Source organism: Lepidochelys kempii, chromosome 9 (assembly GCF_965140285.1).
Source record: "Lepidochelys kempii isolate rLepKem1 chromosome 9, rLepKem1.hap1, whole genome shotgun sequence".
NCBI classification, from domain to species: domain Eukaryota; kingdom Metazoa; phylum Chordata; order Testudines; family Cheloniidae; genus Lepidochelys; species Lepidochelys kempii.
In genome coordinates this window covers 42,731,952-42,804,040 of record NC_136388.1, presented here as the reverse complement: position 1 = coordinate 42,804,040, position 72,089 = coordinate 42,731,952, and the positions used below count along the sequence as shown (strand labels likewise).

The 72,089-nt window shown below is 43.8% G+C and overlaps 2 protein-coding genes across 2 annotated transcripts in view; both read left to right on the top strand.

Moving 5' to 3' along the window:
- The first annotated feature begins 44,585 nt into the window (after positions 1-44,585).
- On the top strand, positions 44,586-45,494 carry LOC140916902 (G-protein coupled receptor 55). The gene has a single exon (XM_073358797.1). It carries the CDS (start codon positions 44,586-44,588, stop codon positions 45,492-45,494), a length of 909 nt encoding a protein of 302 aa, XP_073214898.1.
- Positions 45,495-71,480: 25,986 nt separating this feature from the next.
- Positions 71,481-72,089, top strand: part of LOC140916901 (G-protein coupled receptor 55) — a 958-nt gene continuing 349 nt past the window's right edge. The window contains exon 1 of the mRNA XM_073358796.2: positions 71,481-72,089. This exon is cut by the window's right edge and continues 349 nt beyond it. Within this exon, the coding sequence (XP_073214897.1) occupies positions 71,481-72,089 (609 nt within the window).

Here is a 72,089-nt window from a genome sequence, read left to right as displayed (position 1 = left end):
TCTGCCCAGGAATCCGAAAATATGGCCACATCGTCAAGGTAGGTGACTGCATATTCTCCTAATCCCGCTAGGAGACCATCTACAAGTCTTTGGAAAGTGGCGGGTGCATTTCGCAGCCCGAAAGGGAGTACATTAAATTCATACAGCCCGAGATGTGTGATGAAGGCTGACCTTTCCTTGGCAGATTCATCTAGCGGTACCTGCCAGTACCCCTTGGTTAAGTCCAAGGTAGAGATGAACTGGGCCCTTCCCAGTTTCTCTAATAGTTCATCTGTGCGTGGCATGGGATAGTTGTCTGGGCGAGTTACAGCATTTAGCTTACGGTAGTCCACGCAAAAACGTATTTCCCCATCTGGTTTGGGAACTAGAACCACTGGAGATGCCCATGCACTTTCAGAGGGGCGGATTACACCCATCTGTAACATATCCTGGATCTCCCGTTCTATAGCAGTTTTAGCTTGAGGAGACACCCGGTAAGGGTGGACCCTAATTGGGTGAGCATTACCTGTGTCAATGGAGTGGTATGCCCGTTCAGTCAGTCCTGGGGTGGCTGAGAACGTTGGCGCGTAGCTAGTGCACAGCTCCTGGATCTGCTGTCGCTGCATACGCCCAAGGGTCATGGAGAGGTTCACCTCTTCCACACCACCAGCACATTTCCCTTCGTAGTAAACACCTTCAGGCCACTCAGCGTCGTCTCCTCCCTGGGCTGTAAACTGACAAACCTTTAATTCTCTGGAATAAAAGGGCTTTAGAGAATTAATATGGTACACCTTAGGCTTTCGGTTGGAGGTGGGGAATGCTATGAGATAATTAACAGCTCCCAGGCGCTCCTGGACCACGAATGGCCCTTCCCACGATGCTTCCATTTTATGGGCCTGGAGCGCCTTTAAGACCATGACCTGGTCTCCTACTTTGAAGGAACGCTCTCTGGCATTTTTATCATACCAGGCTTTTTGCTCTTTTTGAGCATCCTGTAAGTTTTCTCTAGCAAGGGCTAAAGAGGTTCGGAGGGTGTTTTGTAGGTTGGTTACAAAGTCCAGAATGTTAGTTCCTGGAGAAGGTGTAAATCCCTCCCATTGCTGCTTCACCAACTGCAATGGCCCCTTAACCTCACGGCCATATACAAGTTCAAATGGGGAAAACCCTAAACTGGGATGTGGTACAGCTCTGTAGGCAAAGAGCAACTGCTGCAATACTAGGTCCCAATCATTGGAGTGCTCATTTACGAATTTACGTATCATGGCCCCCAAAGTTCCATTAAACTTCTCCACCATGCCATTTGTTTGATGATGGTAAGGAGTGGCAACCAAGTGATTTACCCCATGAGCTTCCCAAAGGTTTTTCATAGTTCCTGCCAGGAAATTAGTCCCTGCATCTGTGAGGATGTCGGAGGGCCAACCTACCCTGGCAAAAATGTCTGCTAGTGCCTGGCACACACTTTTAGCCCTGGTGTTGCTTAGAGCTACTGCTTCCGGCCATCGGGTGGCAAAATCCATGAAAGTCAGTATGTACTGCTTTCCTCTGGGTGTCTTTTTCGGAAAAGGACCCAGAATATCCACAGCTACTCGCTGAAATGGAACTTCAATGATGGGGAGTGGCTGGAGAGGAGCTTTGACCTGGTCTTGGGGTTTTCCCACTCTTTGGCACACCTCACAAGACTGGACATAGGTAGAAACATCCTTGCCCATTCCCTCCCAGTGGAATGACCCCCCCAAACGGTCTTTGGTCCTGTTCACCCCAGCATGGCCACTAGGGTGATCATGGGCTAAGCTCAAGAGCTTGGCCCGGTATTTAGTTGGAACTACCAACTGTCTCTGAGGATGCCAGTCTTCCTGGTGTCCCCCAGAAAGAGTTTCCTTGTATAAAAGTCCTCTTTCTACAACAAACCTGGATCGATTAGAAGAGCTGAGAGGCGGTGGGTTGCTCCGTGCCGCCGTCCAAGCTCTCTGGAGGCTTTCATCTGCTTCCTGTTCGGTCTGGAACTGTTCCCTTGATGCTGGAGACATCAGTTCCTCATGGGATTGTGGACCTAGGCTTGGTCCCTCTGGAAGCGATATAGGGGATGGAGCTGTTTCTGTTGACTGTGAACCGCTCTCCGCTGGTGCACTATGTTGGGATTCAGGCTCCGGCTGAGCCTCTTGTGTAGGGTTATCGGCTGCTGCCAGTTCAGGTTCGGTGGGGCCCTCTGGTGTTGAGGTTGCGAGTACTGGATTCAGTGCTGACACGGGGTCTGGTGTTGGTTGTTCGGCTGGTTCCGGTTCTGGGACTGGTTCCGTCTGGGTCTCTGGGACTGGATCCACTACTGCTGTTGCAGACATTGGCCTGGGGTCCAGGTCCATCACCTCTGACTGGGTCCTGATAGAAGTTTCCGGAACAGAGCTAGGCCTCACGGCTTGTTTAGCCTGGTTGCGGGTGACCATTCCCACCCTCTTGGCCTGCTTCACATGATTGGCCAAGTCTTCCCCCAACAGCATGGGGATGGGATAATCATCATAGACTGCAAAAGTCCACATTCCTGACCAGCCCTTGTACTGGACAGGCAACTTGGCTGTAGGCAAATTGAAAGAGTTGGACTTGAAGGGTTGAATCGTCACTTGGATCTCTGGGTTGATTAAATTGGGGTCCACTAAGGAAGCATGGATAGCTGACACTTGTGCTCCGGTGTCCCTCCACGCGGTGACCTTCTTCCCGCCCACACTCACAGTTTCCCTCCGCTCCAAGGGTATCTGGGAGGTATCTGGGCCTGTGGACCTCTGGTGTGATTCCGGTGCAATGAACTGTAATCTGTTGGGGTTCTTGGGGCAGTTGGCCTTTACATGCCCCAGCTCGTTACACTTAAAACATCGTCCAGCTGACGGGTCACTGGGACGAGGAGGGTTGCTGGAGAACGGGGTGGTGGGACGATAAGGGGTCTGGAGGGTTCTTTGGGAGGTAGGTGGGGCTTTGGGCGGCCCCCGGTAATAGGGTGTGGTCTGGGGTGGTCCCTTCTGGTCTCCGCTCCAACTGCGACCAGTTTTCTTCTTCTCTGCCACCTCCACCCATCTGGCTCCAATCTCTCCTGCCTCGATTACAGTTTTGGGTTTCCCATCTAGGATGTATCTTTCTATTTCCTCAGGAACACCCTCTAAGAATTGTTCCATTTGCATTAGGAAGGGCAAATTTACTGGAGATTCAACACTTGCTCCTGATATCCAGGCATCCCAATGTTTCACAATGTGGTAGGCATGTCGGGTAAATGACATGTCTGGTTTCCACCTTAGGGCTCTGAACCTCCGACGAGACTGCTCGGGTGTTATCCCCATTCTGACTCTCGCCTTGGATTTAAACAGTTCATACTTGTTCATGTGTTCTTTAGGCATTTCAGCTGCCACCTCAGCTAAGGGTCCACTGAGCTGCGGCCTCAGCTCTACCATGTATTGGTCAGTAGAGATGTTGTACCCAAGGCAGGCCCTTTCGAAGTTTTCTAAGAAGGCCTCAGTATCATCACCTGCCTTGTAGGTGGGGAACTTTCTGGGATGGGAAGTGGTACCTGGAGAAGGATTGCTAGGGTTTGTTGGTATATTCTGCTGGGCCTTTATCCTCTCCATCTCCTCCACATGCTTCCTTGCCTCCATTTCCCTCTTGTGGGCAGCCTCCTGTACCTCCTTCTCCAGCCGCATGAGTTCTATCTGTCTTTCATGTTCCCTTTGTTTTTCCTCAGCCTGAAATTTGGCTAATTCCAGCTGTAGTCGAGCTGAGGATTTGGTCATTCTAACCTCTCTGTTTTTAACTAACTTTACACCTGAGGTTTAGAAATAAACAAACAAAACTTGGCTGTAAAATTTTGCTGTGCTGGAATAGAATACCTATTCTCTGATAGTGATTGTCAGCCTACAGAAAAAGACAATTCCCTTGTCTCTGCTCTGGGCCCAAATTAAAGCAAAAAACCTCCAACTACTTGGAAACCTGCTTACCCAGCCCAACGAAGAAAAAAAAAAAATTTCTTTTCAAACCTGTGCTCCTTGTAAAACAAAAAAAAAAACCAAAATCCTAAAAAAAACCCTGCCACTTTTGTCTCCAGGCAAATGGGTAGAGCACACACCCCCTATTTACTTTTAGGAAGAAAAGAAAAAAAAAACACAAACCTCTGGGTTGGAAGACTGTGAATTTCCCTGCAGGAGTTAAGTACCCTGCCTCCAGGCAAATGAAACCTGCAATTCACAAGATAATCCCCTTTTGTCTCTGCTTGGCCACAAAGCAGAGAGAAACCAAGCTGCTTTCAGTTTCAAAGCTGCCTTCTGGACTTCCTAAAAATTCCTTTTTAAAATCTGTATTTCTAGTTCAAAAAATCTCAACTGGATCTCAAAATGATTTCAGGTTAATCCCACCACTGTGCCACCATGTCCAGGTTCCTCCCCCACTCTGAACTCTAGGGTACAGATGTGGGGACCTGCATGAAAAACCTCCTAAGCTTATCTTTACCAGCTTAGGTCAAAACTTCCCCAAGGTACAAAATATTACCCCCGTTATCCTTGGAATGGCCGCTACCACCACCAAACTAATACTGGTTACTGGGGAAGAGCTGTTTGGACGCGTCCTTCCCCCCAAAATACTTCCCAAAACCTTGCACCCTACTTCCTGGACAAGGTTTGGTAAAAAGCCTCACCAATTCGCCTAGGTGACTACAGACCCAGACCCTTGGATCTTAAGAACAATGAACAATCCTCCCAACACTTGCACTCCCCCTTTCCTGGGAAATGTTGGATAAAAAGCCTCACCAATTTGCATAGGTGACCACAAACCCAAACCCTTGGATCTGAGAACAATGAAAAAAGCATTCAGTGTTTTACAAGAAGACTTTTAATAAAAAATAGAAGTAAATAGAAATAAAGAAATCCCCCCTGTAAAATCAGGATGGTATATATCTTACAGGGTAATTAGATTAAAAAAACATAGAGAACCCCTCTAGGCAAAACCTTAAGTTACAAAAAAGATACACAGACAGAAATAGTTATTCTATTCAGCACAATTCTTTTCTCAGCCATTTAAAGAAATCATAATCTAACACATACCTAGCTAGATTACTTACTAAAAGTTCTAAGGCTCCATTCCTGTTCTGTCCCTGGCCAAGACGACTACAGACAGACACACAAACCCTTTGTTTCTCTCCCTCCTCCCAGCTTTTGAAAGTATCTTGTCTCCTCATTGGTCATTTTGGTCAGGTGCCAGCGAGGTTACCTTTAGCTTCTTAACCCTTTACAGGTGAGAGGAGCTTTCCCCTGGCCAGGAGGGATTTCAAAGGGGTTTACCCTTCCCTTTATATTTATGACAACTCCCTTCCACCTAAATTATTAAAACCTCTCCTTGATTTCTGTAACATCTTTGTATAGTGTTACAGGAACTTTGCTGTTAGTCCTCCTCCTCGAGCTGCCCCAACTATCCAAAAGTCATTCCATGCAAGTGTGCTCAAGTGACATAGCAAAAATCAGCCCATGGACATTGTTTAAATATTTTTCAATTGTATTTTGTGATCTCCTTCCTTTGCAGCAACTATAATCTGCTTTCACACACCAGCCAACCACAAGATGCCGTCATTAAGAAAACTAAAACACAGGATGGTTTGTTTCCCCAGAAAGAGGAACTGTTACATGTGGGAGAATACTGTCTGCACACCCCTTCCTTCTCCTACAAAGATGAGTGAGTTCATGGAGAATCTCTTCCCTTGGAAAATCATTCATCTGGTTTAGCTGGATTGTTGATTTCTAGGTGTGACACTAAGCACCCCAGTATTCACAACCTGTACACTATTGTAATAATCTTTATACAAAATATGCCTTGTGAGATATCATTTGAAAATGAATAACTCACTGATGATTAATAATCTTGCACCATGTATGTATGAGGTGGGTATTAAGAATTATGGACATGTACTGGAATTATACCTGGTTTGATCATATTTTAGTGATGTCAGGGAGTTGTTAAACAGATCTATCCCAAAAAAATGAATGTGTGTTTACCTCAGGTTACATATAAGCAGTAAACAGACCCATCAAGCTCCCAACTTGTTGAGACAAACCTCACACTAGCATGTGTGGGAGAACACAGCATGGCATCTACACCCAGCAGGAGAAAGCAGCTTGCTCTGGGTTTTATTTTTCAGAAGAATAACTTAAAAGGTTTACTGGGCTAAAAAGACAGGAGGGCTGAACTTCAAGTGATATTCAGCTGATTGAAAACAATATTACTGTATTATAAGAGCATAAGCATATTTTATTTTGTTTGGCTTGTAACTTTCTATCTTTTATTCCTTATACTTGAATTTATTTCATTCTATATATAGTTTGTTAATAAATTTATTTCATTTTTACCATAAACCAACTAAGTCCTGTGTTTAAAGGGAAGGATGTAGTTACCCCAGTTACATTTAATTATCTGTGTTGTGTTTTGTTTTGTTTCTTTAGAGGAACAAACAAACCATATTATTTCTCTGAACTGCCCAGGAGAGGACTGGATATTGCAAAGCACATGGTTTGGGGAAAATTCAGAACTGGGAATGTGTTGGGGTCATCCAGCAAGTAGTAACCAAGGCTCATGGAAGTCAGAATAGGGCTGTAGATGGGCTGCTGTGGCCTGTTTACCACAGATTTGCATATGGGCCCTGAGATGATTTAGGAATCTGATTCTGGAACCACAGATCTGCCCACAGTAGGTACAGACATTTCCTGGAGAGTCAGCCACCTGCTGAGAGAAAGTTCTTTCTTTTTACTTCATTCTCTCTCTCTCTCTTTTCAGCTTTGAGGGCAAGGTGCTTCTCCTTGAAGCAGGCCACTGCCTGATGGAGGATATGGTGCCATTTGGGTTGGTTGGTGGTTTGCTCCTCCCAGCTTGTGGTATCCACATCAGTTTTCTTGAGATAAGCTTTCAGTGTATCTTTATAGTGTTCCCTCTGACCACCACAGGATCTCTGACCATGGCTGGGCTGAGAGTAGAGGGCTTGTTTTGGGAAGTATGAGTCTGGCATCCACACACAATGTCCAGCCCAGTGGAGTTGCTGCATGAGGATCATTGCTTCAGTGCTGGTGACATTGGCTTCAGTGAGGATGCTGGCATTAGTGCAGCGATCTTACCACTTGATGCGAAGGATCTTCCAGAGGCATCATTGGTGGTATCTCTTCAGACTCTTGAGCTATACATAGGTCATCCGGGTTTCGCAAACGTAAAGGAATAACAGTTGTGTTACAGATCTGGATCTTGGTGTCCTTCTGTAGGTCACAGTCCCGTGAAAATGTGTTGGAGAAGTTTCCCAAAGGAAGCACTTATGCACTGGATCCTGTGCTGGATCTCATTGTCGATTTTTGCATTTTGAGAAAGTTGGCTACAGAGATAGCAGAAGTGCTCAACTGTCTCCAAAGTCTGTTCCTTGATGGTGACTTGTGATGGGTCATGTGCAAGGGGCCTGAAACACTAAAGCATAACTCCTCCTTTACTTCAGTGGGATCAGGATTGGTACCTAGGATATTATCTGTATTCCCATAGCACCTCTCATTGCCTAAGTAATAGACCAGGACCCATTCCCTAGGCATGGTGCAAAAAAACTGTCCCTGCCCCAAAGAGCTTTCCATTTCAGTATACTCTAATCATATGGGAAACAGGTTCCAGATATTGATTTGTATGGGGCCTGATGATTGTTAGGATATAGATATTCAGGCCTGTCTGTAAAGGCCTATACTCTAAGAATTTAGGTGTATTCCTATCACTTGGCTAGTTAGAGGTATAAAAGAAAGAATCAAAATCACTGTCTGCCAGTGTAAGGGCCTTCTCTTACTGTGACAGTCTGAGGCCCTGTTCTTAGGCTAAGGCCTTTGGCTAAGCGACAGAGGGAGCCATAAGCTGGGAAGTGAATGGTCACATCCTCACATTCCAAACTAGTCACATTGAAATAAGGTGCTATTGGGCTGTTAGGAATTTAATCCTGTCCTTATAGTGCCTATCACCTCCAGAGAAAGGGAAGTGCCTAGAAGCTGTAAAAGGAAATTGAGGTTGATAGTTTTCTGTCTGGTAAGAACTCACTTATCAATAGACATAGCTGGGAAACTCTTGTCTTTACAGATGTAGTTGTGAAATCCTCACTTCTGTATTGTTTTGTCATTATAGTTCCCACTTTGCTATTGTTTATTGGCATGGTCTCTGTCTGGTTCTGTGATTGCTTCTGTCTGCTGTATAATTAATTTTGCTGGGTGTAAACTAATTAAGGTGGTGGGATATAATTGGTTAGCTAATCCATGTTAGGATTGGTTAGTTAAATTTTAGTAGAATGATTGGTTAAGGTATAGCTAAGAATATTACTATATAAATTAGGGGCAAACAGGAAGTAAGTTGGGATTCGAAAATAAGGAAAAAAGGAACTTGTATTTAAGCTTGCTGGAAGTTCACCCCAATAAACATCGAATTGTTTGCACCTTCGGACTTCGGGTATTGTTGCTCTCTGTTCATGCGAGAAGGACCAGGGAAGTGAGTGGGTGAAGGAATAAGCCCCCTAACAATGATGTAACTCCCTCACCACTAACTCACATGAGTCCTCTCTCAGAAGTCAATAGTCATGTTCATGTAGCTACTGCACACTGAGGTTTGTAATAGAGCAGTCTATTACCGTCTTTGAATGTTCTTTAACACCCTAACTTCCTAAGTTCTGCTCCATCTGCTGTTATCATTTCTCTTTTAGTTTAAACACAAAGAGAGAGAGGATTGTTTAAAAATACTATCAAAAGACTTAACATACAAAGAAAGGGCTTGATTGTGTCATTTTGCCACAGCCCAGAGCGAAGGACGTTCTGGAGTTGCAGAACCCCAGCAGGAGCAATGGGAGGCATTCTATCTTTGTGCTTATTGCTAGATCTCTTTGTGGGGGTGCACGTTACTCTCCTTGAGCATATGGCTGATGAAAAAGCAGCACTGAGCCATGACGCTGTTTCCTCACCGTCTCACTGTTGTCTACTGTGTGCTTTTTGGGAGAGGCACTAGCTGCATGTACAGCACCTAGCACAATGGGCCTTTGTTCATGGACAATGCTTCTTAGCACTGTTGTAACATAAGCTGTAATCAAACTACTAATATCTGCAACCATATTCAGCAAGATTACACTTACATATATGGCGTCTGGCTGTGAAAATAAGGCCCTCTGTCTACATTGTTAAAGCATTCCATGTTAATTTGTTAGTTTCCAGACTGCTATATAAAATAGGCAAGTACAGTGCTATTAGAAAAGGAGTACTTGTGGCACCTTAGAGACTAGCTGTAGCTCACGAAAGCTTATGCTCAAATAAATTGGTTAGTCTCTAAGGTGCCACAAGTACTCCTTTTCTTTTTGCGAATACAGACTAACATGGCTGCTACTCTGAAACCTGTTACAGTGCTATTGTATATCATATCAGAGTCATATCGAAGCCAGCATCAGGCCTGCCACTGCCTCAGTTTATCATACATCAAACAAGCCACCTCAGCTGGCACTTTCATAGAACTGTTTCACTACCGGAAGCAGTTTGTTACCAGCCCTCTCCTTTCAGTTTGTAATGGGCTTCAACATCCACATAGCCCTCCCTTTAGGTTATAACATCTTTCCAGCCCTTTACCATGACTGCTGCCTGCTTATAGCCCTCCCTCCAGCCGATCTACCGGGCTCCTGCATGCCCCAGGCCCTCTGTCTAGGAGTACCTCCTTGCATACAACAGCTTTTGAGACTCTGTCCCCACTCAGCTCAGATTGCCCCTTATATCTGCCAGCAGGCCTGGTTCTGAATCACATGCTCTCACCATGTGACCATTCCCTTCACCTGGGAAGGCAAGCTACACCTGGTTTACCATGAAATAGGCACATGGAAAAATAGAGGATGTGATAAAGCTAGGATGAGAATTTAGGAGGTCTTTCTCTGAGCAAAACCTAATAAACCATGCTGGCTCTCAATAGAAACCTTACTTCATTTTGGAGTCATAATATTATTCCACATCATTTTTCATCAGCTCAGACAAAAGCCTGTAACTGTGAGTCATTATTTCCATTTTGCAGCTGTAGAAACTTGCAGTCAAATGCAAAGGACTATGTTAACTCCAATAAAAGCAGGTCACCAGTGAATCTAGCTGCACACAACCGTTATCTCATTCACACTGCTGTAAATTCAGAACAGCTCCAGTATCATCATTTGAAGAAAGGGAATGTTGTTTAATGGCACCAGCAGAGAACGGGGAGCCAAGGCTCATGGGTTTTGTTCTCAGCTGTGAGCGCTGTGTGAAATACTCACATTGATCCTGAAGCTTCAGTTCACAAAATCTCAAGTCTTCAGCGAGGGCCTCCTGTGGCTACCTCCCAGCTTGAGGAAGCACTGGTAACAGATCACTGGCTCCCCTAATCCTACCCCACCTCAGTAATACAGCAGGAATAAAACACCCCTCCTACTGTCAGCCAGCTCCAAAGACCTCAATATTAGTAGCATACACGATAGACAATGTGTAGGTCAGAGTACTTTAACAATGAGCTGGAGTTATTCACCATAAGCCCTAGCACCTTTGCTCAGGAACCCCCAAGTTCTCCCTAGTTATCACTTTAAGGATTTGAGGGCTTCTCTCAGCCTCAGCTCAGCGGCACCTGCTGATTGTGGAAGGTGTTCTATTAAGAATCAACACATCCAGCACCTCTTTCTTCAAGAAGCAGGTCTGCGAAATGTATGTGGCGACCCCACAGAGTGCTAATTTTGGCCCCTCCCATGGGCCTATGGGAAAAAATAAACACTCTGCCCTAGAAGAGGGGGCTGGTCTGTGTGCCCAGCTCTATTTCTTGTAAAATACAGCTGTCTCTACTCACCCCTGCTTAGCTGCATCACTGGCTATAAAGTCAGGTTTCAGAGTAACAGCCGTGTTAGTCTGTATTCGCAAAGAGAAAAGGAGTACTTGTGGCACCTTAGCCCTGGTCTACACTAGGACTTTAGGTCGAATTTAGCAGCGTTAAATCGATGTAAACCTGCACCCGTCCACACGATGAAGCCCTTCATTTCGACTTAAAGGGCTCTTAAAATCGATTTCCTTACTCCACCCCTGACAAGTAGATTAGCGCTTAAATCGACCTTGCTGGATCAAATTTGGGGTACTGTGGACACAATTCGATGGTATTGGCCTGCGGGAGCTATCCCAGAGTGCTCTATTGTGACCTCTCTGGACAGCACTCTCAACTCAGATGCACTGGCCAGGTAGACAGGAAAAGAACCGCGAACTTTTAAATCTCATTTCCTGTTTGGCCAGCGTGGCAAGCTGCAGGTGACCATGCAGAGCTCATCAGCAGAGGTGACCATGATGGAGTCCCAGAATCGCAAAAGAGCTGCAGCATGGACTGAACGGGAGGTACGGGATCTGATCGCTGTTTGGGGAGAGGAATCCGTGCTATCAGAACTCCGTTCCAGTTTTCGAAATGCCAAAACCTTTGTCAAAATCTCCCAGGGCATGAAGGACAGAGGCCATAACAGGGACCCAAAGCAGTGCCGCGTGAAACTGAAGGAGCTGAGGCAAGCCTACCAGAAAACCAGAGAGGCGAACGGCTGCTCCGGGTCAGAGCCCCAAACATGCCGCTTCTATGATGAGCTGCATGCCATTTTAGGGGGTTCAGCCACCACTACCCCAGCCGTGTTGTTTGATTCCTTCAATGGAGATGGAGGCAATATGGATGCAGGTTTTGGGGACGAAGAAGATGAGGAGGAGGAGGAGGTTGTAGATAGCTCACAGCAAGCAAGCAAGCAGAGAAACCGGTTTTCCCGACAGCCAGGAACTGTTTCTCACCCTGGACCTGGAGCCAGTACCCCCCGAACCCACCCAAGGCTGCCTCCTGGACCCAGCAGGTGGAGAAGGGACCTCTGGTGAGTGTACCTTTTAAAATACTATACATGGTTTAAAAGCAAGCATGTGAAAGGATTACTTTGCCCTGGCATTCGCGGTTCTCCTAGATGTACTCCTAAAGCCTTTGCAAAAGGTTTCTGGGGAGGGCAGCCTTATTGCGTCCTTCATGGTAGGACACTTTACCACTCCAGGCCAGTAACACGTACTCGGGAATCACTGTAGAACAAAGCATTGCAGTGTATGTTTGCTGGCATTCAAACAACATCCGTTCTTTATCTCTCTGTGTTATCCTCAGGAGAGTGAGATATAATTCATGGTCACCTGGTTGAAATAGAGTGCTTTTCTTCAGGGGACACTCAGAGGAGCCCATTCCTGCTGGGCTGTTTGCCTGTGGCTAAACAGAAATGTTCTCCGCTGTTAGCCACAGGGAGGGGGGAAGGTTGAGGGGATAGCCACACAGTGGGGGGAGGCAAAATGCAACCTTGTAACGAAAGCACATGTGCTATGTATGTAATGTTAACAGCAAGGTTTACCCTGAAAGAGTGTAGCCACTGTTTTATAAAACGTGTCTTTTTAAATACCGCTGTCCCTTTTTTTTTCTCCACCAGCTGCATGTGTTTCAATGATCACAGGATCTTCTCCTTCCCAGAGGCTAGTGAAGCTTAGAAAGAAAGAAAAATGCACTCGCGATGGAATGTTCTCCGAGCTCATGCTGTCCTCCCACACTGACAGAGCACAGACGAATGCGTGGAGGCAAATAATGTCAGAGTGCAGGAAAGCACAAAATGACTGGGAGGAGAGGTGGCGGGCTGAAAAGAGTAAGTGGCGGGCTGAAGAGAGGGCTGAAGCTCAAATGTGGCGGCAGCGTGATGAGAGGAGGCAGGATTCAATGCTGAGGCTGCTGGAGGACCAAACCAGTATGCTCCAGTGTATGGTTGAGCTGCAGCAAAGGCAGCTGGAGCACAGAATGCCACTGCAGCCCCTCTGTAACCAACCGCCCTCCTCCCCAAGTTCCATAGCCTCCACACCCAGACGCCCAAGAACGCGGTGGGGGGGCCTCCGGCCAACCAGCCACTCCACCAAAGAGGATTGCCCAAAAAAAAAAGAAGGCTGTTATTCAATAAATTTTAAAGTTGTAAACTTTTAAAGTGCTGTGCTTAAAGTGCTGTGTGGCATTTTCCTTCCCTCCTTCACCACCCCTCCTGGGCTACCTTGGTAGTCATCTCCCTATTTGTGTGATGAATGAATAAAGAATGCATGAATGTGAAGCAACAATGACTTTATTGCCTCTGCAAGCAGTGATTGAAGGGAGGAGGGGCGGGTGGTTAGCTTACAGGGAAGTAGAGTGAACCAAGGGGCGGGGGGTTTCATCAAGGAGAAACAAACAGAACTTTCACACCGTAGCCTGGCCAGTCATGAAACTGGTTTTCAAAGCTTCTCTGATGCGTACCGCGCCCTCCTGTGCTCTTCTAACCGCCCTGGTGTCTGGCTGCGGGTAACCAGCAGCCAGGCGATTTGCCTCAACCTCCCACCCCGTCATAAACGTCTCCCCCTTACTCTCACAGATATTGTGGAGCGCACAGCAAGCAGTAATAACAGTGGGAATATTGGTTTCGCTGAGGTCTAAGCGAGTCAGTAAACTGCGCCAGCGCGCCTTTAAACATCCAAATGCACATTTTACCACCATTCTGCACTTGCTCAGCCTGTAGTTGAACAGCTCCTGACTACTGTCCAGGCTGCCTGTGTATGGCTTCATGAGCCATGGCATTAAGGGGTAGGCTGGGTCCCCATGGATACATATAGGCATTTCAACATCCCCAACGGTTATTTTCTGGTCTGGGAATAAAGTCCCTTCCTGCAGCTTTTGAAACAGACCAGAGTTCCTGAAGATGCGAGCGTCATGTACCTTTCCTGGCCATCCCACGTTGATGTTGGTGAAACGTCCCTTGTGATCCACCAGAGCTTGCAGCACTATCGAAAAGTACCCCTTGCGGTTTATGTACTCGGCAGCTTGGTGCTCCGGTGCCAAGATAGGGATATGGGTTCCGTCTATGGCCCCACCACAGTTAGGGAATCCCATTGCAGCAAAGCCATCCACTATGACCTGCACATTTCCCAGGGTCACTACTCTTGATATCAGCAGATCTTTGATTGCGTGGGCTACTTGCATCACAGCAGCCCCCACAGTAGATTTGCCCACTCCAAATTGATTCCCAACGGACCGGTAGCTGTCTGGTGTTGCAAGCTTCCACAGGGCTATTGCCACTCGCTTCTCAACTGTGAGGGCTGCTCTCATCTTGGTATTCATGCGCTTCAGGGCAGGGGAAAGTAAGTCACAAAGTTCCATGGAAGTGCCCTTATGCATGCGAAAGTTTCGCAGCCACTGGGAATCGTCCCAGACCTGCAACACTATGCGGTCCCACCAGTCTGTGCTTGTTTCCCGAGCCCAGAATCGGCGTTCCACAGCATGAACCTGCCCCATTAGCACCATGATGCATGCATTGGCAGGGCCCATGCTTTCAGAGAAATCTGTGTCCATGTCCTGATCACTCACGTGACCGCGCTGACGTCGCCTCCTCGCCCGGTATCGCTTTGCCAGGTTCCGGTGCTGCATATACTGCTGGATAATGCGTGTGGTGTTTAATGTGCTCCTAATTGCCAAAGTGAGCTGAGTGGCCTCCATGCTTGCCTTGGTATGGCGTCCGCACAGAAAAAAGGCGCGGAACGATTGTCTGCCATTGCTCTGACGGAGGGAGGGGCGACTGACGACACGGCTTACAGGGTTGGCTTCAGGGAGCTAAAATCAACAAAGGGGGTGTCTTTACATCAAGGAGTATTTCAGGCAGGACTTCACGGAGGGTTCCAATAAGAAATGGTGCACCTAAGTTATCGTTCTTATTGGAACAAGAAGGTTAGCCTGGCCTCTGATTGATACATGGCTAGATTTACCTCGCTGCACCTTCTCTGTGAGTGACTGCAGTGTGACCTAGAAGAATGAGTCCCCTAGATGGGGGAGGGGGGGAAGCAAATGAATACAGAACAAATCTGGTCTATTTCTTGTTTTGATCCACTCCATCTATCTTTTACATCTTTGGCTGGCAGCAGACGGTGCAGAAGGACTGCATGCCATCCACATCTCATGGCTGCTCGGCAGAAGATGGTACAGTACGACTGCTAGCCATCCTCATCTCTTGCCTGCCCGGCAGAAGATGGTACAGTATGACTGCTAGCAATCCGTATCGCCTGCCTGCTCACCATAAGACGGTTCAATAGGACTGACTGCAGGACTAAAGAGAATGACCTGGTCAAGTCACTCTAAATTAAGTCCCTGCGCCCATGTCTGTCCAGGCACTCCCAGCCGACGTGGCCAGGAGCACCTCGGACATGACGATGATGGCTACCAGTCGTACTGTATCATCTGCTGCCACAAGGCAAGGGGTTGCTGCTACTGTGTAGCAAAGCCGTACCGCGTCTGCCAGCACCCAGGAGACATAGGATGACGGTTACCTGAGCGGGCTCCATGCTTGCCGTGGTATGGCGTCTGCACAGGTAACTCAGGAAAAAAGGCGCGAAACGATTGTCTGCCCTTGCTTTCACGGAGGGAGGGAGGGAACGGGGGCCTGACGATATGTACCCAGAACCACCCGCGACAATGTTTTAGCCCCATCAGGCATTGGGATCTCAACCCAGAATTCCAATGGGCAGCGGAGACTGCGGGAACTGTGGGATAGCTACCCACAGTGCAAAGCTCCGGAAGTCGACTCTAGCCTCGGTACTGTGGAAGCACTCCGACGAGTTAATGCACTTAATGCACTTTAGAGCATTTTCTGTGGGGACACACACACTCGAATATATAAAACTGATTTCTAAAAAACCGACTTCTATAAATTCAACCTTATTCCGTAGTGTAGACATACCCTTAGTGATGGAGAAGTGGCAAGGGTGTTGTGGGGAATGTAGGAAGGCTGCAGTAAAGTCCATTGCTCCTCTGGATGTCTGTGGGGTGGAGCAGAAAGAATGCAGCTCTCTTTGCTTGTGGGGCACAATCATCTGATTTTTGAATTCTTGGGGTGAACAATCATTTCTTCTGAGCAATATGTGCTGTTGCTGTCGTAACTTAGTGCCCACCCCACGAGCTGCCCCATAGCTAGGTGCCCATTCCCCTGGAGTGATGCCCCCCTTAACCCAATATTTACCCTACTGAGATGTTGTAGGTGCTGCCCCCTTAAATCAGTACCTATCCCAGTGGGGTGCTGTAATGATTAATTTACAGATGGCTGTAGGGTTATTTGAGATCCTTGGATGAGAGGGGCTGCACAAAGGATTACTCTTCTCTTAGCTTTTCTCATATGCCAGTACTGCCTTAACATTCTATTTCGATCCACTTTTGCCTATTAATATGCTTTTAAAAAGCTTGTTCCAGGCGCTTTTCTACATTCAAGCTAAATCACATATCAACTTTTAGAACTGCCTACTTTCTGACATCTCCTTCCAAGCTCTCTCATCAATCATGTCTCGGGGCAGCCATCATCACTTTGTCTTCTCAAAACAGCAGCTTGTCAAAAAGAAACTTTTAAAATATTAACTCAGGAAAGTTTTGAAGGGGATATTGACAACCCAAAACTATTAAAGTGCCTCGTGTTTCTCAATAAGTTAGACACCCCCCATGTTTGGAGTTGCCAGCATTGGGGTTTTCCCCCTGAATGTACATATGTAGCACTGAGGCCTAACACAAGCCACTGAACAGAAGCAAACATCATCGCCCTATTAGTAACTAAGGGTACATCTACACTGCAATAAAAAATCTGCAGCACTGAGTCTCAAGCCCAGCTCAATTGACTTCAGTTTATGAGACTTATGCTGCTAGGCTAAAAATTCAGCGTTGACTTTCGGACTCAGGCTGGAGCCAGGGTCTGAGACCACCCCGAACGCAGGGTTTTAGAGCCCAGGCCAGAACGTCGACCCTACAATTTTTAACCCCAAAGCCTGAGCCCTGCAAGCACAAGTCAGCCATGGCTCTTTTACTGCAGCGTAAACGTACTTCTACACTCTGCGTTAATTTTCATATGACCCTTTTCCCTGTAGTTAGATGTTCTCTAAAGTACTTATACGGCTTCTGTCACTCTATGTAAACACCCTGCCATTTTTAATGAATTTATCCTTACAACACCCTATAAGGAAGGGCAGACAGGGAACTAAGGCACGCAGAGGTCTGAAGCCAAGGTTACACAGGAAGTCTGCGATAAAGCAGGGAATTGAATGAGTTTCCCTGGTCATTGGCTAGTGCCCTAACCACAGTGCCATCCTTCCTCTCTTACTCAGCCAGGGCTGGGATCTGCAGATTCTTAGTGCAGCTTTCCCCTGCCCACCAAAGGGAAAACTTTGGATAGTGATTGGGATAGGAAAAAAAAAGGAGAGAGAGAAAAAAGCTAATAATAGGAGGGAGACAAATGGCATTTTTGAATATCATTAATGTCCAACAACCGCATTGTTCTAAGGAAGGAAACACACAGATTGGAAGATTAAACAAAATGATGAAATGGAAACTCAAGAAGGAAAATGAAAAAGGAAGAGAAATAGAAGATTGGTAACATTTTGGAGAAAAGGGAAACTCAGACTGAGGAGGCTAGGAAAAATAAAAAGGAAAAAGTGAACAAAGCATCCTTGGAATGAATAAACAAAAAGAAAAATGATGTATTTGTAAACCAGTGGATCAAAATGTCATCTGAATGTTACACTACCAATTTGGTCATTCATTACAAAATGCAAGCATCTGGTGGGGTGTGAGCTGTCTTTTCATTTAGTCATAGCCATGTATTGAAAAGGAAATATTTGTATTTTCAATAATATGTATTGAAAAGGAAACCCTGCTACTTACAAATGTGTATGAGCTGAATCTTGTCCCAAATGTCTTACTTGGGGGAGGATCTTGGATCTGGGGTTACAGTTTCAGCCCATCTTTATTCCTAATTTCATTGCACAACTATAAACGGCTCTGATCTCTTTAATATTTGAGTTATTATTATCCGAGGATAGGATCTGTGGTAGGGAAAGTGTGAAGATTAAATAACAGCTGGGAACATAGTATATCTACACCACATGCTTCTTTTGGATGTGTGTAGAGTACATACCTGCGTAGTGCCCCAGCTGGTGAGGCACACCTTAGGTGAGTAAAGACACACCTGAAGGGTGTGGGTATGTTCATCATTCTGGGATGTATTAGCAGAAGTGTTGTACGCAAAACACGAGAAGTAATTCTTCCGCGCAACTCTGCTAATTAGGCCTCAACTGGAGTATTGGAAAGATGTGGACAAATTGGGAAAGTCTAGAGAAGACCAACAAAAATTATTAAAGGTCTAGAAAACATGACTTATGGGGGAAGATTGAAAAACTTGGATTTGTTTAGTATAGAGAAGAGAAGACTGAGAGGGGACATGATAACAGTTTTCAACTACATAAAAGGTTACAAGGAAGAGAGAGAAAAATTGTTCTCCTTAACCTCTGAGAATAGGACAAGAAGCAATGGACGGTTTAGATTGGCCATTAGGAAAAACTTCCTAACAGTCAGGGTGGTTAAGCACTGGAATAAATTGCCTAGGGAGGTTGTGGAATCTCCATCATTGGAGATTTTTAAGAGCAGGTTAGACAAACACCTGTCAGGGATGGTCTAAATAATAATTAGTCCTGCCATGAGTGTAGGGGACTGGACTAGATGACATCTCAAGGTCCCTTCCAGTCCTATGATTCTATACCCTACATGACCCTCTACTCACCCTGACCATGCCTCCGCGTCTACACTGCTATTTTTAGCTGTGTCGTGTCCTGCTGCCTTCCCACTGATGGAGCCTTTCCCCTCTACAGGGAAAGACTCCCCCAGAGGGAAAACGTTCTGGCACTAGGGAAAGGCTTGGGCGGCTTCCCGCAGTGGGGCCTTTCCCTGCCACAGGCTGCAGCAGCAGAGAAAGGCTGTAGCAGGGTTTGCTGCTGAAGCTTTTCCCCCACTGTCTCCCCCCTGCAGCTTGCCACAGGGAAACACTCCGGCAGGTAGGAGGCAGTGGGGAAAGGCTCCGCCAGCTCTGTGATGCCAGAGCCTTCCCCCCAGCAGTGAAAGACTCTGGTAGCAGGACCAGTGGAAGCTTTTTCCCGCTGTCTCGCCCTGCCAGAATCTTTCACTGACGTGTTATTACACGCTGCAGTGTTGGCCTGCAGTGCAGGCTTTTCACTGTCTGTAGGGTATGTAGCCACACATGCCCTACACGCTGCCAACAGTCGTGTGTAGTGGAGATGTTTTGATTCCTAGACTAAGATTTTCTGGGTCTCAGTCTCAAGGGGCCAGATTTTCACCCTCATCACCCAGCAGCTCCCATTTATGCATCTAAATCAAATGGCCAGAATATGTGCTCTGTGCTTCTGAAAATCTGGTCCAAAATGAAGCAAAGAGAGGGCTGTATTGCCAATCACACTGACAGCTGTCAACCTCTGAAAAGTCTTGGAATGCTGTAGTCAGGTGGATTTGTTCTCCTCCCTGCAGTTTACCTACCCAGGGAAGAAAGCAGCACCTAGCTCTGTAATAGGGAATTGCAATGGTGTATATGTTAAGCCTGCAGGAGCAAGTTAGCCACATGGACAGTAGGTGACAAGTTGCTAAGTTGCTGGCCAAGAAGGTGATTAATGCACAAGCCATTCATTTGTATGGACACAGCTCATTTGAGCCTGGCCACCCTTCTGTCCCCCATCAGATTTTTGTACGACATAAGAATGCTAAGAAAGCATTTTTAAAAGGAAAGCTAAATCTGGGCAGCTTAGTCTGAAAACTCTGAGCCCTGGTCTACACTATAAAGTAAAGTTGATGTAAGGCAGCTTACAAGTGTCTAAAGTAAAATGCAGCTCCCACCCATGTAACTCGCCCACTACACCGACTTAACTCCACGTCCCCGAGAGGTGTAGTGCTTAAATCGATGTAATTAGGTCAATGCAGTGCCAGTGTAGACATTGCATTACTTACATCGACCATTGCTGCCTTTCAGAAGTTGTCCCACAATGCCCCACGCTGACAGCTAAAATTGGTGAAAGCTCTCCTGGTGAGGACGTGCACGACCGACACAACGAATATAATATGGACATGCAAAAGCAGTTTAGTTACTGTGATGGCTGTAAGTCGATGTAACATAGGTCAGCTTCATTTTGTTGACTTGCCTTGAGGGAAAAGGTTCAAGGGAATTAGAAATGTTCCAGAATGACAAAATTGCATAATCAGAGTCACCCTTGGAATAGTTCCTCTTTGGAAAGCTTTTCTTTCATTATTAAGCAAGTAGTCACTGTGACATTGCACTCCATATGCTTTATAAAAATATGTTTATAAGTGTGAATATAATGTAACTGGAATATGCTTTGTGCAAAAGGACTCTTGTAAGGTATTGTTACAAAGCTTATAATCTACTGTGTGTTCTCATCCTATTTGTATGACGATATGCATCTGAGGAAGTGAGCTGTAGCTCACGAAAGCTCATGCTCTAATAAATTGGTTAGTCTCTAAGGTGCCACAAGTCCTCCTTTTCTTTTTGCGAATACAGACTAACACGGCTGTTACTCTGAAAAATGTATCATTCTTGTATCTGAAACTAGGAATAGGTAGTATAACTCTGAGGTCCTATTGTAATATTCAAAGTGTGGGCCATTAATGGTGGTGTAGAATCTTGATGGCTCACCTTGATTAAGACAATTGGTTGTAAATGACAGGTTTCAGAGTAGCAGCCTGTCAAGGTTCCTCCCCCACTCTGAACTCTAGGGTACAGATGTGAGGACCTGCATGAAAAACCTCCTAAGCTTATCTTTATCAGCTTAGGTCAAAACTTCCCCAAGGTACAAAATATTCCACCCTTTGTCCTTGGATTGGCCACTACCACCACCAGACTAAGACTGGTTACTGGGGAAGAGCTGTTTGGACTTGTCTTTCCCCACAAAACACTTCCCAAAACCTTGCACCCCACTTCCTGGACAAGGTTTGGTAAAAAGCCTCACCAATTTGCCTAGGTGACTACAGACCCAGACCCTTGGATCTTAAGAACAATGAACAATCCTCCCAACACTTGCACCCCCCCTTCCCTGGGAAATGTTGGATAAAAAGCCTCACCAATTTGCATAGGTGACCACAGACCCAAACCCTTGGATCTGAGAACAATGAAAAAGCATTCAGTTTTCTTACAAGAAGACTTTTAATAAAAATAGAAGTAAATAGAAATAAAGAAATCCTCCCTGTAAAATCAGGATGGTAGATACCTTACAGGGTAATTAGATTAAAAAACATAGAGAACCCCTCTAGGCAAAACCTTAAGTTACAAAAAAGATACACAGACAGAAATAGATATTCTATTCAGCACAGTTCTTTTCTCAGCCATTTAAAGAAATCATAATCTAACACGTACCTAGCTAGATTACTTACTAAAAGTTCTAAGACTCCATTCCTGGTCTATCCCCGACAAAGACAGACTATAGACAGACACACAGACCCTTTGTTTCTCTCCCTCCTCCCAGCTTTTGAAAGTATCTTGTCTCCTCATTGGTCATTTTGGTCAGGTGCCAGCGAGGTTACCTTTAGCTTCTTAACCCTTTACAGGTGAGAGGAGCTTTCCCCTGGCCAGGAGGGATTTCAAAGGGGTTTACCCTTCCCTTTATATTTATGACACAGCCGTGTTAGTCTGTATCCGCAAAAAGAAAAGGAGTACTTGTGGCACCGTAGAAACTAACAAATGTATTTGAGCATAAGCTTTCATGAGCTACATGCATCCGACGAAGTGAGCTGTAGCTCACGAAAGCTTATGCTCAAATAAATGTGTTAGTCTCTAAGGTGCCACAAGTACTCCCTCTCTTTTTGGTTGTAAATGGTATATTTTCCTGCAAGCCTTCCTGTAGAGGTGTGGGCCAGCCCTGGAAGAATGGAGGGGGTCTCACAGGACATGTGAACATGTCACCTGATACTGGAATCCATCTTAAACCTGGTGCTTTTACATTTAGAAGGAGGGGTGGGAACCCAGAGAGACAAAGGATTCCCACCTTGTGCCAAAGATATAAGAGGGAGTAGATCAGGACAAAGGCGGAGAAAGCCCAGCTTTTTACTGAAGATACCTGCTGAAACTAACAAGGACTGTACCGAGGAAAGGATTGGGACCAGACTAGGAAGGAGTCTAGTCTGTGAAAGAAGCTTATTGGAACATCTCCGAGGGTGAGATTTATCTGTAATCAGTTTCTTAATGTATTAGGCTTAGACTTGCATGTTTTGTTTGATTTTGCTTGGTAACTTACTTTGTTCTGTCTGTTATTACTTGGAAGCACTTAAATCCTACTTTTTATACTTAATAAAATCACTTTTGTTTATTGATAAACCCAGAGTAGGTGATTAATACCAGGGGGAGCAAACAGCTGTGCATATCTCTCTATCAGTGTTAGAGATGGTGGACAATTTATGAGTTTACCCTGTATAAGCTTTATACAGAGTAAAACAGATTTATCTGGGGTTTGGACCCCACTGGGAACTGGGTGTCTGGGTGCTGGAGACAGGTGGACTGCTGAACTCTTTTCAGTTAGGTCTGTAGCTTTGTGGGCATGAACCAGACCTGGGTCTGTGTTGCAGCAGGCTAGCATGTCTGGCTCAACAAGTCAGGGTTCTGGAGTCCCAGGCTGGCAGGGAAAATGGGCTCAGAGGTAAATTCAGCACATCAGGTGACAGTCCCAAGGAGGACTCTGTGACCAAACCCATCACAGTCGCCCTAGAATCATAGAATATCAGGGTTGGAAGGGACCTTAGGAGGTCATCTAGTCCAACCACCTGCTCAAAGCAGGACCAACCCCCATCTAAATCATCCCAGCCAGGGCTTTCTCAAGCCTGACCATAAAAACATCAAAGGAAGGAGATTCCATCACCTCCCTAGGTAACACATTCCAGTGTTTCACCACCCTCCTAGTGAAAAAGTTTTTCCTAATATCCAGCCTAAACTTCCCCCACTGCAACTTGAGACCATTACTCCTTGTTTTGTCATCTGCTACCACTGAGAACAGTCTAGAGCCATCCTCTTTGGAATCCCCTTTCAGGCAGTTGAAAGGAGCTATCAAACACCCCTCATTCTTCTCTTCTGCAGAATAAACAATCCCAGTTCCCTCAGCCTCTCCTCATAAGTTATGTGTTCCAGTCCCCTAATCACTTTTGTTGCCCTCCGCTGGATGTTTTCCAATTTTTCCACATCCTTCTTGTACTGTGGGGCCCAAAACTAGACACAGTACTCCAGATGAGGCCTCACCAATGTCGAATAGAGGAGAATGATCATGTCCCTCGATCTGCTGGCAATGCCCCTACTTATACATCCCAAAATGCCATTGGCCTTTTTGGCAACAAGGGCACACTATTGACTCATATCCAGCTTCTTGTCCACTGTGACCTCTAGGTTCTGTTCTGCAGAACTGCTGTCTAGCCATTCGGTCCCTAGTCTGTAGCGGTGCATGGGATTCTTCCATCCTAAGTGCAGGACTCTGCACTTGTCCTTGTTGAACCTCATCAGATTTCTTTTGGCCCAATCCTCTAATTTGTCTAGGTCTCTCTGTATCCTATCCCTATCCTCCAGCGTATCTACCCCCGATCGCCATGAGTTTTCAAAGATAATGGCCAATGGCTCTGCAATCACATCCACCAACTCCTTTAGCATTCTCGGATGCAGCACTTCCGGCCCCATGGACTTGTGCTCATCCAGCTTTTCTAAATAGTCCCGAACCACATCTTTCTCCACAGAGGGCTGGTCACCTCCTCCCCATGCTGTGCTGCCCAGTGCAGTAGTCTGGGAGCTGAACTTGTTCATGAAGACAGAGGCAAAAAAAGCATTGAGTACATTAGCTTTTTCCACATCCTCTGTCATTAGGTTGCCTCTCTCATTCACTCAGGGGCCCACACGTTCCTTGACTTTCATCTTGTTGATAACATACCTGAAGAAACCCTTCTTGTTACTCATAACATCTCTTGCTAGCTGCAACTCCAGCTGTGATTTGGCCTTCTGATTTCACTCCTGCATGCCAGAGCAATATCTTTATACTCTTCCCTGGTCATTTGTCCAATCTTCCACTTCTTGTAAGCTTCTTTTTTGTGTTTAAGATCAGCAAGGATTTCACTGTTAAGCCAAGCTAGTCACCTGCCATATTTACTATTCTTTCTAAACATCGGGGTGGTTTGTCCCTGTAACCTCAATAAGGATTCTTTAAAATACAGCCAGCTCTCTTGGACTCCTTTCCCCCTCATGTTATTCTCCCAGGGGATCCTGCCCATCAGTTCCCTGAGGGAGTCAAAGTCTGCTTTTCTGAAGTCCAGGGTCTGTATTCTGCTTCTCTCTTTTCTTCCCTGTGTCAGGATCCTGAACTCAACCATCTCATGGTCACTGCCTCCCAGGTTCCCATCCACTTTTGCTTCCCCTACTAATTCTTCCCGGTTTATGAGTAGCAGGTCAAGAAGAGCTCTGCCCCTAGTTGGTTCCTGCAGCACTTGCACCGGCAAATTGTCCCCTACACTTTCCAAAAGACTTCCTGGATTGTCTGTGCATTTGTGTATTGCTCTCCCAGCAGATATCAGGGTGATTGAAGTTTCCCATGAGAACCAGGACCTGCGATCTAGTAACTTCCGTAAGTTGCCGGAAGAAAGCCTCGTTCATCTCATCCCCCTGGTCCGGTGGTCTATAGCAGACTCCCACCACGACATCACCCTTGTTGCTCACACTTCTAAACTTAATCTAGAGACTCTCAGGTTTTTCTACAGTTTCATACTTGAGCCCTGAGCAGTCATACTGCTCCCTTACATACAATGCAACTCCCCCACCTTTTCTGTCCTGCCTGTCCTTCCTGAACAGTTTATATCCATCCATGACAGTACTCCAGTCATGTGAGTTATCCCACCAAGTCTCTGTTATTCCAATCACATCATAATTCCTTGACTGTGCCAGGACTTCCAGTTCTCCCTGCTTGTTTCCCAGGCTTCTTGCATTTGTGTATAGGCACTTGAGATAACTCGCTGATCGTCCCTCTTTCTCAGGATGAGACAGGAGCCCTCCCCTCTCACGCGCTCCTGCTCGTGCTTCCTCCCAGTATCCCACTTCCTCCCAGTATCCCACAAGAAGGATAAAGGAGTTTGAGGTGCAAGTGGTGTTCTTGTCCATCCTCCCCATGGAAGGAAAAGGCCTGGGTAGAGACCGTCGAATCGTGGAAGTCAATGAATGGCTATGCAGGTGGTGTCTGAGAGAAGGCTTTGGATTCTTTGACCATGGGATGGTGTTCCAAGAAGGAGTGCTAGGCAGAGACAGGTTCCACCTAACGAAGAGAGGGAAGAGCATCTTCGCAAGCAGGCTGGCTAACCTAGTGAGGAGGGCTTTGGTCTCCTTACCCCGGTGAACCTAGTTTAAAGCCCTCCTCACTAGGTTAGCCAGCCTGCTTGCGAAGATGCTCTTCCCTCTCTTCGTTAGGTGGAACCTGTCTCTGCCTAGCACTCCTTCTTGGAACACCATCCCATGGTCAAAGAATCCAAAGCCTTCTCTCAGACACCACCTGCATAGCCATTCATTGACTTCCATGATTCGACGGTCTCTACCCAGGCCTTTTCCTTCCATGGGGAGGATGGACAAGAACACCACTTGCACCTCAAACTCCTTTATCCTTCTTCCCAGAGCCACGTAGTCTGCAGTGATCTGCTCAAGGTCATTCTGGGCAGTATCATTGGTGCCCACGTGGAGAAGCAGGAAGGGGTAGCGATCCGAGGGCTTGATGAGTCTTGGCTGTCTCTCCGTCACATCATGAATCCTAGCTCCTGGCAAGCAGCAGACTTCTCAGTTTTCCCAGTTGGGGCAGCAGATAGATGACTCAGTCCCCCTGAGGAGAGAGTCCCTGACCACCACCACCTGCCTCCTTCTCTTGGGAGCGGTGGTCGTGGAACCCCCAGCCCTAGGACAGTGCATCTCATACCTTCCAATTGGCAGAGTCTCCTTCTGTTCCCTTCCCTCAGATGTATCATCTAGTCCACTCTCCGCATTAGTACCTGTGGAGAGAACATGAAAACGGTTACTTACCTGTATCTGTATTGCTGGTACATGGACGCTCTCCTTTCTTCTTCTGTAGGTCACATACTGCCAAGTTTCTTCACCGTCCTCTTGTCCCCGCAGTGCAGCCTGCTCTGAATCTTCAGAACGTTGTGTCCGTAGAAGCATATCCTGACATCTGTCCAGGAAATATTCAGTTTCTCTTATGCAACGCAGGGTCGATACCTGTTGCTCCAGACCTTGAACCTTCTCTTCCAATATGGAGACCAGCTTGCACTTTGTACAGACGAAGTCGCTTCTGTCCTGTGGAAGAAAGATAAACATGGCACATCCAGTGCAGGTCACAACAGCTGAACACTCCCCACCCATATTACCTTCCTTCTACGAGCTTCCTCAGGAGTTGTAGTAACTACTCAGAGAAGCCGGCAAGATGTAAGCCTCAGTGGCTCTTCCCAGGCGAACTCCCAGGCAAACTCCCTCTGTTAGCCTCTTTGCTGTTGGTCGCTCAGCTGGTTTGCAGCTGACTGGCTTTTTTTTATAGCAGTCAGGCCCACTCAAGGCTCACCTGGAATAAAGCACTCCCAATTCACACTTTTCAAACAACCAATCAAGCACACGGTCAAACTGTCAACCTGTCCCCACAACAGACACTCAGATACTCACCCTTCTTTGCGTGAGGAGTCTTACTCAACTCTACAAGACCTCCTAACATTGCTAGCATGGAAGCAACAGGGGGGAAATTTTAAGGAAATCCCCTAACATAAACAAGTCTAATGAGACCTCTCACATGAGGAAAGTGACCTCAAGGTGACCCAAAATACAAAAGCATTTCACCTGAGTTGTTTTTAGAGGAACTGGGGATCAGTCATAATAATAAGGATATCAATAATTAACGGTTGCTCTCCCTTTCCCTTATTCTTTTTCTTCTTATTTAGCCAAGATCTGGTGTTTCCCCAGAATCTCCATCTCTCGGCTTCAAGGTGATGCAAGTCTCCTCCTTTCAGGAATCAGGGCCTGCAGCAGAGATAATCTGCAGGCAAGCCAACGAACACAGCTGGCCTGTAGAAGGCTGCCTATTTGGCTACCTCAGCTGACTGGTGAGAAGAGTCAGTAGACTGTCTTTTAAGATACTTTGAGCAACCACCAAATTATTTATCCATGATTGTAATAGCTCCTATGGTTGTTTGTTCCCAGTCCTGCTCCTGCCTTTCTTCAGTCCAGGTAACCCAGCTCTAATTCAGGTTCTAGCCCTCAGCTCTGATTCCTAGTTACTGAGCCTTCTCGATCTACTGGGCCTAACCGCCCAGATCCTGGTCTGGTCTACACTAGGAAATTATGACAGTTTAACTACACTAGTCAGGAGCAAGAATGCAGGAACCTTTGTAGAAGGAGGGGGGGGGGGCGCCCAAGGCCAAAGTGGTGGGGAAATTAAAATACTACTTCAATATCCTGTGAACAACTGTAACATAAGTAACCAGAATACTGGTTAAATGTAGTCACATTGTAACATTATGGTATAATTATAGTATGAACGAAACAAATAATCCTTTAGTTCTAAACATTGAGACAGCATTTTATTTTTGCACTTTGCACTTCATTTGCATTTATTTTACTGCATATACTCCACTATTAATATTGCACTATTATTAAACTTTTACTTGCAATTTTGTAACATTACAGTCCAACCATTCTGGTGTGTATATATATAGTAAATCTCCTTGAAAAAAAGGCATCAGTAAAAACAAAACAACCACCAACAACTTTGAAGGGAGGTAAATGTGTCCCCATACAAGAGCTACCATATAAAAACCTGGATTTGTGCTGGAAATGGCCCAACTTGATTATCATACGCATTGTAAAGAGAGTGATCACTTTAGATAAGCTATTACCAGCAGGAGAGTGGGATGGGAGGAGGTATTGTTTCATGGTCTCTGTGTATATAATGTCTTCTGCAGTTTCCACAGTATGCATCCGATGAAGTGAGCTGTAGCTCACAAAAGCTTATGCTCAAATAAATTGGTTAGTCTCTAAGGTGCCACAAGTACTCCTTTTCTTTTTGCAGATTTAGATTAAATCTCAAGAAAAACTTCCTAACTGTAAGTAGGACAATGGAAGGTTGCGGAAGCTCCTTCGCTGGAGATTTCCAAAAGGAGGCTGAATAGCCATCTGTGTTGGATGGTTTAGACACAACAAATCCTGCCTCTTGGCAGGGGATTAGACTAACTCTATGGTTCTATGATTCTACACACAAAATTAAATCAGTTTCAAAAGACTTCTTTAGCTAAACTGCTGCAGTTAAACAGGTGTAACTCCCCATGTGGGCATTACATTCCACAGGCAAGTAGAGTGCCATAGGCATCCAAGTCACATGGACTTTTGCTGAAATGTAGGACCTGCATTTCAGATCCTCAAAAGGTATTTAAGCATCAAGTCCCAACAGTCATTGGAATTAGGCTCCTAAATACTTTTGAAAAGCTGGGCCTAATGAGACCTAGTCTCCTGCAATAGTTAGAAGCTTCTGGAAATTGCATCCTTAGCCAATTCTTTGACCAAAATGAGGCTGCCAGGTATTTGGAGCAAGTGATCAAATGTTACTAGATTGTGTGTGCTTCCATTTGTGGGTCTCAAGAAGGACATGTAAAATCAGAGGTCATATTTGATTATTTTGGCCTCATTTACATACAGCTGTCCTCAAAAGCATACAGTACTAAGAAGAGAGCTATTACAGTAGCAGATTCCCTGAGAAATAGAGTTCTCATGTAATCATTTACACTTGAAGTTCAAATAAATGCATTATACAACCCAATAATTGGTTCTTGGTGCACTAGATTTTTTCAAGGCAGAGGGATTATTGAAACCCATGTGGTTAAGAGAGCCAAATAGAAAGTATGTATTGCAATTTAAACAATGTTGTTTATATTTAGAGAATATAAGAGGATTGCCACGGACAAATGTGGGGTCAGAATAGTCATTTAAAAACTGGTTGTTTTCAGACCCAAAGTAGTATTCTTACCAAATACAGTGAATCATCTACTCTCAAACTGGATTTTTCAGGGGCCTAGTGGAGTTAAGTATCCTGATTTCCCGCTCAGGCCCTTTTGAAAATTCCCAACTTCAGACTTTGTTGGCAAATGCATTTGCCTTTATTCTAAGCATTTGTCTTTTCTTGGTTTAGGTTTTCTTTTTTTAAGGTGTGCAACTTCTAGCAGCCTGGCTTCTGGTTCCCTCTAGTGTCACGAAGTTTGCTATTCACCTACTTATAACAGCAGAACTGAAGTGCTGACGGAAGTGGGCCTTTTCAGAGTTTTATAGTAAATCTTCTAAACGTTGTTTGCAGTAGAAAGATGGCAAACAGGTTTTCGGTTGTAAGCAATATTCCACCTTGGCAGGATTTTTTCTCAAAGGAGGTTTGGATTTATTTTGAGCCTGTCCCACTTGGTTTTGCACATATGACTGCACCTGCTCCTGGTAGGCAGCCAGAAAAAAAGGAGAGAGTATAATGACTCAGGGCAGGTCTACACTACCACGAGGATCAACGCTCTGAGATTGATCCACTGGCAGTCGATTTAGCGGGTCTAGTAAAGACCCGCCAAATCGACTGCAGATCACTCTCCAGTCAACCCCTGTACTCTACCCCCGATGAGAAGAGTAAGGTAAGGTACGTAGCTGAAGCTGCGCAGTGTAGGTCGACTTAACACAATAGTGTAGACATAGCCTCAGCTAAACCACTTTTATGCATCATGTGGAATCAGGCTATTAAACTGGCATTAGGCTCTGACAATACAGGCTACCTCCACACAAGCCAAGGGAGAATTCCACTAGCTGTCAAGCAAAATAGGGCTTATCTCCTCTTTGTAAGCCAGCTGGCCTGGTGGGATTCAGCAAACCTGGCCTCTGCTGCTGAAATAGAGTGTTGTGTATTTATGAACCACAATACATTCAGCAACAGCTGATATGCAGCAGAGGGGCTGCTAGACCTGCCCGGCTCAGGAATTGCATCTCAAAGATATAGGGGTAAGGTTGATAGTAGAGGGCATATTGCAGAAAAGGAGGGAGCAATAGCACTAAAAGGAGTCACCATTACACACACCCTTATTCTCCTCTTCCTTCCCTGGTTCAGATTTGGATGTGGGTTTGGGTAGCCCTTATTTTGTCTGAACCAGTTTACTTATTGTTAACAAGCACCAAATATCTTGAGGAAGACACAGAAATGTGTTCATGAATAAGGCTGTGTCATAAATATAAAGGGAAGGGTAAACCCCTTTAAAATCCCTCCTGGCCAGAGGAAAAATCCTCTCACCTGTAAAGGGTTAAGAAGCTAAAGGTAACCTCCCTGGCACCTGACCAAAATGACCAATGAGGAGACAAGATACTTTCAAAAGCTGGGAAGAGGGAGAGAAACAAAGGGTCTGTGTCTGTCGGTATGCTGCTTTTGCCGGGGATAGACCAGGAATGGAGTCTTAGAACTTTTAGTAAGTAATCTAGCTAGGTATGTGTTAGATTATGATTTCTTTAAATGGCTGAGAAAAGAATTGTGCTGAATAGAATGACTATTTCTGTCTGTGTGTCTTTTTTGTAACTTAAGGTTTTGCCTAGAGGGATTCTCTATGTTTTGAATCTAATTACCCTGTAAGGTATCTACCATCCTGATTTTACAGGGGTGATTCATTTACTTCTATTTCTATTAAAAGTCTTCTTGTAAGAAAACTGAATGTTTTTTCATTGTTCTCAGATCCAAGGGTTTGGGTCTGTGGTCACCTATGCAAATTGGTGAGGATTTTTACCAAACCTTTCCCAGGAAGTGGGGTGCAAGGGTTGGGAGGATTTTGGGGGGAAAGACGTGTCCAAACTACGTTTCCCAGTAAACCCAGTTAGAGTTTGGTGGTGGCAGTGGATATTCCAAGGACAAAGGATAAAATTAATTTGTACCTTGGGGAGGTTTTAACCTAAGCTGGTAAAAGTAAGCTTAGGAGGTTTTCATGCACGTCCCCACATCTGTACCCTAGAGTTCAGAGTGGGGGAGGAACCTTGACAGGCTACAAGTCTTTCATGGAGGTCACGGAAGTCACAGATTCCATGACTTTCCGGGACCTCCGGGACTTCTGCAGCAGCTGGTGTGGCTGACCAGAGGGACCCCCTGAGCAACTCCGGTGCCCCCAGGACAAGCCACACTGGCTGCTGCTCTGGCGGCCCCAGGTAGATAGTCCTGGGCGCTGCCCTGGAGCATGTCCAGAAGCAGCAGCAGAGCTTTGGGCCATGCTCCTCCACCAGAGCAATAGCAAGAGCAGCAGGAGGACCCTGGGCCTCCTCTCCACAGCAGCAGGAGGGTGGGCCTCAGGCTTCTCCACCCAGCAGTGGCATTGGTGTCCTGGGTTCCCCCCTCCCAGAGTGCCCACCCCCACTCCAGGATCAGCAGCGCCCCCGGAAGTGCCCCGCCCCAGCACTTAAGATTTAGTTAGGGGTATTTTTAGTAAAAGTCACGGACAAGGTACTAGCCTGTGATGATTTGGTTATTGCGCATGACCTGTCCATGACTTTTACTAAAAATACCCATAACTAAATCGTGGCTTTAGTCATGAACATGGAGAAGAGTATCTCAGGGTGCAAGGACTCTGTCTGCCCTGAGAAGAGACCAGCCACAGCTCCAGTCTCTGACCGTTTCCTCTGCAATGCAAACCATCCCACAGAAGTGGGGAAGAAGTTAAGCCCCTAGTCCCACTGTACACCTCCACGCTTGGTGAGAAACAGAGTGGACTTTACCCTGTACCCCATGAACGGAAAAGGGGTTCATTCATGCTGAAACTGGGAAACCTGGGCCTTCCCAAAGCACAGTGTCCCCTCGTGCTTCCACCCAAGAATTGCAACTCTGCACTGCCCCCAACACAGAGCTAGGGTGAAAAACTACCGCTGAGCCATTACTGGCTAAGTTAAAAGCTCAGATATTCAAAGATTTGGAAGTTCAGAATTATGAACTTTAAATGCCCTGAGCTGACAGACAATTTGTACACTTTGTTTCACATATACAAGAGGAGCCCTTCCTCCCTCAACTAGACAAATCTATAGGAGAGAGGTGGCTTATGATCAGAACATCCTTCTTCAACCACAGTACATTGATCCATCTTTCCTTATAAATCGTAATTCCGACTCCTTATGAACCCTGCATCTATGTTGGAAACATGATGGAATATGTTGATGTGGAACATAAGAAGCAGTCGGAGCCAGAGGTCATCACCATCCCATTGTCATTAAAGAGAGGTGGAAGAGTACTAAATGTACATTAGCATGTGTGTTTCAGAGTAACAGCTGTGTTAGTCTGTATCCGCAAAAAGAACAGGAGGACTTGTGGCACCTTAGAGACTAACCAATTTATTAGAGCATGAGCTTTCGTGAGCTACAGCTCACTTCATCAGATGCAGAGAGTGTGTGAGCTCATGTGTTTACCTGTGGCTGCTCTCTCCCATGTATTCTGCCCAGGCCCAGATTATAACAGTTTCATCTTTTCCTATTTGTGGGTGTAAACAAAGGTAAATACATGGCTAGGTAATGTCTCTCCAGGGATATATATGCAACTCTGTCCAATAACATATGAAGACACAGGTAAGTACATGAGTAGGCATTTGTCACTTTGGTTAACATAGAACATGGATGTGCAAGGCATGGGAGAGGATGCAAGGATTCTCACCAATGCAGGGGCCTAGCACAATCTCAGCCCCAGTAGAATTATAAACCCTATAAGGGCAGGAGCCTGATCCCTCCAATCTCTAATGACCAAAGTAGCTGACAGTACACATTGCAGTCTGTCAAGGGGTGTAGCAGATTCCACAGCAGTGCAAGAATACCCTGTGCATTGGACTTCCCATTATGCAATTTACTGTAGCATCACACTAGCTCCATACAAGAGATGGGGTAGAGCAGTGTGAAGTTTTTTCCCCCACTATTGGTCATTCAATACTGTACGCAAATTTGGGTTGATCTTTGCAAATAGTTTTGGGGGGAGGGAGTAAGGTCAGGCTGGGGGGAAAGAGTATGTCCAAAAAAGTGGAAACTTTTCAACTTCTCATTTCAAAGCAGTTTGTTTTTAAATTTAGCTAGAATTAACTTTAAAAAACAAAATATCAAAACCAAAAGGTTTTATTTCAGGTCAAACAAAATATTTTTTTCAGCCTGAAACAAATTATTTTCAGTTTTTCATTTCTGGCAAGAAAAAAAACTAGACAAAAAAAGCTCTGTTCTTTCGGGTCAGCCTGAAGTGAAAGCCAACCCCAAAAATCAATTATTTGCCTGGCATTGATGAGGAGTCATTTGGAGCTATAATGTTTTTAATGAAATTTTATTTGTGCTCTTTTTAGAGGATGTGGGCGAGCAGCTGAAGCATCGATATTTGGAGAGCTTGTTCTCAGTCTGATTCATTGGCAAAAATGAAAATGATGGACAAGAGTGGAGGGAAGCAGGAAAACCAGGTTAAGAATAGGAACTCACTCACTTTATTTGCTATTTACTTTCAAATTATTAAATAAGTCACAATGGAAAAGCCTCTCATTCCTCCCTTTGGGTAGTTTAGTTCATCTCCTAACACAATTTCCACAAGGTGGCACTGCTCCGTCAATTTCTTCTCTTCTAATCCCTGTATTAGCTAACATTGATTTGGCTTTGAACCCAATGGACAGATTCCACTGAGCATTTCTTTAAACCAAATTCCTTTTATTTTATTCTTAGCTTTTACTCTTTGTTTCTATTTGATCATAGTTCACTTTATGTGTCTCCATACTATACAGTGCCTTGTAGAGATTAAAAAGTAAGAATTCAATGCTTCAGAGCTTCTGAGACAACTGCAGCAGCACCAAGTGAGAACAACATTGCGTTTCTGTTCTGATTACTTTCAAACCTATATCTGCTCATACCAACAAATGTGATACAAGTGGGAAAGCTTTTCTTACCATGCAGATCTCTTTCTCTCAAAGTATGAGCGAAATTTTCTTAGGATGGTATATTATTGGGAAAGGAAGTGTTCCGATAATAAAGATTCAAGCCATGTAAACATTAAAAGAAACTGACACTGAGGACCTAAACACATCAGCCACGCCATCAGGGGCTCGTTCACCTGCACATCTACCAATGTGATATATGCCATCATGTGCCAGCAATGCCCCTCTGCCATGTACATTGGCCAAACCGGACAGTCTCCACACAAAAGAATAAATGGACACAAATCTGATATCAGGAATCATAACATTCAAAAACCAGTAGAAGAACGCTGCAACCTCTTTGGTCACTCAGTAACAGACTTATAGGTGGCAATTTTGCAACAGAAAAACTTCAAAAACAGACTCCAGCGAGAACCTGCTAAAAATTTAATTGATTTGCAAACTAGATACCATTAACTCAGACTTGAATAGAGACTGGGAGTGGCTGGGTCATTACACCAATTGAATCTATTTCCCCATGTTAAGCATCTTCACACCTTCTTGTCAACTGTCTGTAACGGGCCATCATGATTATCACTACAAAAGTTTTTTTTCTCCTGCTGATAATAGCTCATCTTAATTAATTAGTCTCTTAGCGTTGGTCTGGCAACTTCCACCTTTTCATATTTTCTGTATGTATACATATATCCTCCTACTATATGTTACATTCTATGCATCTGATGAAGTGGGCTGTAGCCCACGAAAGCTTATGCTCAAATAAATGTGTTCATCTCTAAGGTGCCACAAGTACTCCTGTTCTTTTTGACACTGATGTAACTATATTGATGCAATAGAAACCAGTGCAAGGAAAGCTTGTCTCAAAGCCTATTAATTTGATGGCTTTGTTTCTTTTTGACCAATGAGAAATTTGCTTCCTTTCTATGTGTAGACTGAGACGGATTTGGGCATTAGATAATATTTAGCCCTGCCATGAGTGCAGGGGACTTGACAAGATGACCTCTCGAAGTCCCTTCCAATCCTATGTTTCTATAATTAAGTAAATATAAAGTTTGCCGATGCACAACTGCCTCCCAATATCCAGACTACTTTATTTCTTCAAAATCTGTACCATCTTGTCCCTTAATTACTAATTTGGATTATTTTTTCCTTTCTTTGGATTCCAAAAGGTGTTGAGCAGTTGCAGCTGCTCCATGCCCCTGAAAATCAGATCAAGGTTTTAGTACCCAAGTTTGAAAATGCAGACCCACATAGCTTGCGCATGGCTATGCAGCAACATAGTACCAGCACCTGGCTTAGAACTCAGGGACTCCTGACTACTGCTAGGTGAAATTTTCCAACCAAAATTTCCTTTGGGTTAAAAAAAACAAAACAAAAAAATCCTACATGTTTTGTTTTGACATTTTCACAAACCAATGTTTCAAAGTTTTGGTTTCAAAATATCCTTTAATTTTTAAATATTCAAAATAGTCAAACAAAATGCTTGTAATCATAACATTTTTCAGTGCAAAACTATTTCAGTGCAAAACTTTACAGAATTGCCAGTGACCTGAAAAAAATATCAGTTATTTGCCTAAGTCTATTCTTGATTTCCAGCCACCACAGGATCATGCAGCTTCTCGATGTGTGCTGCTAACACTCAGTTAAATATACTACAGTTTGAAAACAGTAGTGTAGTGTCAACTTTATTCGAGTTTCAGGATAATTTTCTTTTAAGACCCAATTATAGTTTGGAGTGAATTATGTTTACACTTTGTATTTATTTTCTGTAATTGTCATGTGTATAACTGTCTTTTTTTTTTTATTTAATGGCCAAACTGAAAAATCAGGAGGCATGGGGGAAATCATTTAGCTACACACTGAAACTCAGTTGTTTCTTGTTTCTGAAATGCAAAGTCAACTAAAATGTTTAAGAATCAAAATGACTTTTTTTTGGTGGGGGGGGGGAAGAGAAGAAATCCTCTATTTAATTCAGCCAAAACTATTTGCCACATTTTAGCTGAATTTGCAGATAGTTCCATTCCTCCCTCCTACACGAAACTGAAGCAAATTTATTATTCATCTGAAAACTTTTTCCCAGCTCTACTTCTGAGGTTTTTTTCATATCTTGAGACTTGAAGGAAGACAGAGTCTTTGCAGTTTAGAAATTCATCTGCTCCTGCTGCTTTCCCATTTGAAGTTACCAATAAAATGTGTCTTCACAGCACAGAATGGTGTGGTGGCACAGCGGGAATTCCAACAGGCAACATGCCATAGAAGCAAACATAATGCCTCCGAGAGCAGCATGGTCATGGTCTACACCTCTGGATAGTATGGATAGGTCTACACTGCAGCTGGGAGGTAGAATTCCCAGCTCAGGTAGACATACATGCAGTACCTGAGCTAGCATGCTAAAAGATAGTTCTGTAGCCATGGCAACATGGGCAGTGACTCAGGCTAGCCACCTGACTACAACCCCTTCCTAGGTACATACTCTGCTGGCTAGCTCAAGCCACCACCCAGGCTACTGCAGTCACACTGATATTTTTAGCATGCCAGCTCATGTATGTCTACCCAAACTGGGAATTACACCTCCCCACTGCAGTGTAGACATACCCTCTGTAGCATACATTGTTCTGAAATAGGGCCAGCTCTGCCAGCTGGAGTAGCATGGGGAAGGCTGTTGCCCTGTCCCCTTGAGGCTAGCACCATGTCATGGGCAGTGGGTATTGTAGGCAGATGTAGGCTGTGCCTCCCCAAACAGCCTAACATGGCCCTGCCATGCTCCGTCCCAGGCCAGGCCCCATCCTGTGGTTCCCAATGCTCTGTCCTGGCTGACCCGGGCTGGCTGTCCTGCCTCCCACAGGGACTCAGGGCAGCTGGGGGGCGCCAACGCCCGGCCACCTGGCAGCACTGGGGCTCCCCCAATGGCAGGGTCACCAGCCGCCCATGCACCATGTCAAAGGTATCAAACATGGTTGGTAACTTTACACATGCATCTCTGCTCGATTACACTGAGAGCACTCCCTCAAAAGGTCGAGCAATCAGTCACAATAGAACTGCTTAAAACATGCAAATGTTTGGGTTGGGGTAGAGAATTCTTGGTAAAGGTCCATAATTACAGAATGTGCTTCTTCAAGGAGATGGGCTGAGCCCAAGTCTAACATTCTTTAGAGTCCATTACAATACACACCTGTTAGAATAAGCTGTAAGCATGTGTGGCCATCCCTCCTGGTCAATCGATGAGGGAGGCCACACCTCCTCATGGTCACACTCTTGTCACAGAGCTCAATCAGGAGGGAAATTAGCTGTCTTTAAAGCGGTGGCCCTCAAGCTGAGCCAAGCAGTAACGAGTCTATGTGCCCTGGCCCTCAGGCAGGGCAGGGCACCAAACAGTTAGGGGACTCTTGCCTGCAGTCAGGGCACAGCAGCAAAGAGTTGGCCATCCTGGATCTGGCAGATGGCCAACAAATGCAGGCCTCTGGGCCTAGAGGGGAAGGCTGCTATCCCATGGTTGGGGTGGCAGGAGGTAAAGCAGTGGTCACCAACCAGTTGATCGCGATCTCTGGCAGCACAGCAGGGCTGCTGCTAAGACAGGCTCCCTGCCTGCTCCAGCCCCAGCCCCATGACGCTCCCGGAAGTGGCCAGCACAGCCCCGTGGGGGCAGGGGTCTCCCTCTGCGCACTGGTCCTGCCTTCAAGCACTGCCCCCACAACTCCCATTGGCCGGGCACAGGGAGCTATGACCAATGGGAGCTGCAGGGGCAGTGCTTGCAGAGAGGGGTAGTGTGTGGAGCCTTGTGCCACCACCACTCCCCCAGGGGCTGCAGGGGTGCATTGGCCCCTTCCGGGAGCATCGTGGGGCCAGGGTAGGCAGGGAGCCTGCCTTAGCAGCAACCACGCTGCACCGCGAACCGGGAACCACGAGAGGTAAGTGCAGCCTGGTGGGAGGCCACACCCCAACCCCCAGCCCTGATCCCCCTCCCAGAGCCAGTACCCCGTACCTCTTCCTGCACTCCAACCCCCTGCCCAAGCCCAGAGCCCCTCCTGCACCCAAACTCCCTCCCAGAGTTTGCACCCCTCATCCGCTCCTGAACGCCAACCACCTTCCCCAGGATTACCCCAGAGCCCCCTCCCACATCGCGAACCCCTCGGCCCCAGCCCAACCCCCTACCCCAGCGAATGTGAGTGAGGGTGGGGGAGAGCGAGTGCTGCAGATGGAGGGGAATGGAGTGAATGGGGCAGGGCTTTGGGAAAGGGGCGGGGTAGATCATGGGTTGCCCTTACATTCAAAGGTGTAAAAAAGGTGATCTTAGGTGTAAAAAGGTTGGAGACCACTACTCTAGATCATACTTTAGGCAAAACAAATAATATCAACCAATTATCTTACTGTGGTAACGTTGTTTTTTTTTCAATCAAGTCCTTGTCAAAGATCATTTAAAATTCTGCTGAGTTTTGCAGCTGTTGATGCCTTGGAATTGGCATTTGCTAATCCAAGGTACTGGGTAATAAAGGCCCCCGGGAACAAGTGTCTCAACGATGTGCCTATTTTAAACATATTAATTTATAGCTCCAGGTGTGATATTAAAAATGTGGACCTCAAGAGATGTGACAACACTTTAATGTCTAGGCCAATACTCTATCTGTATGTATGGAAATGATCATTTGCTAGCTGCCCTCATTCTATATGCTCTAGGCCAGGGTTGTCCTAATTTAAACAACGAAGAGTCAGATTGTAAGTGAACAGTCTATATACATGCCAGAAATTACACACATACAATCACTGAAAATAAGTGACAGGCCCACATGCAACACAAGCTTATTACTGATTTAGCAACAATATCATTGACGTTTACAGCGATGTCAATGTTGAGCTCTGTTAGGGCAAGTCAATGTAATTGGGTAATTCAACAATGAAGGATGATACTTAGGGGGGGATGTAAAGCTGAGTGAATAACAGATTTTTGGGGTGTGGGGCCATACCCAACCTCCCCCCCCAGACACATGTTGGTGCATCTCAACCCAAAACTGAATTTGGTGTGTGTTTGTTTCAGTGATGGGAAAAAACATTAGTTTCAGAATTAGTATAAAAAAATAAACCACACCTCAAATTATATATAATGTTTTTGTACTCCCTGAAGTTAAATTTTAAAATGAAACATTTCCAAATTTTTTAAAAATTGTCCCTGAGGGTTTGATTGCCAGTTGACAGGGTTGGATCACTTGGTAATTACCCTGTTCTGTTCATTCCTTCTGAGTCATCTGGCACTGTCCATTGTTGGAAGACAGGATATTGGGCTAGATGGACAATTGTCCTGAGCCAGTACAGCCATTCTTATGTTCCAGAACATTTAGTTTTGAAATGGTCAAAACTAACTTTTTTTTTTTTTTTTTTTTTTTTAAGAAAAACAACGTCGAAACACTTTGTTTTTGGCCTAACCATTTGGCAAATACTTCTCGTGCCCAAAATGCATTTTTCTCTTAATTTACTATTTGATGAAAAAATTCACCCTACTCTAATTTGATGTACTTCATTGTTGTGAACATAGGTCCTTAAAAACTCACCCTTAAGATAAATTCTTTCAAGAAATTTTTCCAAAATTGGATAGGAGATTAAAGAAGCTGCCCTGATTTATTGTGATGAGAAATGGATCCACTTGGAGTTCACACAGCTGTAGTTGATAGTGTTTGAACATTTAGTTAAAAACAATTCCAAAATCCTCTTTCATGAGCTCAGAATTATTAAAATCAGTTCCTCAAATCTTCCAACAAGCCTTAAGTGCTGGATGAGAAAACAAGTCAAAAATACTTTAAAACTTTCAAATCCCTTAGCCAGTTTGTTGGAGGAGGAGAAGACCATCAAACCATTTTTTTCCCCTCAAGTGCTGCATTGTTTTGTTACGAAACCCACTGACATGACAAAACAGTTCCGATCTGTTCTGCTTCTTCCTGTTAAGTTTCACATTACTGAATAACTGAAACAGCTGTCAAGGAAGCCATTTCACTTGGAAAAATCCAGGGTTTCTAACTCCTTTTCAAGTTCCGTAGTTTTACTTTTAACTACATTCTTCAGGAAAAGTAGAATTTCTTGCCAAAGATCACAATATCTCACAACATTTTCTAGCCACTCAATAGAAAACTCTGAAATGCAGAAGTAAGTCTCTCAAAACCACATGTGTTTCTTCCAAGAAATGTATGATAAGAAACACATGAGCTGACACAATTTAGAATGGTACAACAGTCAAGTTTCACTCAGATGTTCTTGGATTATACAATGAAAGGCAGGACAACTCACTACATTCCGTCTTAATCTAACCACTGGGCCATGATCAAGGTCTCTCCTGCAATAAATTATTTAATTTTGTAGCTTGAGAACAATCAAACTATCAAAGATACAGCCACATTTTTTGTAAAATTTGTATAATCTTTTGTAGTCATGAACGTAACATAAATCCATACCAAGCTGTGGCTTCCAGCCAAGCTAGGAGAAGTGGAATTGGAAGTCCAATGGTTTTTCTGTGCTAGGTAATATTTTTTTTAGAGCTACCCCTAAAGAGATACAAGAGCAGCTTGCATACTCCCACTGCTGTCTTGGATTTAAAATTACTTGCCTGTTCTCAGTTTGCAAAAAAAAAGTAATAATAATAAAAAAATGCAGTTTGTTCTGCATTTGTAAAAAAAAAAAAGTCTTTCTAAAGTGATTTTCATTATCTCAATGGCAAGGTTCCTTCCCCACTCTGAACTCTAGGGTACAGATGTGGGGACCTTCATGAAAACCCCCTAAGCTTATTTTTACCACCTTAGGTTAAAACTTCCCCAAGGTACAAACCATTGTACCTTTTGCCCTTGGACTTTATTGCTGCCACCACCAAGCAACTAACAAATATATAACCGGGAAAGAGCGTTATAAAAATCCTCACCAATTTGCATAGGTGAACACAGACCCAAACTCTCGGATCTTAAGAACAATGAAAAAACATCTGGTTCTTAAAAGAAGAATTTTAATTGAAGAAAAAAAGTAAAAGAATCACCTCTGTAAAATCAGGATGGTAAATACCTTACAGGGTAATCAGATTCAAAACAGAGAATCCCTCTAGGCAGAATCTTAATTTACAAAAAGACACAAAACCAGGAATCTACATTCCATTCAGCACAACTTATTTTATCAGCCATTTAAATAAAACAGAATCTAACGCATATCTAGCTCAATCACTTTCTAAGTTCTCAGACTCCATTCCTTTTCTGTTCCCGGCAAAAGCATCACACAGACAGACAGACCCTTTGTTTCTCCCCCGCTCGCCCCCACCCCCAGCTTTAAAAGCATCTAATCTCGTTATTGGTCATTTTGGTCAGGTGCCAGCGAGGTTATCCTAGCTTCTTAACCCTTTACAGGTGAAAGGGTTTTTCCTCTGGTCAGGAGGGATTTTAAAGGTGTTTACCCTTCCCTTTATATTTATGGCAGTCAATGTCCATAGCAAAGAAACAAAGCATTCTAGGATTTTGGGGAGGGGATTATATATTCATTGAAAACAGTGGGAAAGCCTAGTGTCTTGTTTGTTTGCAGCCATTATCAGTCCAAGAAGCGTACAACTTAAGTCATCACACTATTCACTGGTTAGGGCTAGTTTATATCTAAACCACTGCAGCTCTCCCACTGATGTACGTACTCCATCTCCCAGAGAGGCGGTAGGTAAGTCGACAGGAGAATTCTCCCATCCATCTAGTGCTGTCTACACTAAGCGTTAGGTCAGTTTAAACGCACCGGTCAGGGGTGTGGATTTTTCACACCCCTCAGCAATGTAGTTATACTGACCTAATTTCTTATCGTAGACCAGGCCTGAGAGAAACATAGGAAATGAATGATGAAGTCAGTGGGAATGGTTGCATGCTCAGTGCTTCAGAAAGTCAGGTCACTGATTTAGGTATACAACCATGGCCTTAGAAGCCTTTAAACAACTATTATTTTTAAACACTGATACAGTCTATTTCCTTTTTAAAAGTCAGAAAGACCTGGGATGATTATGAAACCGAGGGAGGTTTTTTTTCTTAATGAACTACCAATCCATTCAAAATTAAGTGTTTTATATGGAAATCTTCTGTAGTATCATTTCATGCCATTCTTAATGCCTTAGTTGAAGATGAACTAAAGGAGTACATGACCTGTTAACTTACTAACTTCTGTCACCAAAATTTGCCCAAAACAAGGAAGTCAAAAGAGGAAATGTTACTCTATCTACACCTACTGTCAACATGCAGCCTGCACTTGTTTGCATGCACCTCTTTGCACCCACTCACTGCAGGAGCAGGAACTTGCACTGGCTAAAATGTACACATGCCTTTTAAATAGTTTAAGAGCTGTATGCCTGCAGGCATTCACATTTTTAAGCAGGTGTTTTACAGAGAACAAATTTCCAGCATGCAAAGCTGCACAGAAATGTGGGTAACCCAAAAGTGGGGTTACTCTTAAATCAACACCACTGCCTCCCACCCCTTTCAACCCTTCCCCCACCCCCGTGATATGGAATATGTTGCCATCCATGATCTTTGACACTGTCCGTTACCAGCTGACATAGCTCCTAGGTTGCTCTAAACTATGCCAAGGCCAGGACAGAACTGGGCCCAGGACCAGGGAGCCAAAAACAGCTCCCCACCTCAGCTGAGGCCGGGGCTTACTAGAAACAGCTGAGGATTCAGTTCCATAAATCCAACCACCTCTTTCATTCTCATGTGTGCATTAAAAGCCATATGAGAAAACCAGGGCTGGCTCTCGGTTTTTTGCCAAAGCAGAGTACCACTGAAGCAAAAAAAAAAAAAAAAAAAAAAGGGGGGGTGGGGAATGCCACCACTTGAAACATGCCGCCCCAAGCACATGTTTGGTTTGCTGGTGCCTAGAGCCGGCCCTGGAGAAAAACAGCTTGTAAATAAGTTGACCGCCCCACACGCATCTCCTCATGGTCAAGGTGCTTCTGCACTGCCCTGCTCTTTATTCTCCCTTTTCCAGGCCCCTTACACAGACTCCACATACTTGCTCATTCAATCACCATCCTTATTGGAGTCTGAGTTTATTCAGACAAAATAAACTCAAAGTCCCAAAACATCACAGCTCTTACCTCAGAGCCTGTGTTGAGTAAAAGGAGTCTAGCACAAGAGTATCAGTTCTTTGGTGGTGACCTGCTCTGGGGTTCTACTTCCTGCTGTCCTCTCAGAGCAGGCTTTTTGCTGGCATCTCCGAGTCAGCTCTCTTACAAGAAGCCAGCTGCTTTAGATTCTCTCCCTGTGCAGGTGTTTCTTGTTGATTCATCACTGGTCTTTGGAGGAGTGGTGGGACGGATGTGGTAGAGGTCCATTGCAAATTAGTAGATGCTTCTTTTTAAAGTATCTACAAGAGATCTAGTTTACAGGTTAACTTTGTCTGAACCAGCCCCTTCAAATCTTTCTGCTGAAAATTAAGGTAAAGTACCTCATCTTTTAATTTCTGTTACAATTTTAAAGCCTTTCACGGGAACATTGACAGAAAAGCCTAGTTTTAAGCCTGACAATTATTTCTGATAGAGATCAAAAGGTAATATAAATATGTCATATTATGATAAAAATATTTTACACTTTAGTCTAAAAGGACAAAAATCATGTAACAATAGTTTAATTGGCCAAGCGTGTGAGGACTTACAATCAACTCAATGGCGTTGCTCGGTCTCTCTCTCTCTCTGTGTAATGTAATAGCTTTTGAATACCACACCTGATCAATTCCAAAATTTTATGGAATGTTCTAGGCACCAATAGCTAGAACCCTATAGATCTGAGGGACAATAGGAACATTGAGTGGGAAAATGGGGGACACACAGAGCTGCTGTCATAGAACTTTCTCCCACACCAGTTCCACCTTACCCCACTCCCCAGCTCCAGGAGCCAGAGCGGCAGAGAGAGCTCCCACACTTTACCTCCCCACCACCCCCAGGATCTGGAGAGGCAAAGAGAGCCCAGCTGACCAGGAAGCCTGAAAGCCCTGGTGTCCTCACTGTGACTGCCTCAGAGGCATAGACCCTGGGAGCCCTGGCAGCTGCAGAGTAAAAGCTGCAAAGTGAAATTGACATGTCACTCAGCCACTGTTAGGGTCCAAGGAGCAGACTTCATTGAGGAAACATCATGCTCCTGTGCACAATTAACTGTGTGTAACTCCCTCAGATAAGACATTCAAAATCAATTCTAATTGTTCCACTTGATCATTAAGGATCATCAATTGTTCCACATTGATCATTTTTTCCATAAAAAAATACTTGCTTACTCTTCCATCACTGCTGTGCAAAGCATTATCAACTGCACCTCAGAGGCTGCAAAAAAATTGATATTCAGTAAGATTTTCAAAAGCTCCCATGTGATTTAGGAGCTTATGTCCCATTGATCTCGAATGAGACTTGGCCAAGATTTTCAAGAGCAACTAGTGGTTTTGATGCCCAACTTAAAACACTTTAAAAGGGCACAATTTTCAGAAAGTGCTCAGTACCCACATTCTGAAAAATCAGGCCCCTTTATGGTATCTCACGCTGGCCACTCAAAATTAGAACAGAATGAAGTTAAAATTAATAGTGACTCTTGAAAATCATGGTCAAGTCTCATTCAAAATCAATGGGATTTAGGGGTCAAAGTCACTTAGGCACTTTTGAAAATGGGACTTAAATGCTTTAGAAAATTTTATTCAATATTTTATATTATTTATTTGGAATCTCAGAATCTAGTGGTTTTAACCTGCTTTGTGTGTGTTTTAGAGGACAAATGGATGACAAGTGCTCCTTTGACCGAATTGATACTGTAATGAAGTCTCTCCAGCTCGTGATCTCCATACCTACCTTCATTGTTGGTTTGATTCTGAACTTGATAGCTCTCTGGGTGTTCTACTCTTGGAAGAAACAGACAGAGTCATCAATCTACATGATAAACCTTGCTCTTGCGGATCTGCTTCTTCTTTTCTCACTTCCTTTCAAGATGTACTACTCCAAAAAAGAGCAGAAGCAGCTCTTATGCAAATTTATAGAGGCTCTCTACTTCGTCAATATGTATGGGAGTATTTTCATCATTGTCTGTATTAGCTTGGACAGATATATTGCTATAAGGCACCCACTCAAAGCCAAAGCTTTCCGATCCCCCAAACAGGCAATCATAGTTTGCTGTTGCGTTTGGGTTATAGTTTGGCTTAGCAGCATCCCCATCTATGATTTCCACAAGAATGACAAAGTCAAGTGCTTCCACAATATGTCAGAACAGGCATGGGACATTCCCGTCATCCTTTCTGTTGAAGTCTTTGGATTTCTCATCCCTTTGACTCTGATGATTTATTGCTCTGTTCAGATCATCCAGACTCTTTGGAGGCGTAAAAACCAGGGGCAAAAGTGGACTGAGCAAGCTGCCTCTATATGGATCATTTTAGCCAACCTCATGGTGTTTGTTGTCTCCTTTACACCATTCCATCTCGGGATGTTTCTGCAGTTCCTGGTGAGACAGCACATCATTGTGGACTGCACTGTGAAACAAAGCATTAGTCTCTTCTTACAGGTGGCAATGTGTTTAGCTAATGTCAACTGCTGTTTGGATGCCATCTGTTACTACTTTGCCACAGAAGAATTTCGCAAGAAATCTATTTCTGCCGCTCCAGCTAGTGCTTTGATTGAACTGTGTAATCTATAGCAGAAATATCTTGCCCAAGTAGAAGAATCTATGTTGTCTAATGCTAATTTAAAACACTCATTCATTCCAAATCCACCCTCACTGAGGAACAGAAACGGTTAGGGCTAGGCCAAAAATAGAACGAGTTATTCAAAAGTCTTCTCCAACTTTGAAGGTTATTGTGAACACAAATTAGGTATCCATTTTGAGTATGCAGTTGTATACTTGAGCTTTTTTAAAAAAAAAAACCTTAGAGTCCGATCAGAGTTTGGTTTAGGTCTTGCCCCACTGCTTCAGACAATTTTCAGAACATGCAGCAGGACATACTGTGGTTTGGGGGTTGTGAATTTCTCCTTATCGCAATTTTGAAACCAGCATAGGCTATTTCTGCACTTTTGACATCTATGTGAAAAAAACAGAATAGTGCACTCAGTGAAGCATCATATACGAGGAATTGTGAGGTAATCATAATGTATTTATATGTATTATAATACTACAATACAAACATGATATTTGCTGCCCTCCTTTGCATTGCTTAACTTTGATAAGGGTATTATAGTGACATGATTCATGCTGCTATAGTCAAAAGGATTTTCAGTGTTTCAATTATGATATCTGTTTTTCATGTTCATCATAACATTTTGCTCTGCTTGAGTCTTCACATAAAGTCCTGGAGTAATTCTATTTTTACAAATGTTGTGGGGGAAAATGATTTCCCTATAGAGAACACCAACGTCCTGCTCTGGAAAAAGAATATTTTATAGGCAGTTGATTCATGCTAATGTCTGTATGTATGTACCTGTATATATTTAGAACTGTACCAGATACATATATGTTTGATTTATAACTTGTGAGCCACAATTAGGGGTTGACTAAAATAAAAAAGAGCTATACTGTCATAGTTAATATTAGGACAAGCAGAGGGGCTCCTCCAAAATGGCAGATCCCTGAAACATACTAGCTGCCTCAGTGCTGCTGGCTACAGCTTTCAGAAACTATACTCAGTGAGGTACAATTCCTTTCTGTCTCTTTCACATTACTTAAGAAATTGTCAGTTAATGATCTATGTTGGGAATGGGGCGCTATATTATTTTGTAAAAAGACATGTCTTTCTTTTAACTGTAGCATTTGAAAACCATTTATCCTCTTTGAATTTCTTGGGCTGACGGCTGTGCTGTGACACCAGCAAGCCCATTTGCATCCATCACACTGAACTGCTACTATAGATTACCACACGGGACATTCTACAAACAATGAGTCAGAGATTGAGAGCTCTCCAGGAAGAAGTGTGTCAGATTCACAACTATAGCAATATGGCACAATTGAATCACTAGAAACAAACACCTTGGGGGTCAAGGAGAGGCTGCCAACCCCCTCAAATCTCAGACAATTCGAAAAAAATGCTGACAATAATGTATATTTCATCATAATCTTCTTCACCCGCCTCCCTTATTTCCTCAGAATTTCCATGATTTCCATCATTCCTCCCTTCTGCTGGACAGCCAGTAAGCTGACACTTTATATTGCAGTTCACATGATTTATGACTCTTCAAAAAAAAAACCAAAAAACAAAAACATGCCTTAAAAGCTACAGTCAAAGGACTATATTTGATCATTTTTTTAAAAAAGGGTTGCTTTCATTTTGAAAATTAAATTGAGAATCAACTACATGAAAGTTCATTTATTTTTCTGCTTTAAAAAGATCCTTCCCTTCCTGCTGTTAATGTATGTAGCAGATATACTGGATGGTCTTTGTCAGTGGCTCTGTTGTAACTAGGAGCAGCATTGCTGAAGGAACCCAGTGTCTAAGCCTAAGAAATCCTCAGGCAGACCAGCAGGACACACTGTGACCACCCCCATGGCCACTGATCAGAGCCACTGTATCTGAAGTCAGGGCCATTGCAGACAAGTCCTGGTCATTAGTTGATTTATCACTAATTATCTGTGGGGCAGTAGCTTTTAGGCTTAAAAAGGATAGGTGCATAGACCCAGTAGGGAAATATTTGGTGGCTCCTACAGACACAGAGAGGCTAACTGCCTGAGCCTACTAACACCAGAGACAGGATAGCCTCACAAGTGGCCAGAGCCCAGGTTCCCTTCTGTTCCTCCGAAGCAGATGGAAGAACGCAGAATGTAGGAGTCCATAACCAGAGATGCAGATGGGCACTCCTTCATGTAGAGTTCTGTACTAGGGTTCCAGCTCCAATGAGAACTAAATTAATTTTTAAAATGAAGGAAATTGTGGTCTGCCTCTGATTAGTCGTTGTTAAAATGGCTTCATGGAGTTCCTTGTTTACTGTGCCTCATAGTTCTGAAAATCTAATTTGACCAGATTATAAGTAAAAATATAGTTTTTCTAAAGTGCCAACTCAACAAACTTGGAGCAGGATCTGAAAGTCAAGCTGGGTTATTTCCCTCTCATTCATTATCACCAGTAATAATGATTTTGCTGGTTAATGATCATTTTGTTATCTTCAGCTCAATTACACGTGCAAATGAAAGCAGAGGGTAGCCTGGACTTAATTAAAATTTCTAGCGATGGTGCAGGAAGAGGAAAAGAATCCTACTCATCTCTCCTAGAGCTGTGTTGGCTCTGCAGGGCTAACAGAAGTTAAAAATCATCAAATATTTTTACTGCTAACGTAAGCAGATCTATTCAGCAAGAAGGTATCATTTTTATTTCATTGCTTGTTTAGAGCTGAACTATACATCAAAAAAATAAAACTGAGATCTGTCTTTGACTATAGCTAAACTTTCCATTTTTAAAAAAGGTCTGATTTGCATCGAGCCTCCTTTAGTGTAATTTCTTCTTAATTTTGGAAAGCCTTATGTACAACCAAGAATAAAAAGAAGACATTTCAACCCCTGCAATCAATACATATTTTAAGAATGTAATTTCAGGGGGAAAAAATTATAAACTGCTTACCACTTTGCGAAGTCTGAGGGTTTTGTAGATTGGTTCACTTTTTTTTTCTCTTCTGCTTGAAGCCTAGACACACACTCTGTTACCCATTTTTCAGAACTGGCTGCACAGAGTGCACTGACTAGACAAGCATATCTCTTTCGCTCAGCACAGCATTCTGAAACTTCACAGAGTAAGAAATGCTTTTTTATGATTAATAAAACTGAAATGTGTTTGACATTCAAAAACAAAATCCACATTTTTCCAAGTCAGTGCTTTTCATCAGTTGAACGTTCAGGTTCTTGTCCTGAGCAAAATGAGAAGAGCTTTCTTTTTTCTACACTTTATTCCTAATGCATTCTGCAATATGCAGTTATGCTAGAAGCCTAAACCTGAATTCCTTGCATGCCCAAAACTCCCACTGGGACCTAGGTGTATTAAGATGTTAATAAAGCATTGTCCTTGTAGGAAAAAAATAAGTACTGACAGAAAAACAGAAAGGAGTCCTGTAAAAATTCCATTTTTTCTACTTTGCTGTCTTCTGCAATCTTGAACAAAAGTTGATTCAAATAACTAAAAACTTTTAAAACAGTCTGTATTTGATTTGAATATTTTTGGATAAGATGATCATGATGCTGGCAAACCAGGTGCCAGCTCTTGCCAAGTCTCTAGGCATCAGCTAAGCAGGGACACATTCATAGCTAGAAACCAGACCAGCTCATCTAGATATTAGTATTGTTCAAGTTAAGTGTTAGACGTGTAAGAATCTGGTTAGTGTTTAGACTCTACAAGATACTTGTAAGTTGCTGCATGCATTAATTTACTTGTAATATGCGTGTCCTCGTTCTATAGGGTAATATGTACGTTTTATTTGAAAATTGAAAAAATGCCTGCTCTGAACTTGTGAACCTAGGCAGAAAGAGTGGTTCCCCCGCCCATCAAGAAGGACTATCAAGGCTAAATGGGCCATTGTAGAACAAAGACTTAGCTGATTGCCCCATCCACCCATGAAGAAGTTATATGCAGGGTCTCTTGTCCCATCACTTTGAACTCTGGGGGGAAGGTGTATAAAGGTGCTCACAAGAAGAAATGGTTCTCTTTGCTATTTGCACTCTAACAGGGGCTGGAGCTAAAAAACTAAAAGGAGAGATCCCCAGGGTCAACCTGGGTTAGCCCTAAAAGACACGTGGGGGACAGATTACTACATCTAGATCATCTTTTGGAACCCTAGACTGTGATTCATTTGTGCTCATATGTTGCCTGCTTTAACCTCTAAGTGACTTTATTTCTTTTTCCTAGTTAACAAAGCCTTAGTTAGTTTACTATAGGATTGGCTACCAGTGTTGTCTTTGGTGTGAGGTCTAAAGTACAAATTAATCTGGGGTAAGTGACTGGTCTCTTGAGACGGGGAGCAACCTGAGTATTTTGTGATTTTTGGTGTAAGTAATCATTTACCACTAAGTCCAGCTTGTCTGGATGGCAAGATAGACTGGAGCGCCATGGGGGACTGTCAATGGCTCCATGGTAAGATTGTTACAATGAGCAGGAGTTCACATTTGTTACTGAGGTGGTGAAAGCTAATTATAGAACATACCACCGGTTTTGAGTGTCTGCCCTGGTTTTTGACAGTCTGCCATGAGGTTGGCACTCATGATCGTGAATCATTTCAAACAGCATGGCAATTATTGCTCAACTCTCACATGATAATGCTGATGAAAAAAATTTTATTTGCATCTAGTCAGGTGAGTCATACATATATTATAAGGCAGAAAGGACCATTATGATCATATAGTCTGCCTCCCCACCCCACTCACATTACACATGCCAAAAAAAAAAAAAAACCTTCACCAGTAATTTCTGTACAAAGTCCATATAACCTCAGTTTGAACTATAGCATTTTTTTAGAAAGACATCCAGTCTTGATTTAAAGACTTCCAGTGATGGAGAATCTTCCATATCCCAAGGTATTGTTGCAATGGACAATTACTCTCACTATTTAAAAAAAAATGTGCCTTATTTTAGTCTGAATTTGTCTAGCTTCAACTTCCAACTTTTGGATCTTGCTATGCATTTTTCTGCTAGAGTAAAGAGATTTCTACTATCAAAAAGTTCTCTCCATGCAGGTACTTGTAGATCATGATCAAGTCACACTTGACCGTCTCTTAGACAAAGTGAATATATGGAGCTTCTTAAGTCTCTCACTATATGGCTCATTTTCCTGACCTCTACTCATTCTTGTAGCTCTTTTCTGAACCCTTTCCAGTTTTTCAACAACGTATTATAGTAATGGTCTCACTAATGTCATATGTAGAGGTAATATCACCTCCACATTCCAGTGTGATATCTCCCTGTTTATACATTCACGGATCATGTTCACCCTTTTAGCTTCAACATTACGCTGGGAGTGCATGTTCAATTGATCATCTACAATGACACCCCCCACACCCAATCCTTTCCAATATAACTGAATTCCAGGATACAGTCCGCCATCTCATAAATTTGACCTACATTCTTTGCTCCTAGATGTAGGACTTTGTATTTGGCTGTTAAAATGCATAGTGTTGTAATGAGTCCAGTTTAACAAGTAATTTGAATTATTTGTCACTCCAAGTTTTGTCATCTTCAAGTTTTACCTCCGATTATTTTATATTTTCCTTCAGATCATTGATCAAGATATTGAACAACATTGGGCCAAGAACAGATCCTTGCAGAACCTGATAAAGACCCACATTGGATAAGGATTCCCCATTTATAATTACATTTTGTAATCTATAAGTTAAACAGTCTTTAATCAATTTAATATAGTCTGTTGATTATATATAGTGCTAAATTTTTAATCGGAATGTCATGCAGGACTAAATCGGATGCCTTATAGAAATCTATGTATACAATGTCACAGTTACCTTTTTCAGAGTAGCAGCCGTGTTAGTCTGTATCTGCAAAAAAAAAAGGAGAACTTGTGGCGCCATAGAGACTAACCAATTTATTTGAGCATAAGCTTTTGATGAAGTGAGCTGTAGCTCACGAAAGTTTATGCTCAAATAAATGTGTTAGTCTCTAAGGTGCCACAAGTCTTCCTTTTCTTTTTACAGTTACCTTTATCAACCAAACTTGTCAACTCATAAAAAACAACCTACCATGTCTCAGATGAATGCTCTGTCATAGCATCCTTTCGTTATTGACTTTCTGAATGTATCATGGTTGCCTGACTTCTTAACAGTAGGAGATGCAAACAGCATACTGCTCCAAATCTCTAAAGACAGACCATGCTCCCTATTTCAAACTCCTAACTCCCAGTTCAACATGTTGACTCTGAGCTCCAATCCTGGCTACCTGAGAGACCTCTTATCTTTCCATGTAAGAACATGCAGCAGCTGAGACACTTTAGCTGACTGCTGCTAGATCTGATCATCTGGGACCAGGGCATTGTCAGTGGATGTTATAATTCCATTCATAAACCAGTCGGAGAACACTTCAATCTCTCTGGTCACGCGATTAGAGACATGAAAGTTGCGATATTACAACAAAAAAATCTTCAAATCCAGACTCCAGCGAGAGACTGTAGAATTGGAATTCATTTGCAAATTGGATACAATTAACTTAGGCTTGAATAGAGACTGGGAGTGGCTAAGTCATTATGCAAGGTAACCTATTTCCCCTTGTTTTTTCCTACCCCCCTCCAGACGTTCTTGTTAAACCCTGGATTTGTGCTGGAAATGGCCCCCCTTGATTATCATACACATTGTAAGGAGAGTGATCACTTTAGATAAGCTATTACCAGCAGGAGAGTGGGGTGGGGGGAGGTATTTTTTCATGCTTTGTGTGTATAAAAAGATCTTCTACACTTTCCACAGTATGCATCCGATGAAGTGAGCTGTAGCTCACGAAAGCTTATGCTCAAATAAATTGGTTAGTCTCTAAGGTGCCACAAGTACTCCTTTTCTTTTTATAAACTATGTGTACATAACGAAAAGGGAACTGTCAAGTTATTTAAGCCAAAACAATTTTTTATATTTTTATACATATATTTTGCAACATTCCACTCTTCTGTCCCTTTGACATACATGTTATATCATCTTAAACTTCCTGAGCTGGATTCAGGTCTTCATCAGGGTAACTCTCCTGATGTCAAATACAATAAGATAACAATGCTGTTCTACATAAATACCATCTAAGAGTGTCAGACCAGGGAGGTTTCCTTCTAAAGACTCTCTCCAGCTAAAGAGAAAGTGGAACAATGGATGTTGTTAAAATAAAAAGCTTACTTAATATTTTACATTTCAAATGCTTTTTCCTCTTTTTTTACTGTATCTTTAATAAAAGGTTAAAAGAATGTTTAAAGATGTATTTGCCCGGGTACTAAGCAGGCTAAAATCTCTGTAAACCAAAGCTTGAACTTTCTTTGGCACTGTTTAATGTTGTACAGTGACAGAGTTAAGTTAACTTTGGGCCCATATATTCTATCTAAATTAATACAACAGCCCTAAATATAGACTTAGCCTAACTTTATGTACCTATAGTCTTAAGTTTAGTTACTAAAAGTTAGCTTCTTTCTCTTACATTTCACTTATCAAAGAGATTTTTAAACAAACAACTTGGTTAGGAGGGATGGGGAGTGAGGTGGGAAGCGACTTATGAAACTGTAATAGGGTGCCTTATCCAGTTCAGCATCATGTCCTCTAACCATGTCTTCATGGTATGTCAGCCACTAAATATTTTAGGTTAGGAAGAATTCGCTCCTATACGCCGATTACTTTATAATTGTCCGTTATAGCAATTTTTGCACCTTCCCCTGGAGCACCTGGTACTGGGTGGAGATGGAGACAGGATACTGTATTTTAAAAGAGCCACTGGTCTGAAATGATATGTCAAGTCCCATCTTCTCTTTTTACAAAATACATTTTTTTAAAGTCTAGCAAATCATGTTCTGAATACAGTAAAACAATGCCTTTTCATGGGTCAATACAATGAGAATAGCCCCTCTGTAGTGCTTTACAAACATTAATTAATCCTCACAATGCTCTTGTAAATATTATCCCAATTTTACAAGAAAACTTAGATACTAAGTGACTTGGTCAAGGCCCCAGAGAGAGTTAATATCAGAGCCACCATTAGAACTCAGGCATCTTGAGTCCTAATCCAGTTCTCAGACCACATCTCTTCAGAGAAGGGAGGATAGATGAGAAACATGCTCCAGTGAAGAAGTGTACATCTCAATGACAGCTAGTTGGGAAATAAATAGTGAAATGTCCACACTTCTTCCCGTTTTCCTTCCCTTATTTTTCATCAGCTTTTGAAATTTTCCAACCAGTTCTAATTTTAATGAAAAAAGTTTGCAAGGCTTACCAAAAGCATTCTTCTCATATCACAAAATTATAATTAATAACCATACTGATAAAATCAATTAGTGGGTCCTCTTGTATAAAACACCCACAAAAGTATTTGTATCAAATGTCAGCAAATAAGAAATCTGAAAAAAGTAAAGAGCACAAATATTTTTTCTGACTAAATTTTACTATTTGCAGTGTTGTTAGTAGCACTTGCTGTGGTTATGTGTGGGATGCCATGTCTATAGCATGTGAGAGAAGCACATAAATATAATATGAATCACTGCTATGCTTTCATCAGTCTAGCCCCATAATCAGTAGTATATCACTAGACTTTAACCTAACCAAAGGTGGTCTCGGCATCCACATACATTCAATGAAAAGTTTTGTTTTTTAACCAAAAAAAAAAGGAGAGAGAGAGAGTTACTCACTTTGTGCGATAACTGAGGTTCTTCGAGATGGCTATCCCTGTGGGTGCTCCACTTTAGTAGGATACAGTAGAGGTGCATCCTATTTAATCAGGAAAGCATCGCCCAGAGACCGGGGTCCCAATCCTGCCCTTGAGGAATATTGCGGACACTTGGCATTCAGGGTTGTAGCAAAAAAGTCTATATTCAGGAAACCCCAGTGTCTGAATATATTTTGTATATTTTTTATTTCCCGCTCATGGTCCTGACAGAATTTTCTGCTTAGTGCATCTGCTGTGGTGTTCTGACATCCTGGCAGATAGGCAACTGATATGTTGTTGTTGTGATAGATGCACCAGTTCCATAATCTCAATGCTTCGGTGCAAAGGGAGTGTGATCTTGCTCCTTCTTGATGGTTTATATAAAACATGCAAGCAATGTTGTCTGTCAGTACCTTTATGGCCTTGTTCCTGACCAGAGGTAAGAAGTCTGAACATGCATTGTGGACCGCTCATAGTTCCAGTAGGTTGATGTGTAATGTTGACTAGGAGGGGGAACACCTGCCCTGGATTGTGTGGCTGTGCAAGTATGCTCCCCAACCTAACAGAGAATGCATCTGTTGTAAGTATCATTGATGGATGAGGTTGTGTGAAGGGAACTTCAACACACACATTGTGGGGTTGAGTCCACCAACATAGAGAATTTTTTACTTTGAGTGGCATCGTGAGACATGTCCTGGCTGTGTTTGTGCGATATGTATACTGTCCTGAGCCTTCCCTGAAGACAACTCATATGTAGTCTGACATGCCGTACTACAAAGGTTGTTGCTGCCATGTGACCTAGTCCTGGCCAATGTCTCTGGACTGGCTTGTGTTGTGGCCATCAGATTGACGAGCGTAACAAATCTGTGTAGTGGTAACGAGACTTTGGCCATGAGTGCATCAAGGTGGTCCCCAATGAATTTCTAGTTTTTGTATGGATATCAGCATTAATTTGTGCATGTTTATTTGTACTCCTAGTTGTCAGAAGAGAGACATCATTTTTTCAGTAGCTTCCAGGGCATCTTCCTGGAAGGGGGCTTTGAGTAGACAGTCATCCAAGTAGAGGAATATGCTGACCCCTTGGTTGTGAAGGTGGGCCTCCAGCATTGCAAGAATCTTGGAGAACACCTGGGGTGCCATAGAGAGACTGAAGAGCAGTACTCTATTGGCAGTGATCTTGTCCCAGAACAAATCTGATAAATCTCCTGTGTGAATCTCCAAGGAATTCAGTGGGGGATGTGAAAACAAAAAATCCATGCCCTTGGAGTGGACATAATACTTCTTGTCCACTCTTTTACCAGTGGGTGGTATCGTTGTGGGGGTCTGCCAGATGATCTTGGCTGGGTCCATGAGTGCCTTATTTATGGGGAGCACAATCTTTAATGAGGTTGATGTTTATAAAATGTTCAACAGCTTGTGTTAAAACTGCAACCTCTTCCAATGGTATCTCAAGGGAGTCAGCAATCCTTTAAATAGCTCCTGAAATTGTTTCAAGTCATCTGCTGTTGGTGGGGTGATTTTCTGACCCAAAGTCTCCTCCTGCTCTTCAAAAGTCTCTTATGGAGGCTCGAAGGGTCCCCCTATCAAAGCTGATGGGGAGCATCTCAGTCTCTCCCTGTGGGTGGTAGGAGGCCTAGAATACTGCTGCCTGTAAGCAGCCCGTAGGTCCCAATATGGCCACTACAGAGGGAATGGCATTGGTGGTGGCATCCATGGATGTCCATAGCACCCATGGGTGTCACCCCTGGGATGATATCCATGTTTTCTGGTGGGCCTGGCCTGGTAGTTGTCTGAAAGGGTGATGAGTGGCATGAGGAGTAAATAGCCCCTTCCTCCTCCTCATCCTCCTCACTGAAAAAAGGAGGGGCTGATTTGAAAGGTGGTGTAGATTGGCACAGTCCCGAGCATGCTGGAGTAACACTGGCACCAAGAAGGGGAGATTCTGTTGTTGCAGAGATTACCAGGTCTTTGTGGAGAAGAAAGTGTTGTGGTACCATGAGCATTAGTCCTGAGTAGGAAGTTGGTGTTGGTGCCACTGAACGTAGCGGTTGTCGGTACCGATGTGGCTGTACTATGCGCCAGGTTGCTGATCGGTGGTGCCATAGCCTGCAGGGAAGCTAAGCTGGCCAGTGCTGCAAATTTAAGTGGCTCCAACAGTACTGTGGATGAGAAGGCAGCCTTCTCTTTGCCACTGCTTTCAGAGCCTGTCTGCTTATGGGCATTGGCTTTCACGGTCCCAGCAGTACCAGAAGATCCTGCCAACTCGTAGGTGTTCAACCGCACCATGGTCGGTACTGAAAGTCTCAAGTGAGCTGGGCGTCATTTCTTCTTAGCTGGTTCCCTGGAAGGGGGGGTTGTTGTCCACTTTTTAATCATCTTTTTTGAGGACTACGATTTCTTCTCTAAGGGTGGCAGGGAACATCAGTCGGAGGCTGTTGTCAGAGACCAGTGTCTGAGGGGGGTCTGCAGTCCAAGTTCAGAAGCCAGGCACAGTGACTTTTCCATCAGGAAAAGTTTCAATTTGAAGTCCCTTGCTTTTCTGATGCGAGACTTGAGATTGTAGTATGTGTGTCTCGCCCAGACATTTGACACACTGGGAATGCCCGTCACTGACTGGGATCACCTCCTGTCAAGAAAGGCATCATTTAAACTTTGGGAATCCAGGCATGCCCCTTTTTAGTAGCATTCCCTCACGAAAAGGAGGTTACGACTACACTACACTATAAGGGTGAACAGAATCTTAACTAATAATTAGAAAGAAAATTCAAGGACTTAAATGTGGAGGGGGGGGTAACTATAGCTAACTAACTATTCTAAAACTACACTAACTCTGCTTTAAAAGGGAAATAGGAAGAAAGCAAAGAGGTGCTGCCGTGGCTCCATCTTAGGCCAAAGACAATTGAGAAGGAACTGGGGGCAGTTTGGACACAGAGTGTAATGTGAGATCAAACCTCCCCCAGGTCCTTCTCAACAGGAGCGGAGCAAGATGGGGAAAGTGCATGTGTGACCCAAATGGGCACTGCTCCTGAAATTCTCTGATCACAGGCACAGGGATCCACATTTACCTAAAGTGGAGCACCCACAGGGACACTCCTCGAAGAAGAATCTTCTGTTAATTAAATGCTTAAGAGAAGTTTACCAGGATGCACCAAGTACAGATTTGTAAAGAGCATAATACTGGCAAAATAAATGCTGAATTTCAAGTGTTCAGCCAATTTCTGTTATATGTAACATGTTGAACTGATTAACACTGCTTTCTAGCAAATGTTACATATGCATACAATACTATTATCAGTTCTCTTCCAGTGCTAATGAAGCAAAAACTACCTTAGGGCCACCTCATCAGTTCTGTTGTAGTAAAATGGAGGGACAGGACACATTATCTTCCCCAATCAGTCCCAAAAGAAATCTGCACACATCTCAGCTAGTTAGGCTGTACACTTTTTGGGGGGGCCTTAGTAAAGCACAAGTGCTCTAGAAGTGGGCAAGATGTGCAAAAAAAGCCATCTCATCCGTACAACTGTTTGAATTAACAGCACATTCCAACCATCTCTAACAAGAACATAAGACTGGCCATACTGGGTCAGCACAATGGTTTATCTAGCCCAGTAACCTGTTTTCCAACATTGGCCAGTGCCGGATGCTTTAGAGCAGGGTTTCTCAACCTTTTATTTCCCTCTGAGGCCCTCACCCCCAACAGGCTATAAAAATTCCATAGCCCACCTGTGCCACAAAAACTGTTTTCCTGCATATGCAGTAGATTAAAAGCCAAGGCTGGTATTAGCACACAGGGCAATTGCTCAGGACCTCCAAAGCTAAGCTGCCTGGCTTTGACTTCAGCCCCGGGCAGTGGGGCTTGGGCTTCAGCCCCAGGTGGCCGGGCTCAGGCTTTGGCTTTCTGCCCTGGGCCTCAGAGAGTATCTGGTTTATTTTGGTGGACCATCTGAAACCTGCTTGCAGCCCCTCCACCACCACGGGGCCCTGGACCCCTGTTTGAGAACCCCTGCTTTAGAGGGAAGGAACAGAACAGGGCAATTATCAAGTGATCCATCTCCTGTCATCCAGTCCCAGTTTCTGGCAGTCAGAGGTTTAAGGATACCCAGAGCATGAGGTTGCCTCCCCGACCACCTTGGCTAACTGCCACTGATGCCACTATCCCCCATGAACTTATCTAGTTCTTTTTTTAACCCAGTTATTTTTGGCCTTCACAACAACCCCTGGCAATTAGTGCCACAGGTTGACCATGCATTGTGTGAAAAGTACTTCCTTATATTTGTTTTAAACCTGCTGTCTATTAATTTCATTGGGTGACCCCAGGTTCTTGTGTTATTTGAAATGGTAAATAACACTTCCTTGTTCACTTTCTCCACAGCATGTATGATTTTATACACTTATCATATGCCCCCCTACCCTGTCATCTCTTTTCTAAACTGAACTTTGCCAGTCTTTTTAATCTCTCCTCATATGGAAGTTGTGCCATGTCCTTTTGTTTCTCTTCTCTGTTCTCTCCCTTCTCCAATTCTAATAAAAGTTTTTTGAGATGGGGTGGGTAGAACTGCACGCGATGTTCAAGTGTGTGGGTGTACCACAGATTTATATAGTGGCATTATGATATTGTTGTCTTATTATCTATCCCTTTCCTAATGGTTCCTAACATTGTTAGCTTTTTTGACTGCCACTGCACATTGAAAGAAGAAAAGGAGTACTTGTGGCACCTTAGAGACTAACCAATTTATTTGAGCATAAGCTTTCGTGAGCGAGCTGTAGCTCACGAAAGCTCATGCTCAAATAAATTGGTTAGTCTCTAAGGTGCCACAAGTACGCCTTTTCTTTTTGCGAATACAGACTAACATGGCTGTTACTCTGAAAACTGCACATTGAGTGGATGTTTCCAAAGAACTGTCCACAATGACTCCAAGATCTCTTTCTTGAGTGGTAACAGCTAATTTAGACCCCATCATTTTGTATGTATAGTTGGGATGATGTTTTCCAATATGCATTACTTTGCATTTATCAACACTGAATTTCATCTGCCATTTTCTTCCCCAGTCACTCAGTGTTGTGAAATCCCTTTGTAACTCTTTGCAATCTGCATTGGACTTACTCATCTTGAGTAATTTTGTGCCAGCTTTCCCACCTCACTGTTTACCCCATTTTTCAGATATGAATATGTTGAACAGCACAGGTCCCAGTACAGATTATTGGCAGACCCCACTATTTACCTCTCTCCACCGTGAAAACTGATCATTTATTCCTACCCTTTATTTCCTATCTTTGAATCAGTTACCAGTCCATGAGAGGACCTTCCCTCTTATCCCATGACTGCTTAAGAGGGACCTGGTCAAAGGCTTTCTGAAAGTCCAAGTACACAATATCCACTACTAAAGCCATGCTGACTCTTCCTGAATATATCATGTTCATCTGTGTGCCTGATAATTCTGTTCTTTACTGTAGTTTCAACCAATGTGCCTGAAACTGAAGTTACCAGCCTATAATTGTGAGGATTGCCTCTGTAACCTTTTTTAAAAAATCAGCGTTACTCTATCTATCCTCCAGTCATCTGATACAGAAGCTGATTTAATGATAGGTTAGGAGTTCTGAAATTTCATATTTGAGTTCCTTCCGAAGCCTTGGTGAATACCATCTGGTCCTGGTGACTTACTACTGTGACAAAGCTCTGTCCTTGCCTCTGTGGGTCCCGTGTTTCCTGGCGGATTTTGCTAGCCTCAAAGGCTCACTGTGACCCTGCACGTAACACTTGTCTCTCTAGAGACAAGGGTCACAGTCTACTGAGCCATTTTCATCATAAGCCAGCGAGGGAGGTGGGGAGAAGTTATCCTTCCTTGCACAGTCTCTGTTGTCTCCCAGTCTCAGTGATTAATCAGGGGGCAAAAGAAGGGGGAAGCCCAGGCCCACCCTCTACTCCGGGCTCCAGCCCAGGGACCCTAATAGTATCAGCTATGGTAGCTGACCTTTTAGAAACATGACATGTACAAGCTCCACTTCACCCTTACCTGAGGGCCTCCTTCCTTGTGCCTGATATGGTGTATACTACTCAGCCTCTCCAACAGCGCAACTTCCTTCCACAGCTCCTGACACACACACCCACTGGGCTGACTGGGAGGCTTTTAACTAGTTTCAGCCAGCCCCTGATTGGCTTCAGGTGTCCCAATCAACCTAGCCTTCTCCCTGCCTTCTGGAAAGTTCTTAATTGGCCCCAGGTGTCTTAATTGACCTGGAGCAGCTGCCATTTCTCTTATCCTGGTACCAGGGATTTGTTTAGCCTGGAGCTAATATATCTATCTCCCACTACTTTTCTATAGCCATCTGGCCTTGCCCCATCACACTACTGTTTAATTTATCAATTTGGTCCAAACTTCCTTTATGGACACCTCAATCTGGAACAGTTCCTCAGATTTGTCATCTAGAAAGAATGGCTCAGGTATTGGAATCTCCCTCACATCCTGTGCAGTGAAGACCAATACAAAGAATTCATTTAGCTTCTCTGCAACATCCTAGTCTTCCTTGAGTGCTCCTTTAGCGCCTTGATCATCCACTGATTTTTTGGCAGAGTTCCTGCTTCTAATGTAATTTTTAAAAAATTGATTGTTTTTGTGTGTCTTTTGCTACTTGTTCTTTATGAATAGGTCAGCTCACAGTTGGTGTCTCCTCATGACCGGGGCGGCATGGCAACTTACTCTCCACTGGGGTTTGCTTCCATTGGCTGTTCCTCCTCCAGGGTGGCCTGCCTCTTCCTGCGACTTGGTCCTCCACTCAGGTCACTTCGAAGTCTTTCCCCTTCCAGGGTAGCCCATAAACAAAAAGCAAGGAAAATTAACACAAACCAACTGAGTTAGTGAGAGAGCGCAGGGAATGCATCCCTCTCAGGGTATATCAGGATCAGGCCCTCCCGTCCCTCAGGGAGGGACCTTCACACAGTTGTTGGGGCAGTTCCTGTCTTCTCTCAGCCCTTTTCTCAGGAACTGAGGGTTGCAGGTCTCGTCTCTTCACCACTCTGCCCCACAAGTGAGCTGCTCTGTTTCCCTTGTAATACCTCCTTCAACCTGTGCATGTCTTCCAGGTGTGGCGGGACAGAGTTGGCTGAGCCCAGAGCAGCTCTTAACCTCTTGTTGTCCAGTGTGGAGTTTGCACACCCCATCACACTCTTTACATTCTTATTTGGCCTGCGTAATTATACTTTTACACTTGACCTCCTAGAGTTTATGCTCCTTTCTGTTTTCCTCCATAGGATTTGACTTGCAGTTTTTAAAGTGTGTCTTTTTGTCTCTAACAGCCTCCTTTACTCTGTGGTTTAGCCATGGTGGTCTTTCTTTGTTTTTGGTGAGTTTTTTTGGTCCTCTTACTTTTTTTTTTTTTTTTTTTAAATTTGGGGCATACATTTAATTTGGGATATATATTCTCAAGGTCTAGATAAGGACATCAAACAAATACACATTGTACTTCTATTTTTGATTATGCCTCCTGTTTTGTATATTACCACACATCTTAGCTCAGTATTGACAAGTGCACGAACGAGCTGGGAGCAGTCAATTTTCTGTATCAAATGGCAGGCTTACTGATCAGTTTGTGAAGAATATAAGCCTTCAAGACTGTCAGAAAAGCCTCCAAGTGTGACCTGATACAGTGCTGTCTCCCTTATGCTGCAGATAGGGAACCTGAAACCAACAGAGATATGAACTCCTCCTGTTTATCCCAAAGGATAAGAGGTGATCCAGTGATCAGGTGATACAGCAGGACTTTGGAGACCTGAGCTGAAGCCCCAGCTTTACCAGACATCCTATATGACCTTTGACAAGTCATTTAACTTCTCTGTGCCTCAGTTCCCCATCTGTAAAATGGGGATAATACTTCCCTACCTCACAGGTATGTAGGAAGGATAAATACTTTTAAGAGATTATGAGGTGCTCTGATACTACAATACTGGGGTCCAAATAAGGACCTTTACTCATGTCTCCACTGGACCTAGAAAGTGTTAATTCCAGCTTAACTAGACATAACTGTGCTAGTTCTGATTAAACGAACATGCTAAAAATAGAAGTGTGGCAACAGCAATGGGAGGGGCTAGCTACCTGACTACAGTCCCACTGGAGACCATAGTTGGTTCACTCCTCATGCCACTTCAGCTACATTTCTATTTTCAGTGTGCTAGCTCAATCAGAGGAAATGACATACCCTAAGATATATAGAAAGGGAGGTTAACTCTGATGGCTGGCTCTTTTGCCTTTTAATATTGCTAAAACGTAATATGGTTTAAGGGGAATTTTCCAGAGGCTTCAGCCATCCCCTTCACCACAAGCCTCTTTGCGTGCCTCAAACACTGAGGTAGGTGCTCTCAATTAGATTGATCAAAAGATTATTAGCTCTTCACCCTATTTCTTTTTTCCACAACTTCAACCAAGTGTGAAGTTTTAAAAACATGAACTAGCTGACAAGAGCTGATAAATGATCTGATATGCTTCAATTTCTGTTATTTATGGAGACTGAAAGCCACAGTTGATTTGATATTTTATTTGCTTCCTATTGTTAAGTAATATTTAATAGATAAAGTACCACTGTGTTATAGTTTCTCATTCAAAGTAAGTCCCTATCTGAAAGTGAAACCTGATTATGTGTTATATGTGTTAATGTGAGTTTATTTTAAATTGGACCCACAAAATACAAATGAAATAAAAATAATGAACATGAATGAAAAATCTTGATATTATCAATATTAAAATATTCTAAATCTCTCCCAGATAATCATATTCTTACTTTTGTAAGACATCAGTGGAAAATAGACCTCCCACTATTTACTTTAAAAAACACAAAAGTGACCTTTTATCTTATTTTCTGTTTCTATTATGTTCCCTTCTCATTATCACAATGCAACAGTGTTTCAATCCTACCCTCAAGATTCTGGTAGATGTGTCAAAGAGCTAGATAAAATTCACCCTTTTTGTTTCATAGTGTTACATGAGAACATTTTCTTTGTTTTTGATCAGTATGGGTTTGCATCCCCCACACTAAGTTTCACTCTGAATTGCATGGGAATCCAAAATGTCCAATAGGAACATAGCTGAAACCAGTGGAAGATCTACACGCGATAGTGATGGTGACCTCCTCTCTCACCCCTCAACCCCAAAGGCAGGCATTTAGGTTCAGTAGAAATTCAGCTTTCATTTTAAAAAGAGAACAATTCTAGTCTACAGCTGGTTGAAATTTTTTGTTGAAACCAAAACTTTTCATGGAAATATATCAGTTTCATCAGAAAGGTTTCTCAGGTCCAGGATGGATTTTCTGGTCAGAGAAATCCATCCCAGAATAGCCAATAACCCACTAGCTAGGGCACTCACCTAGGTGGTTGGAGATCTAGGTTCAAGTCATCGCTCTGTGTGCTTCAGAGGAGAGACTTGAGCCTGAGTCTTCAATATTGCTGGTGGGTGCCCTGTCCATCAGGCTATAGAGTCAGTCTCCTGTTCTGGCCCATTGAACATTTCATTATTTATACAAAGTGGAACGGCTCCAACAGAAGGAAGAGAGAGACTCTCTCTATTGGTTCAAGGGTGTGTCTCATTGTCTGTCAATTTTGAAAGGCTTCATTTTCATTCTGATATGAAATTAACACAAACCTCAAATCTCAAAACAGAATTCTTGTCCAGCCAGTCCTACTCTAGCCTGATTGGGAAGAAAATCCAAATGTATCTCTGTGCGCTGCCACCTGCCTGAGCCTGCTGACAGAATAAAAAACAAATTGCAACCATTCATCTACATGTGCATTAATCTTTCTAACAGGTATCAACAGCAGCAACAAGGGCCAGGTTAAAAATATAAAGTAACCCTTTTTGGAAAATAACTAAAACAATGGCTCAAGCCCCAGCCTAGAGTTATACTCGGACTCCCTCAGGGAACTGATGGGCAGGATCCCCTGGGAGAATAACATGAGGGGAAAAGGAGTCCAGGAGAGCTGACTGTATTTTAAAGAATCCTTATTGGGGTTACAGGGACAAACCATCCCGATGTGTAGAAAGAGTAGTAAATATTGCAGGTGATCAGCTTGGCTTAACAGTGAATCCTTGCTGATCTTAAACACAAAAAAGAAGCTTACAAGAAGTGGAAGATTGGACAAATGACCAGGGAAGAGTATAACAATATTGCTCGGGCATGCAGGAGTGAAATCAGGAAGGCCAAATCACACCTGGAGTTGCAGCTAGCAAGAGATGTTAGGAGTAACAAGAAGGGTTTCTTCAGGTATGTTAGCAACAAGAAGAAAGTCAAGGAAAGTGTGGGCCTCTTACTGAATGAGGGAGGCAACTAGTGACAGAGGATGTGGAAAAAGCTAATTACTCAATCCTTTTTTGCCTCTGCCTTCACGAACAAGGTCAGCTCCCAGACTACTGCATTGGGCAGCACAGCACGGGGAGGAGGTGACCAGCCCTCTGTGGAGAAAGAAGTGGTTCGGGACTATTTAGAAAAGTTGGACGAGCACAAGTCCAGGGGGCCAGATGCGCTGCATCCAAGGGTGCTAAAGGAGTTGGTGGATGTGATTGCAGAGCCATTGACCATTATCTTTGAAAACTCATGGCTATCAGGGGAAGTCCCAGATGACTGGAAAAAGGCTAATGTAGTGCCCATCTTTAAAAAAGGGAAGGAGGAGGATCCTGGGAACTACAGGCCAGTCAGCCTCACCTCAGTCCCTGAAAAAATCATGGAGCAGGTCCTCAAGGAATTAATTCTGAAGCACTTAGAGGAGAGGAAAGTGATCGGGAACAGTCAGCATGGATTCACCAAGGGCAAGTCATGTCTGACCCATCTAATTGTCTTCTGTGATGAGATAACTGGCTCTGTGAATGAGGGGAAAGCAGTGGACGTGTTATTCCTTGACTTTAGCAAAGCTTTTGACAGAAGTATGGGCTGGATGAATGAACTGTAAGGTGGATAGAAAGTTGGCTAGACTGTTGGGCTCAACGGGTAAGTGATCAATGGCTCCATGTCTAGTTGGCAGCTGGTATCAAGTGGAGTGCCCCAAGGGTCGGTCCTAGGGCCGGTTTTGTTCAATATCTTCATAAATAATCGGGAGGATGGTGTGGACTGCACCCTCAGCAAGTTTGCAGATGACACTAAACTGGGAGGAGAGGTAGATACGCAGGAGGGTAGGGATAGGATGCAGAGGGATCTAAACAAATTAGAGGATAGGGCCAAAAGAAATCTGATGAGGTTCAACAAGGCCAAGTGCAGAGTCCTGCACTTAGGACTGAAGAATTCCATGCACCACTACAGACTAGGGACCGAATGGCTAGGCAGCAGTTCTGCAGAAAAGGACCTAGGGGTTACAGTGGACGAGAAGCTGGATATGAGTCAACAGTGTGCCCTTGTTGCCAAGAAGGCCAGTGGCATTTTGGGCTGTATAAGTAGGGGTATTGCCAGCAGATCAAGGGACGTGATCTTTCCCCTCTATTCGACATTGGTGATGCCTCATCTGGAGTTCTATGTCCTGTTTTGGGCCCCACAGTACAAGAAGGATGTGGAAAAATTGGAAAACGTCCAGCGGAGGGCAACAAAAATGATTAGGGGACTGGAACACATGACTTATGAGGAGAGGCTGAGGGAACTGGGATTGTTTAGTCTGCGGAAGAGAAGAATGAGGGGGGATTTGATAGCTGCTTTCAACTACCTGAAAGGGGATTCCAAAGAGGATGGATCTAGACTGTTCTCAGTCATAGCAGATGACAGAACAAGGAGTAATGGTCTCAAGTTGCAGTGGGGGAGGTTTAGGTTGGATATTAGGAAAAACTTTTTCACTAGGAAGGTGGTGAAACACTGGAATGCGTTACCTAGGGAGGTGATGGAATCTCCTTCCTTAGAAGTTTTTAAGGTCAGGCTTGAGAAAGCCCTGGCTGGGATGATTTAGTTGGGGATTGGTCCTGCTTTGAGCAGGGGGTTGGACTAGATGACCTCTTGAGGTCCCTTCCAACCCTGATATTCTATGATTCTATGAGTTCATCTCTGGGAAAAATAAACCATTCTCTCCCAAAGATATTTTACTGAAGGGAAACAAAACACAGACAAAAAACATGTGTGTGTGTGTGAAAAGCAAGAAGCCTAAATCAACATACGCAGCCTTTATTCAATCCCACCAGTCTCAATAAAGGTCCTGTGGTCCAACATCCTGAACACCACAAATCCACCCACCTGAAACCCCACTTGCATTGAGGCCAATAGGAGCTAGGGGGGTGGTGCCTGCAGGCGAGAGCAGCACACAGAGCCTGCTAACCACCACCCCCCCCCCCCCCAGGAGCCAGACCTGATGGCTGCTTCCAGGGCACGGCGCAGTGCCAGTACAGGCAGGGAGGCTGCTTTAGCTCCGCTGCACCACCGAACAGAAGCTGCCTGAGGTAAGCCCATGCCCCAACCCCCAGTCCCAACCCCCCAGCCCTGAGCCCCCCCAGACTCAGACCTACCTCCTGCACCCCAAACCCCTCATACCCAGCCCCACCTCAGAGCACGCATCCCCTCCCACACCCCAACCCCCTGCCTCAACCCAGAGCCTCCTCCCACACTCTAAATCCCTCGTCCCCATCCCCCATCCCCCAGCCTGGAGCCCCTCCTGGACCCCAAACCCCTCATCCCCAGCCCCACCTCAGAGCACGCATCCCCTCCCACACCCCAACCCCCTGCCTCAACCCAGAGCCTCCTCCCGCATTCTAAATCCCTCGTCCCCATCCCCCAGCCTGGAGCCCCTCCTGCACCCCAAACCCCTCATACCCAGCCCCACCTCAGATCACACATCCCCTCCCACACCCCAACCCCCTGCCTCAACCCAGAGCCTCCTCCCGCACTCTAAATCCCTCATCCCCATCCCCCAGCCTGGAGCCCCTCCTGCACCCCAAACCCCTCATACCCAGCCCCACCTCAGATCACACATCCCCTCCCACACCCCAACCCCCTGCCTCAACCCAGAGCCTCCTCCCGCACTCTAAATCCCTCATCCCCATCCCCCAGCCTGGAGCCCCTCCTGCACCCCAAACCCCTCATCCCCAGCCCCACCTCAGAGCACGCATCCCCTCCCACACCCCAACCCAGAGCCTCCTCCCGCACTCTAAATCCCTCATCCCCATCCCCCAGCCTGGAGCCCCTCCTGCACCCCAAACCCCTCATCCCCAGTCCCTCACCAGAGCCTGCACCCCCAGCCGGAGCCCTCACCCCCTCTCACACCCTTAACCCCTCAATTATGGCCCCACCCTCGAGCCCTCACCCTGACCCAGCCCAGTGAAAGTGAGTGCGGGTGGGGGAGAGCGAGCCACCAAGGGAGGGGAAATGTAGTGAGAGGGGGAAGGACCTCAGGGAAGGGGCGGGGTAGGAGTAGTGCCTCAGGGAAGGGGCAGGGCTAGGGTGTTCCATTTTGTGTGATTAGAAAGTGGCTAATTCACACCCCTGGGTGACATAATTTATGTCAACTTAAGCTGTAGTGCAGCCATAGTCTACAGCTGTTGCAAACTCCTTCTCAGCCAGCTGTCTGCAGTAAATCCCATTCCTACAATATGTTAAGCACCCAGTGTGACCTCTTGCCACCTGGTGGAGCAGCTCAATACAAGAAAGGCAGCATAGTCAACAGACTAATGGTCTCACATCTTCATTCTGCCTCTTGAGTACCCTTAGTCATGGACCGTACACTTTCTAGCAGTAACAATTTTCCTGGAACTGTCCCAAACTTCTGCTCATTAGTTCTAGATCCTAATTCACTGGCAAAATCAAAGGCAAAGAGAGATTAGAGAAACCCTAAGTATGTAGGTGAGAGTGGAAGGGAAGGAGAAGGGGTAAGACCCCTGCTCAAAGATGCCAGAGAGGACATGCCCCTTCAAAAGACCAGAGGGGGAAGCAAGCCAACCACCAGTCCCTGAACACACCCAAGGGAATCCGCAGCTGGTTGGGGTTTACCACAAGACAACGAAATAAGGGGAAACACAGCTGCATGTGGGGTTGAGGGTTGCGAGTAACAGAGTTATGTTCTGCTGTGTTGGTATACAGAAACGGCATAATGCCGAGGCCTTGATAAATGCTATTCACATAAAGACAAAGTAAAATTAACTGAAATATGCGTGTATTCTCTGGCTGCTCAGGGCCTGGATTATCAGACGAGCAGCCCCTTCAAAAATGTTTGTAATGTTGGCAGCTATGGAAAAGTGCTTGCTTACCTGAGCCTTTGAGGTGGGGTTAGTAGGCACTCAAGGTACGGGGGCGGCTTTGGAGTTTGCTGAGAGGCTAAAATAATGCCCCTTTATGGGCCAGATCATTACTGAAAGGGGGAATTTTTAAAAAACTTTTTTAAAATTAAGTTCTCTCAAAAAAAAGGTCTTTGGCAATAGTTGCATTTTTTTAATTACAATCTTGGTTGTTGAAAGCATAAGTTCCCTGCTCTCATGATGATGTTCACACCAATAAGATCTGCACATTAAACCATGAAGCAAGCCAGACATCTGAGTCCCATGTCCCAAATCCTAGCACTGCTACTGGTGAAGACACCAAGTTTCACCTGCATTTTATGTTGAAGCTGCATATTTTGCCATATTCTGATGCAAAACCATCCAAACCTAGTTTTGCTCAAAGCTAGGCTCAGGTTCATGAACCTTTTGACACACAATGTCTTCATTGGGAGTGAAGCCAGCTGTGTTTCATGTGTCTTTTGGCTTTATCAAAACCATCCAGAGCTCTAGACATATGTGATTTTTAGGCAGTCCAAGAGAATTTAAAAGCTACCAGTGAAGGAGGAAAATATGGGAAGGAGGGGGCTGGGGCTTTTGGCTTTTGTTTTTATTATTAAAAATAAGATTTTTCCTGTTTTGTTTTTAAATTCAAATTTCAGGTCTTAATATCTACCCATGAAGAATCTGTGACAATTGGAGAAGGAGTGAGATTAGCAGATACAACCAACATAAAAACTGACTGAGAGCTGAAACATTGCGCATTCAGAGCTTCTAATACTGTTGTCCTGTTTCTTTGGGATGTTTTGTCAACACCTATTTACCTAGGACATTTTAGAGAAGAGTTCTCTTTGGTATCAGCATCCTTGTCCCTACCATCAAGGGATGGGAAAGCTCCCTGTGCACATTTCCGTGTCATCCAAGAAGTCCTCCAACCAAAAAAGGGAAATAGAAATTAAAAAATTCAAATTTGTAAGAGGGAAAAATATGCAAAACTGTAAGGGGGGGAAATATGCAAAACCGCCCTTTTTTTTTCCCCTAGGAGAGAATCTTTTAAACTAGCAAAAAAGAAGGGCCCATTCCTCCCCTTTTCTTTTCCCTTGAAGGTCACCTTTAAGTTCTATCTGCCCATATTTTTATACCAAGCTCAGCATCGTGCTATGTGAATGCATTCATTTTATGTGGCCACAGAGGTTTAATCTCTTCAGTTCCACTTTTGACATTTCCACTACCCTACACAGAGATAGACACACACACTTAAAAGGTGAGCGGATAGAAAATAAGCTATTCGTCTGTGGAACCAAAACCAACAAATGACTCTTCATTTACGAACAAACTTCCTGTAACTCATGAGTGTGCTTTATAAATGGCTTTAATAATAGTCATTCAGAAATGCCAAATTTTCCACTTAGAAATAAATGCATGTAATAGATGTTCAAGATTTCTGTGAATATCCTACTCATTTAAAATGTCATTTTTATGATCATCTTCGTAGTCTGCTTTGGGAATCTCTGATCATTAACTTCAAGCACATTATGACATGCCACTCTATACAGACAGATTTCAAACATAATGTTGAAATCCAGGCCATATTAAAGAAAATGGGCATTTTGCTATCGATTTCAGTGGGGCCAGGATTTCCCCCAATAATAATGGAATCTCATTTACTGTAAGAGACTCACAGAGAAGCTAACCCAGCAAGCATAAAGGAGTTAACTTTTTCAGTTTATACGTGAGTGTGTGTGTGTGTTCATGTGTGTAGGTAAAAGGCTATTACTAAAAGCAGTATTAAAACGGAAATACATAGTTAGAAGTGGAAAAGCAGAACACAAGTTCCTCTGGTTTACAGACTGGAAGTTATTCTGTATGCAGTTAACACCCCTGCTTAAACCAGAGAGAAATCTACAAGTTCAAAGGAGACAAGCTAATGACCTCTTTGAGAGGTAACTAAGAGGTAAGGTGATAGAATGCAGTATATTATACCCTAAGCTTATTGTAACAACTGTTTTTATGTCTAATAATGTTTCTGCTACTACATCTGTAAATTAAATAGACCGTAGCTATTTTTGCTTTGATCATAGTGCAAAGGGGTATCTTTTCAGGAATGAATGGAGTTGTTCTTTTGCCATTTATTTTAACATATTTTCTTTCTGTGGAAACATAAAACAGATTTTGGTGTAAAATCCCTTCCTAAAATAGCAGGATTTTCTCTGGGTAGATCTAGGGTAGCAACAAGAATCTTGTTTAGGATAGACATGGACATAGAATCCAGGATTTCCCAGACACTATATCTAATGAAAAATATTCATTAGTGGTAGAGTCAGCTGGGTAAATGGCTCCATCAATGTTCATTAGCTAATGCTTTTCATCTCTGAGAATCCCAGTGTAAAGTTTCTTGCAAGTACTAAATAGATTCAAGTGCCTGCCTTGAAGAAACTAAGTATTAATGACTATGGACATTTTTCACTTGGAAGCAGTATTGAATACTGCATAGGACTGGCTTGTGATACCCTTATTCACACAAACTAGTAATTTACTTCTCAACTATTCAATAGCACAGTAAAGGACTTCTCAGTGTGAGTGAAGATACCACAAGCTATCCCACGATGATCTTACATTTCAATTAAATCAACCTGCTAGCACAAAAGCCAATATGCAGTCAATAAAATACATAATGGGAGATCATCAAATTGTCACAAAATATTTCAAGGATGTAAAAATGAGACAAACCAACTGTTGACGAATATCATCTATTTTACCCAGCTCCATTTTCCATAGAGTCTATGGACCGGTTTTTCAAAAGAGCTCACAACCCAATATTCCCTTATATACAGCGTTCTTTTGAAAAGCTAGCCCAACAGGTCTTCTGCAAAACAATGGTTAATAATGGATAGTGTCTTTAAACGGCTTGGGTGAAATTCCCCTCTGTGCAGGGAGACAGTATAAGGTCTATGCATGTTTAAGTGGGACCAGTGGAATCTAGTGGTCCCCATATTTAAAACAAAATGATGTTCATTAAGGGAGTCTTTCCACTGACCTCAAGTGGCTTTCAATCAGGCTCTAAAATATATATTCTGACTTCTTCAATGTGAACATGAGTATGTTTCCTTCTTTTTCAGTAAAACTGGAGATATGGCAAATAGCTCCATCGAAAGTTATGTGCAGCTGTTCCAGATAACCGTGTACATTCCCACCTTTGTCCTGGGATTGCTGTTCAATGTGATGGCTTTGTGGTTTGTCTTTTGTAAGATCAGGAAGCTGACAGAATCAATAATCTACCTGGTGTCACTTATTACTCTGGATACCTTACTGCTGTTTACCCTTCCTTTTAAAATCATTTCCTATGGCTCCAAGAACAAATGGAACTTGGGGTTTGCATTCTGCTCATTCCTGGAAAGCCTCTACTTTGTGAACATGTATGGGAGCATTCTCATCTCTGCATGTATATGTGTGGACAGATATATTGCCATCCGACATCCATTCTTAGCCATTTCCCTGAGATCCACCAAAAAAGCTGCTATAGTCTGTTCTATCGTCTGTGTGGGTGTCTGGGCCGGAACTTCTTTTACTTACCAATTCCATGATAGCACAACCACTACGTGCTTCTATGGCTTCTCTAATAAAATATGGCAAAACCCAGCTGTGCTTGTCACCTTGGAGACTGCGTTTTTTGGCAGCCTGATAGCAATGATCTTCTGCACAGTTCAGATCATCATATGCTTGAAACGGAGCAGAAGGCCA

Excerpts from the sequence above, each read along its gene's own strand:
- LOC140916902 (XM_073358797.1), top strand. The coding sequence starts at position 44,586 with ATGGATGACAAGTGCTCCTTTGACCGAATTGATACTGTAATGAAGTCT.